At 43.0% G+C, this 65,306-nt stretch overlaps 2 protein-coding genes across 2 annotated transcripts; one reads left to right on the top strand and one right to left on the bottom strand.

Moving 5' to 3' along the window:
- The first annotated feature begins 37,596 nt into the window (after positions 1-37,596).
- Positions 37,597-38,577, top strand: LOC141089223 (taste receptor type 2 member 40-like). Its single transcript, XM_073575545.1, has one exon. It carries the CDS (start codon positions 37,597-37,599, stop codon positions 38,575-38,577), a length of 981 nt encoding a protein of 326 aa, XP_073431646.1.
- A 12,000-nt stretch (positions 38,578-50,577) lies between these two features.
- LOC141089188 (uncharacterized) lies at positions 50,578-59,338 on the bottom strand. The gene is made up of 2 exons (XM_073575523.1): positions 59,194-59,338; positions 50,578-53,955 (listed from the first exon to the last, which is right to left on the bottom strand). The coding sequence occupies exon 2, from the start codon at positions 53,947-53,949 to the stop codon at positions 52,198-52,200; it is 1,752 nt and encodes a 583-aa protein (XP_073431624.1). The 5' UTR covers positions 53,950-53,955; positions 59,194-59,338; the 3' UTR covers positions 50,578-52,197.
- Between the last annotated feature and the right edge of the window lie 5,968 nt (positions 59,339-65,306).

Consider the following 65,306-nt stretch of genomic DNA (forward strand, 5'->3'; position numbering starts at 1 on the left):
CAAGCTGTGTGAAGAACTGAATAAAGTTACCTGTTTAAAGTTGAACCTGGACTCTGCCTGTCTTTGTCAATTAATGGAAGAAAGAAACCCTCGCCAGCTCAGAGAGGACCCTGAGGGGCAGGCAAGTGAGTCAAAAGGTATGCTGTCAAAGGGATTTTTTTGTGTATGGAGCGGGCGGCCAGAGTGTACTGATGCAGCCTCCGCTGTGGGCCACGACTACAGCCCTGGCCCCCTCTACAAAGGAACAAAAAATATATCCACAGGTCACAACTAGAGTTGAGCAGGATGTGTAGATGATGTCCCACCATCCCGGGCTAATCAAAAGCAGTGCTGGGGACGCCAGAAGGTTAGAGAATTGCATACCTTCCATCCAGCTGCCAGGTAGCACTGACTTGCACGGTAGACAGAGACCCGTGAATCCATCCGTTCATCTCTATTCCCAACTATCCTGGATACAGAGGACAGACCAGGATTTGGGTCTATGCCCTGCAGTCTTGGGTATCTGCTGAATTTCTCTCACTACCACTGCCCCTTTGACATCTCCTCCTGCCAGGGTAGAATGGAATAGGAAATGGACATGGATTGGGGTGTGGTCAGAGGTGTGGTCAAAATTTGCCTCGTCTTTCTGCCCTTCAAAAGTTGGGAGGTATGAATATGTTATAGGTAAAACAAGTGTAGTCAGCTTACCCGTCCGCAAAGCAATCCCCAAGCCTGCCAACGCCCAGCACGGACTGTGGTGAGCATCCACATGAATTAGGAGCAAGAGGAAGAAAAAAAAAATTGATCCAGCTGGAGACGGAGGCGGCTGCAATTAACAAAGCTTTATTGGACAACTTAAAAATATGTTGGTTCTAAAAAATTTCTTATAGCAAACACCAAGCACACCAGTGAGGAGGATCAACGCGTTTCAACTAAAAAATAGTCTTAGTCATGATCTTAGTATGAATATGCTCTGCCATTAGGAGGTTGTTAATGGTTAATAAAGCAGCCCTGCTTTCCACATGGAAATAGGTCACATAGTTTGATCACATGGCTGGAGTTCTGGGCATGGGAGTGAAGGAAAGGTAACATTTTGTGAGAGTGATTCCTCCTGGAGAAACTGAGGGAGCAGGTAGGAGAGCGCCCATTGCTCCTATGTATGAGGGAGCAGGTAGGAGAATGTCCATAGCTCCAATATATATGAGGATATGAGGAACCAAAGCCTCAGCTGCAGACAGTTGAGGATTGCCCTCACAAGAAGAGGGTGAAGCTCAGGAATCTCTGCATCTATATATCTTCATTATTATACTGGATAGTAACTGTGATTGCTGCATATTAATGGAATCTTTGTTCAAACCTCATTAATCTGGATGTACCTGTGTAATGTTTAAACAAGCAAATGTTATCAACTGCCCCTGTGCCTCCCTATTTTCTGGATTATTTGGAGTACACCACATTACACCACACTGCTAGGAAGCAGAGGTTAACCAAAAGCACCCTTATCAACAAAATTCTGGCACTCTTTCAGATGCAAAGAATAAGTGTTTATTCAAATGAAGCAATCCCACAAAGTTTGTGTAAAGGTACCGTTACACCTAGCGATGCACCAGCGATCCCGACTAGCGATATGACGCGGTCAGGATCGCTGGTGCATCGCTAGGTGGTCGCTAGTGAGCTGCCACACAGGCAGATCTCACCAGCGACATCGCAGGGGTCGGGGATCGCTACTTACCTGTCAGACGCGGCGATCCTGACGTCCTCCCGCCCGGCTCCACGTGTCGCTCGTCGTCACAGCAGGAAGCCCAGCAGGAAGTGGCCGACGAGGAATGGTCCAGGACGTTCTCGCGCGATCAGCGATAACCAGCGGGGGGGAGCGGTCAGAGGTAAGTATCACATGCAGCGATATCGCTAGCAATATCGCTGCTATGTCACAAAATCGGTGACTTTACAGCGATATTGCTAGCGATATCGCAGTGTGTAACGGGGGCTTTACATTTCAGTCACATAACTTGGACCTTCATCAGACTTGGGATGTGAAATGAAAACAGACTTTATTTCAAAATTAACAAAATAAACACATAACAAAAAGAAAATGTATACATCAGTTACGTAACTAAGCAGGGGTGAGAGAGGAATACAGTGGAATTACGCGATGCGAGTCGCTTGTAAAGCAAATCTGGAGGATGCCTTACAGCTTACCCTGGACAGGATCTCCCATGATCATCAGTGTGTATGTTTGGAAAGGTCTATGTAAGACCAAAACATCACATATTGTACACACAGTTTGGACCATATAATAAATGTTTCATCTGACTTCAACATATCCCCCATTCAAATGCCAGATTCTTTCTATTTATGGATTTGGGCTGGGACTCTATACGAGCACCGACTTATCTAGGAGTGCTGTAATCCTACTGACTTATTCAGCATCGGACTGGAGCACCTTGGGCCCACCAGAGAAAATCATTCATGGGGCCCACTATGTAGCTACATAGAAATAAATACAAGACCACCAATTGTGCGATATAACATGATAATTTAAGGTACCACATGTCTTAATGATACAGCTGGGGTTGGGGTAGCCCCCCCTCATAGAATATAGTGTAGCCCACATCATAGAATATAATGTAGGCCCCTTATCTTATATATAAAAGTGAATGTATGTATGTATGTGTGTGTGTAACACCAACCAATCACGAAGCATCTTTCATTTTACCAAAGCTGTTCAAAAGAAGATGAGCTGTGATTGGTTGCTATGAGCAACAGTTTTCCTTGCAACCAATCACTAAGCATCTCTCATTTCACTAGAGCTGGTTAAAAGAAGCTGAGCTGTGATTGGTTGCTATGAACAAGTTTTCCCACTTGACAACACCTCAGCAGACACTGACATGGTGGGAGAAATCTAGCATCCCCGGGAACATAAGCTCCCAGCCATTGTCTGCCCCCCAAAAAGGAGCACAGAGCACATGACGAAAATGAATCCCCCCTCCCGTGGATCATTGGTATGCAATTTAGGGCAAATCCACTCAGCGTTTTGGTACTGACCCCAGGCCTTTCTTAAAGGGATCTCCGGTATGGAAGGCAGGGCAAATTCATCCAGTGCTTTGGTTCTGACCCCAGGCCTCTCTTAAAGGGATCCCTGGTATGGAAGTTAGGACCGTTCCAATCAGCGCTATGGTTCTGACCCCAGGGTCCCTTAAAGGAATCCCCAGTATGGAAGTGAGGGCAATTCCACTAAGCACTCTGGTTCTGATCCCAGGCCCCTCTTAAAGGGATCCCCGGTATGGAAGTTAGGGTTAATCCCTCGGCGCTCTGATTCTGACCCCAGTCTCTCTTAAAGGGATCATTGGTATGGAAGTTAAGGCAATTCCACTCAGTGCTCTGGTTCTGATGCCAGGCTTCTCTTAAAGGGATCCCCGGTATGGAAGTTAGCACCATTCCACTCTGGCTCTGACCCCAGGCTGACGGGATGATGTGGGATATTAGGGGTAGTAGTCTAGTGGCTCTGACGGGATGATGTAGGATATTAGTGGTAGTTGTATGGTGGCTCTGGCTGACAGGATGATGTGGGATATTAGGGGTAGTAGTCTGGTGGCTCTGGCTGACAGGATGATGTGGGATATTAGGGGTAGTAGTCCGGTGGCTCTGGCTGACGGGTTGATGTGGTATATTAGGGGTAGTAGTCCGGTAGCTCTGGCTGACGGGATGATGTGGTATATTAGGGGTAGTAGTCCGGTAGCTCTGGCTGACGAGATGATGTGGGATATTAGTAGCCTGGTGGCTCTGGCTGACGGGACAATGTGTGATATTAGGGGTAGTAGTCCCGTGGCTTTGATGGGATGATGTGGGATATTAGGGGTAGTAGTCCAGTAGCTCTGGCTGACGGGATGATGTGGGATATTATAGTGAATGTGGCTATGCGGAGTGGGTGGGGCTATACACTCAGCTTTATATATATACGGTAGATATAATCATTATAATTTATTATAACTAATTGTAGTTAGTTACTATGCCAGGGCAGCGCCGGGCTCTTCAGCTAGTATATAATAATACTGTGGAGGGGGCTGGATTATACTTTATGAGATTCTAAACTATAATCTATGGGGGTGCATCATTCCCTATGAGGGAGCTACATTATATTCTATGGGGGGCTACATTATGTCCTATGACAGGGGCTGCATTATACTCTGAGGAGGCTACATTATAGTCTATGGGGGGATGCATTATACTCTATGAGGGGGCTACATTATTTTCTATGGGGGTTGCATTATACCCTATGAGGGGGCTCACGTCTCCTCCTCGCTCCACCGTTGCTCCTGACTTTGCTCCGGTCTCAGCAGCTGCATTGCCGTCTGCACAGCACACACAGCATGGTGCGTGATGAAGTGACGTCATCGTGCACAGGCTGTGTCAGAGGCAGAGGGGAATGATGGGGGAGAGTGCGTCATCTGACGCCCTCTCCTCTACTATTGCTAGCTTTCAACTGTATCGGCATCTATGGCATCCATCTCTTTAGTAAAGAAAATGAATATTTGCTCCTCTCTCCATGGCTATGTGCATGGGGAGCAGTGAATATTAATTTCTGTTTAGCAGCGGGCACAGGCTTAGTCGCAGTAGCCGGCTCATGCCTTCTGTGACCCACTGCTCCACCAGCGCCGTGCGGGAGCCCCTGGCTCACAGGTCCCATAGCAGCTGCATAGTATCCCACTGTCAGCGACACGCCACTGGCTGAGGGCCCCTGGGACAACAGGGCCCTAGGCAGCGGCCGGCCCTGAATGTCAGTAGATGTCGGTCCTGTTCTTCGGTGGGCCAGTCCGACACTGGACTTATTACTTCCTCTGCTTACTGTCGCTGACTGGAAAAATTGATTCCTTAGCAGTACACATTGCAGGAGAGATTTGTGCACCTTACTCTGATGAGCAAGCAAATCTCAAATAAAACACAATAAGATTGACATAACTGGTGCTCCGTTTTAGAAAAAGTCTGTATCTCTTAGAGCCATGGGCTCCGCCCAACGTCCATGGGTCCAATAATCATTAGTTCGTGGCCAACTCCTCTACAGTATATACATTATACATAAATATCCCATTCTGAGACCTTGAATGCATACATACACCGCATCATTAAAATATAGTATGCCACTGTGCAACCCACTATTCAAAATCTAGATTGATAAACCGGCACTGTGCACCATCATTAGCTATAATTATCCACCCCCTCAAATAAAATATAAATAATTAGCTACTGTACTCATTCCCTAGCTCAGATTTTAATGAAGGCAATCTGGCCAAAGACCTACCTGGAGCCTCAGGTTACAGGTGGCAGCCCAGATTGCCCTAATTATAATCCACCCCACATTAAGTGTAAGGAATCAATATCTTGGTCAAACATAAATCTGATTTTATATGTAACCACTATTGATATTAAGGAAAAATGCACCAAACACAGACAAAACTGATTCTACAGCTTTTGTTACATGTCATATTTTTGTTTCATTAACAGAAACCAGAACTACCTAGAGATATACTGGGATTATAACAAAGGGAACATAAAATCCAACTGGGAATCCAATAGTATAACAGGGGGTACTGCCTAGAACAATCCAAAGCTATAATTTGTAAATGCTATGGGAGGAGGAGGAAACTGGAATGTGTAATTGTTCCCAAGCAAACGCACAGGGGTCTGTCTGCATCCATATAAATAGCAATCAAAGTAATTGTGCTTGTGTAGAGGACTTCTAAATGGAGAACAGATACAGAGCTTCACAGAAACTTCAGGCAGAGGTGAGGGACACTGATATGTTATCACTGACGTATGCCTTTGAAACACCTAGGCTAGTAATATTTCTTGGGTGAATCTTCTAAATGACTACATGCTCCAAAGTCACCTTTGCACATGAGATTTCCACTTTTTGCTAATTTCTTCTATCTTGATGTGATATTCTTTGTAATTCACATCATTATGTGGGTGTAGTTAAAGTCTACAGTGGTAGCAATCCCTCCTAAGCTCTGGTGCCTAAGGGGATGGTGGAGCTATCTAAAGGCTCGTTTGCCAATTCTGAAGACAAGGCCAGGTCGATAAGGAGCCCATCTATGGATCTTGCACTGAATGCCTTTGGTCTTTATAATCACAACACTCAGCTTCTTTAAAAGTTAGTTGCAAAATAGGTGATCTGTATATAAAAATTTGATATCATTTTTTTATCTATACCTGTACAAGTAAAATAGGATGACATGGCCATTGCTGCTCCCTGGGATTATACTGTGTATTGTATGTGTAGCAGTACATCACATAGCTTTGTGGAAAACTTGATAAACGCAAAAAACTGAGGTTAATTTTCTATTTTTTAGTTCCTTAAGAAACACAAAATTAAACATTTTATTATGTGGGGGAAAACAGTTCTATATTATCAAAAAGAGATCATAACAAGTCAGCACTTACACTTTTGCTTATATCTTTTAGTGATGCACTATGAGTAAATGTGTCTTTGTAAAGTATAGGTGGTAGAATGTAAACTATACGGTATCTATTCCCCTTAAGTTATAAAGGGATATTAGCCATTAGACTAGTACAATCAGCAAGTTATAGCATATTCTAGCAATATACCATCATTTACAGGAGTGGTGAACACTATTTCAACAGTCTATCAGTGCTATACTATATTACTTTATTTGCATATATACATAACAGGGCCTATGAACATGCACATGGCTCAAGTGAGCAATACATTGGAGTTCTGCAGTGCAGGCCATCGGTCTGGGATTTTGCAGGACCGATAAAAGCAATTCCAAGCTGTATATCCTTGTATGCTTATTTATTTTCATCATATCAAGTAATGAATATTTGTGTAATGAGGGAAGGTATGGACTGTGGATCTCAACATCCTTATGCATAATTATTAGGCCGCTTGTCTTCTTCAGGCAAAATTAGCTAAAAAAATGGATTTAACTGACTCTCAAAGGTAAAAAATTGTTAAAAGTCTTAGAGAGGAATGCAGCATGTTTGGAATTGCTAAGATATTGAGGCATAATCACAAAACCATCAAAAGTTTTGTTGCAAATAGTCAACAGGTTCGCAAAAAATGTGTTGAAAAAAAAACAGACACATATTAACTGGCAGATATTTGAGAAAAATCTTATGTGAAATGACCAAGAACCCATTATCTACAAGTGCTGTCGTATTCCAGAGCCGCAATCTCCCTTGAGTGCCCAGAAGTGTTTAGTGCTTAGAGACTTGACCAAGGTAAGAGGGCTGAAACCCAACCATCACTGAAGATACAGATACAGTAATTGAAACATCAAGACAGGGCCAAGAAACATCTGAAGACAGATGTTTAAAAGGTTTCATGAACTGATGAGATTAAAGTGACTCTTGACTAAGCAGATGCATGGGCCTGTGGCTGAATCAGTAAAAGGGGCAAACTTTAATTGATTTTATTAAAGATGAGCTAGTTGGACTTTGCAATTAACGATGTAACTGCGACCGCAAAAAACAAAGTCCGATTTTCCATTTAATTTCTCTCTCCTCTGATGTAATCACACATCGGTGGAAAGAGAAATAGGGTCCTTGATCACCCCCCCCGGTACCTCTGGTGTCCCTGCATGCCCCCCGTGAAGTCCCCCGGACTGCCGGCGGCTTCTTCCGGGCAAAAATAGAGGGCGCATGCACAGTGCACCCACCAAGATCTGCCTGCTGGCACTTGGCAACAAAAGGAAATTTTTCCTATTGGTTCATTTTGCTTATAAAAAAAAACTGTAAATCAAACCCCACTTTATCACCCCCTTAGTTAGGTAAAAATAATAAAATAAAAAAATGTATTTATTTCAATTTTCCCACTAGGGTTAGAGTTGGGCAAAAGTGAGTTCAACTAAAGTGAGGGTTAGGGTTGGGGCTAAAATTAGGGTTGGGACTAAAGTTAGGGTTAGAGTTGGGGCTAAAGTTAGGGTTGGGGCTAGGGTTAGGGTTGGGGGTAAAGTTAGGGTTGGGACTAGAGTTGGGATTATGGTTAGGGTTGGGATTAGGGGTGCGTCAGGGTTAGGTTTGTGGTTAGGGTTATGGTTAGGGTTGGGATAAGGGTTAGGACTGTGTTGGGGATGGGTTGTGGTTAGGGATATGGTTAGGGTTGGGATTAGGGTAATGGGTGTGTTGGGGTTAGGGTTGGAATTAGAATTGGGGGTTTCCACTGTTTAGGTACATCAGGGGGTCTCCAAACGTGACATGGCGCCACCATTGATTCCAGACAATTTTGCTTTCAAAAAGTCAAACGGTGCTCCCTCCCTTCTGAGTCCTACCATGCACCCAAACAGTGGCTTTTCCCCTCATATGGGGTATCGCTGTACTCAAGAGAAATTGCACAACAAATTTAGTGGTCCATTTTCTCCTGATACCCTTGTGAAAATGAAAAAGAATTGTTCCAAAGTGATTTGTTTGTGAAAAAAGTAAAATGTTCATTTTTTCCTTCCACATTGCTTTAGTTCTTGTGAAGCACCTGAAGGGTTAATAAACTTCTTGAATAAGAAGAAAGTTCGTTCAGCACACCGGCATAAATGAGAAACAGCTTAATGGTTGTTACCTGACCATCCAGTAATTCCTATTTTCCATGGGTTACCCAAAATCCACAAAAATCAATTCCCTCCTCCACTCCGTCCTATCATTTCTAGTATTGGTTCACTAAATGAAAATTTAAGTGTTTGGGTAGATACATTTTTGCAACCTTTAACCCTTCGCATTCCAGGGTATTTGAAAAATTCTGCATCTGTGATTCACGCTTTTGATAATTTTATCTGGCAGAAAAATTTCAGCTTTTTCACTTGTGATGTAACCAACTTGTACTCTTCGATTCCTCATTCTCTTGCTCTACAGGCTTTATCGCACCATATGGATAATTATAGCAATTATTCGGGTGAACTAAAATCTTTTATTATCAGATCGTCCGCATATCTACTGAGTCACAATTATTTTATGTTTAATAAATCATTTTTTCTTCAAATTTTGGGTGCCCCTATGGGGTTAAATTTCTCACCTTCTTTAGCCATATTATATATGGCTTGGTGGGAAGAGCAATTTCTTTTTTATGATCTCAACCCATTCTTCAATGACATTTTTTGGTTTGGTAGATATGTGGACGATCTGATGTTTGTTTGGAAGGGTAATTCCACAGACTTGTCCCTTTTTTATTCTTATCTCAATTCTAACAATCTAAATTTAATATTCACTATTAGTGGCACAGGGAACCAAGTTTCCTTTTTGGATTTATTGCTCACAGGTGATTTTATCAATGGCAAAGTTCACACTACCATTTATAGAAAGGAAACTGCAGGTAATTCACTTTTACTTTCTTCTTCATGTCATCCCCAACATACCATCCAGTCCATCCCTTATGGGGAATTCAATAGGGCTAAACGTTTATGTTCAGACAATGCCTTGTTTTTACAAGAAAGTAAAGTCATAAAAAAACGTCTTTTTGATTGAGGTTACAATAATCAAATTGTCAGCAATGCATTCCACAAAGTGATGAACAAACCAAGATTTACCAGTTTAAAGGAAAAATCCTCAGCTTGTGCTGATCATATGGTGACTCTTTCAACGCCATTCAGCCCCCAATTCAATCAAATTAAAGAAATTGTGAAAAAATATCTGCCTGTCACAAACCAAGACACTAAATTAAGACTAATCATACAATCTGGCTGCCGTTATGTTGCCCGAAGGGGAACCAGTTTGGCGAATTATCTTTCTCCCAGTCTTTTAAAATCACCAGAAAAAATTCGGACTTGGATTACTTCCACTGGATTTTACAAATGTGCTGGTTCCAGGTGCAATGTTTGCACATATGCAATAGACAAATCTAAATTTATTTTTTCATACAACAAATTACATCTTTTATCAATTGTGACAGTCAGTTTGTCGTTTATTGCATTTGTTGCACAGAATGTAAGATTCAGTATATCGGCTGTACTATATGCAAACTAAAAAAAAGAATAGCTGAACATATTAGAAATATAGAACAAAGAAACGCCTCCTATTCAGGAGCGGTAAAACACTTCGTTCATGCTCATCATAGCAATATGGATTCGTTTGCGTTCTATGGTCTAGAAAAGGTTAAAACTCCTGCACGAGGTGGTGATAGACACAAGCTATTAAATATACGTGAAGCTTTTTGGATATTAAAATTAGACACTAAATCTCCAAATGGGATGAATTTCAGGAACGATTTGTTCTATATTTATTAATGAAATGTATGTACTTATTAGTTTTTTCTGTCAAAAATAATTTTACAGTGATCCGTATTTAGTTTATTTTGCGTATTTATTTTGTTATACTAGGAAAGCATAGAATTTATCTAATAGCTCCTATTTTATTCATATGTTTATCTAGCATTCTGCAATAGTTCCACCATTGACTGTTATGTGTCTATAACTTATTTTTCATTTTTTATGTGCTAAAAATTCCATTTGATTGTCACCAAGTTTATATATTGTTTGTAGGCACTCATTCACACATCTTGCATGGAACTTTTTATTCCTGCGTATCTATAATTTATTTTTCAAGTCCAAAAAAACTTTTTTTTTTTTTGTTGACTAATTCTTTATATTGTTCGCAAGCACTCATTCATACTCTTTGCATGAAATATTTTATTACACGTGCAAAAAACTCCATTTGATTCTTATTAATTCCATATATTGTTTGTAGGTACCTATTCACACCTTTTACATGGAACCACTCATTCCTGCGCATCTATAAATTATTTTTGAGGTGTAAAAAATTCCTTCTGATTCTGACTAACTCTATATATTGTCCGTAGGCACTCATTCACACCTTTCGCATGGAATCATTTATTTCTGCGCAGAAAATCCATTTTCCATTGGAAGATCATTTTGGAGTTATTTAATTACTTTTAGATATATCCATTTATAATATTGTACCTTTTTTTTTTTGGGGGGGGGAACTTCAATCCTGGAGTGATTTGTATCATTGCAAGGAACCGCTCACTCTTCCTTTCATGTGTTGCCACTTTTTGTAATTAATTGCAAGCTTTGTGATTGGTTTGTAACCTGTATATATTTTTCTATGCATATTGTTTTTATTTACCTATGACTAAGGGTGCCTTTGTGCACCAGAAACGCGTCAGGTGTTTTTTGCATTTTAATATGGCATATTAGCCTAATAAAGTTTTTCTCATTTTTGCCGGTGTGCTGAACGAACTTTCTTCTTCTTGTGGACATCTGCTGTGCTCACCAGTGTATTCATGCACCCACCTGTGGGTTAATGAACTCAGCCCAAAGTGGTTCTCATTTGGATGCGATGCAAGCTCCCAGTCCTCCCTCTCCTAAACTTCTTGAATGTGGCTTTGTGCACCTTGAGGGGTGCAGTTTTTAGAATGATATCACTTTTGTGTATTTTCTGTTATATTGACCCCCCAAACTCACTTTAATTGAGAGGTGGTCCCTAAAAAAAATGGTTTTGTAAATTTTGTTGGAAAATTTAAAAATCGCTGGTCAACTTTTAGCCCTTATACCATCCTAACAAAAAAAATTATGTTTCCAAAATTGTGCTGATGTAAAGTTGACATGTGAGAAATGTTATTTATTAACTATTTTGTAACATAGTAACATAGTAACATACAGTGGGGAAAAAAAGTATTTAGTCAGTCAGCAATAGTGCAAGTTCCACCACTTAAAAAGATGAGAGGCGTCTGTAATTTACATCATAGGTAGACCTCAACTATGGGAGACAAACTGAGAAAAAAAAATCCAGAAAATCACATTGTCTGTTTTTTTTTCATTTTATTTGCATATTATGGTGGAAAATAAGTATTTGGTCAGAAACAAAATTTCATCTCAATACTTTGTGATATATCCTTTGTTGGCAATGACAGAGATCAAACGTTTTCTGTAAGTCTTCACAAGGTTGCCACACACTCTTGTTGGTATGTTGGCCCATTACTCCATGCAGATTTCCTCTAGAACAGTGATGTTTTTGGCTTTTCGCTTGGCAACATGGACTTTCAACTCCCTCCAAAGGTTTTCTATAGGGTTGAGATCTGGAGACTGGCTAGGCCACTCCAGGACCTTGAAATGCTTCTTACGAAGCCACTCCTTCGTTGCCCTGGCGGTGTGCTTTGGATCATTGTCATGTTGAAAGACCCAGCCACGTTTCATCTTCAATGCCCTTGCTGATGGAAGGAGGTTTGCACTCAAAATCTCACGATACATGGCCCCATTCATTCTTTCATGTACCCGGATCAGTCGTCCTGGCCCCTTTGCAGAGAAACAGCCCCAAAGCATGATGTTTCCACCACCATGCTTTACAGTAGGTATGGTGTTTGATGGATGCAACTCAGTATTCTTTTTCCTCCAAACACGACAAGTTGTGTTTCTACCAAACAGTTCCAGTTTGGTTTCATCAGACCATAGGACATTCTCCCAAAACTCCTCTGGATCATCCAAATGCTCTCTAGCAAACTTCAGACGGGCCCGGACATGTACAGGCTTAAGCAGTGGGACACGTCTGGCACTGCAGGATCTGAGTCCATGGTGGCGTAGTGTGTTACTTATGGTAGGCCTTGTTACATTGGTCCCAGCTCTCTGCAGTTCATTCACTAGGTCCCCCCGCGTGGTTCTGGGATTTTTGCTCACCGTTCTTGTGATCATTCTGACCCCACGGGGTGGGATTTTGCGTGGAGCACCAGATCGAGGGAGATTATCAGTGGTCTTGTATGTCTTCCATTTTCTAATTATTGCTCCCACAGTTGATTTCTTCACTCCAAGCTGGTTGGCTATTGCAGATTCAGTCTTCCCAGCCTGGTCTAAGGCTACAATTTTGTTTCTGGTGTCCTTTGACAGCTCTTTGGTCTTCACCATAGTGGAGTTTGGAGTCAGACTGTTTGAGGGTGTGCACAGGTGTCTTTTTATACTGATAACAAGTTTAAACAGGTGCCATTACTACAGGTAATGAGTGGAGGAAAGAGGAGACTCTTAAAGAAGAAGTTACAGGTCTGTGAGAGCCAGAAATCTTGATTGCTTGTTTCTGACCAAATACTTATTTTCCACCATAATATGCAAATAAAATGAAAAAAAAACAGACAATGTGATTTTCTGGATTTTTTTTTCTCAGCTTGTCTCCCATAGTTGAGGTCTACCTATGATGTAAATTACAGACGCCTCTCATCTTTTTAAGTGGTGGAACTTGCACTATTGCTGACTGACTAAATACTTTTTTTCCCAACTGTAGTTTTGAAGGCTGAAGGAAGACCTTATGTCCATCTAGTTCAGCCTATTTTTAGTGCAGCTGTTCTGCATTGTTGATCCTGGGGAAGGCAAAAAACCCACAGAGTAGAAGCCAATTTTCTCTATAGGGAAAAAAAATCCTTCCCCTAAGCTGGGTCAACTATCTAAATATAATATTCTGTTATTCGTAACCTTCTATACTGTTACTCACAAGAAAAGCATCCATTCCTTTCTTAAATTCATTCAGTGAGTTGGCCATCACCACTTCCTCAGGAAGAGAATTCCAGAGCCTCACTGCTCTTACCATGAAGAACCCTCTTCTATGCTGGTGCAGAAATTGTCTTTCCTCCAAACGAAGAGAATGCCCCCTTGTTCTTGTCACAGTCCTTGGTACAAACAGTTCATTGGAGAGCTCTCTGTATTGCCCTCTGATATACTTGTACATATATATTAAGTCTCCCCTAAGTCTTCTCTTTTCTAGAGTAAATAGACCTAATTTTGATAACCTTTCTGGATATTGTAGTGAACCAACTCCATTTATCATTTTAGTAGCCCGCCTTTGAACCCTTTCAAGTTCCGTAATGTCTTTCTTGAGCACCGGCGTCCAAAATTGTACACAATACTCCAAGTGTGGTCTGACGAGTGATTTGTACAGAGGGAGAATTATGTTTTCATCTCGTGTCCCCAGACCTCTTCTAATGCATCCCATGACCCTATTTGCTTTGGTGGCAGCTGCCTGACACTGGGCACTCCAATTTAGCTTCTTATTGACTAAGATGCCTAAGTCTCTTTTCATGTCTGATTTCCCCAGCAGTTTCCCATTTAGTAAGTAATTATAGCATCTGTTTCTCCTTCCCATGTGCATAACCTTACACTTATCTGTGTTAAACCTCATTTGCCATTTTTCAGCCCAATTCTCCAATTTACTCAAATCTGTCTGTAGTTGCAAACTGTCCTCCTTTGTGTTAACTACCTTACATAGTTTTGTATAATCTGCAAATACTGATATTTTACTGTGTAAGCCATCCACTAGATCATTAATAAATATATTAAATAGTAGGGGGCCCAATACAGAACCCTGTGGTACCCCACTAGTAACCCTGGCCCAATCTGAGTATGCACCATTAATAACCACTCTTTGTTTTCTATCACTAAGCCAGCTACCTACCCATCTACACACATTTTCCCCTAGCCCAAGCTTTCTCATCTTACTTACCAATCTTTTATGTGGGACAGTGCCAAATGCTTTAGAGAAGTGGAGATAAATTACATAATGACATCCAATGATTCTCCTTGGTCCATTTGAGAGCTTACATCCTCATAGAAGCTGATCAGGTTAGTTTGACAGGAGCGATCCTTCGTAAATCCATGTTGATATGGAGTTAAACATTTATTAACATTGAGATATTCCATAATGGTATCCCTTAGAAACCCTTCAAAAATTTTACCCACAACAGATGTTAAGATTACCGGCCTATAGTTTCCAGGTTCCCTTTTACACCCCTTTTTGAATATTGGTACCACATTTGCTTGCTGCCAATCAAAAGGAACAAACCCTGTTTCTATAGAGTCTTTAAATATAAGGAATAGAGGCCTGTCTATCACATTACTTAACTCCCTTAATACCCGAGGGTGAATGCCATCAGGGCCTGGTGATTTGTCAATTTTAATCTTACTAAGGCGGTTCTGCACTTCTTCCTGGGTTAGGCAGGTAATACTTAATGGGGAGTTTACATTATCTCTCTGCATTTCCCCTGGCAAATCCTTTTCCTGTGTGAACACTGTTGAGAAAAAAGTATTTAAAGCATTTGCTTTTCCCACATGGCTCGCTATGATTTCACCCTCATTGTTCTTTAAAGGGCCGACACCATCAATTTTAATTTTTTTATTGTTTATATAATTAAAGAATAGTTTGGGGTTTGTTTTACTTTCCTTAGCAATGAGTCTCTCTGTTTCCACTTTTGCTAAATGTATTTGTTTTTTATACATTTTATTTTTTTCTCTATAACTTTTTAATGCTTCTTCATTGCCTTCTTGTTTTAGCTTCCTAAATGCCTTGTTCTTGTTATTTATTGCCCTTTTTACATCCTTATTTAGCCACATTGGTGTTCTCCTGTTCCTAGCCCTTTTATTTCTGTAAATCACTCTCTGATTTAAGGGTACTAAAATTAAAAGTTTAAAAATTGCAAAATTTTCAAAATTTTTGCCAAATTTCCATTTTTGTCAGAAATAAACGTGTCATATTGAATACATTTTACCACTATAATGAAGTACAATATGTCATTAAAAAAAATCTCAGAATCAGTGGGATACGTTGAAGCATTGCAGAACTATAACCTCATAAACAGGCAGTGGTCAGAATTGTGAAAATTGGCTTGGTCATTAACCCCTTCACTACCAAGGGTGGTTTGCACGTTAACTCCCGGGCCAATTTTTACAATTCTGACCACTGTACCTTTATGAGGTCATAACTCTGGAACGCTTTCATGGATCCCGGTGATTCTGACATTGTTTTCTCGTGACATATTGTACTTCATGTTAGTGGTAAAATTGCATTCAAATAACTTGCGTTTATTTGTGAAAAAAACGGAAATTTGGCGAAAATTTTGAAAATTTCGCAATCTTCCAACTTTGAATTTTTATGCCCTTAAATCACAGCGATACGGCACACAAAAAACTTAATACATAAAATTTTCCACATGTTTACTTTACATCAGCACAATTTTGGAACCAAAATTTTTTTTTGTTAGGAAGTTATAAGGGTTAAAAATTGACCAGTGATTTCTCATTTTTGCAACACCATTTTATTTTTAGGGACCACTTCACATTTGAAGCCACTTTGAGGGGTCTATATGATAGAAAATACCCAAAAGTGACACCATTCTAAAAACTGCACCCCTTAAGGTGCTTAAAACCACATTCAAGAAGTTTATTAACCCTTTAGGTGCGTCACAGGAATTTTTTTAATATTAAAAAAAAATGAACATTTAACTTTTTTTCACAAAAAAAATACTTCAGGTTCAATTTTCTTTATTTTACCAAGGGTAACAGGAGAAATTGGACTGCAAAAGTTATTGTGCAATTTGTCCTGAGTACGCTGATACCTGATATGTGGGGGGGAACCACTGTTTCGGCGCATGGCAGACCTCAGTAGGGAAGGAGCGCCGTTTGACTTTTTCAATGCAAAATTGGCTGGAATTCAGATCGGACGCCATGTCGCGTTTGGAGAGCCCCTGATGTACCTAAACAGTGGAAACCCCCCAAGTGACCCCATTTTGGAAACTAGACCCCCCAAGGAACTTATCTAGATATGTGGTGAGAACTTTGAACCCACAAGGGCTTCACAGAAGTTTATAACGTACAGCGGTACAATTAAAAAATCATATTTTTTCCACAAAAATGATCTTTTCACCCCCAATTTTTATTTTTCCAAGGGTAACAGGACCCTAAAAGTTATTGTGCAATTTGTCCTGAGTACGCTGATACCCCATATGTGGGTGTAAATGACTATTTGGGCGCATAGCAGAGCTCGGAAGGGAAGCAGCGCCATTTGACGTTTTTGGCTAGAATTGAGATTGGACACCATGTCGCGATTGGAAAACCCCTGATGTACCAAAACAGTGGAAACCCCCCACAAATGACACCATTTTGGAATCTAGACCCCCCAAGGAACTTATCTAGATGTGTGGTCAGAACTTTGAACCCCCAAGGGCTTCACAGAAGTTTATAACGTACAGCAGTACAATTAAAAAATCATATTTTTTCCACAAAAATGATCTTTTCACCCTCAATTCTTATTTTTCCAAAAGTAACAGGACCCTAAAAGATATTGTGCAATTTATCCTGAGTACGCTGATACCCCACATGTGGGTGTAAACCACTATTTGGGCGCATGGCAGAGCTCGGAAGGGAAGCAGCGCCATTTGACGTTTTTGGCTGGAATTGAGATCGGACACCATGTCGCGTTAGGAAAGCCCCTGATGTACCAAAACAGTAGAAACCCCCCACAAATGACAACATTTTGGAAACTAGACCCCCCAAGGAACTTATCTAGATGTGTGGTGAGCACTTTGAACCCCCCAGTGCTTCACTGAAGTTTATAACGTCCGGGCGTGAAAATAAAAAAATCGTATTTTTTCCACAAACATGATCTTTTAGTCCCCATTTTTTTATTTTCACAAGGGTAACAGGAGAAATTGGACCCCAAAAGTTGTTGTCCAATTTGTCCTGAGTACGCTGATACCTCATATGTGGGAGAAAACTACTGTATGGGCACACATCGGGGCTCGGAAGGGAAGTAGTGACGTTTTGGAATGCAGACTTTGATGGATTGGTCTGCGGGTGTCATGTGCGTTTGGAGAGCCCCTGATGTACCTAAACAGTGGAAACCCCCCACAAGTGACCCCATTTTGGAAACTAGACCCCCTAATGAACTTATCTAGATGTGTGGTGAGCACTTTGAACCCCCAGTGCTTCACAGAAGTTTATAACGACCGGGCGTGAAAATAAAAATATCGTATTTTTTCAACAAACATCATCTTTTAGTCCCCATTTTTTTATTTTCCCAAGGGTAACAGGAGAAATTGGACCCCAAAAGTTGTTGTCCAATTTGTCCTGAGTACGCTGATACCTCATATGTGGGAGAAAACTACTGTATGGGCACACGTCGGGGCTCGGAAGGGAAGTAGTGACGTTTTGGAATGCAGACTTTGATGGATTGGTATGCGGGTGTCATGTGCGTTTGGAGAGCCCCTGATGTACCTAAACTATTGAAACTCCCCACAAGTGACCTCATTTTGGAAACTAGACCCCCCACGGAGCTTATCTAGATGTGTGGAGAGCACTTTGAACCCCCAAGTGCTTCACAGAAGTTTATAACGCCTGGGCGTGAAAATAAAAAAAAACATTTTTTTCCGCAAAATTATATTTTTGCCCCCAATTTTTTATTTTCCTAAGGGTAACAGGAGAAATTGGACCCCAAAAGTTGTTTTGTAATTTGTCCTGAGTAGGCTGATACCCTACATGTGGGGGTAAAACACTGTTTGGGCACATGGCAGAGCTTGGAAGGGATGGAGCACCATTTGACTTTTTCAACGCAGAATTGGCTGGAATTGAGATCAGACGCCATGTTGCCTTTGGAGAGCACCTGATGTGCCCAAACAGTGGAAACCCCCAATTATAACTCCAACCCTAACCTCAACACACCCCTAACCCTAATCTGAGCCCTAGCCCTAACCCTAGCCCTAACCCTAACCCTAGCCCTAACCCTAGCCCTAACCCTAGCCTTAACCCTAACCCTAGCCCTAACCCTAACCCTAGCCCTAACCCTAACCTAACCCTAGCGGGAAAATGGAAATAAATACATTTTCTTTTAGTTTTATTATTTTTCCCTAACTAAGGGGGTGATAACGGGGGGTTTGATTTACGATTTATGGCGGTTTTTATGTTTGGCGGCTGTCGCACGCTAAAAGACGCTTTTTATTGTAAAAATAGTTTTTGCATCACCACATATTGTGAGCTATAATTTTTCCGTATTTTGACCCACCGAGTCATGTGAGGTCTTATTTTTTGCGGGACGAGTTGACATTTTTATTGGTACCATTTTCGGGCACGTGACATTTTTTGATCGCTTTTTATTCCGATTTTTGGGACGCAGAATGAACAAAAACCAGCGTTTCATGAATTTCTTTTGGGGGGTGCGTTTACACCGTTCCGCGTGCGGTAAAATTTATAAGGCGTTTTTATTCTTCGGGTCAGTACGGTTACAGCAATACCTCATTTAGGTCTTTTTTTATGTTTTGTCGGTTTTTTGCAATGAAAACAATTTTAAATAAAAAATAATTATTTTTGTATCGCTTTATTCTGCGAGCTATAACTTTTTTATTTTTTTGCGGATGATGCTGTATGGCAGCTCCTTTTTTGCGGGACAAGATGACGTTTTCAGCGGTACCATGCATATTTATATGCGTCTTTTTGATCGCGCGTTATTGCACTTTATGTTCGGTGGTATGATAATAAATCATTATTTTTTTTCGTTTTTTATTTTTATTTTTTAAGGGGTTTGCTAAAGGGGTTAACTAATGGGGCAGTTTTATAGGGCAGGTCATTACAGACGCGGCGATACCAAATATGTGTACTTTTATTGTTTTTGGTTTTTTTTATTTTGAAAAAATGGATTTATTGGGGAATATTTTTTTTTTTTTCACTAATTTATTTAGCGATTTTTTTTAAAATTATTTTTAACACTTTTTTTTTTTTTTACTTTATTACCTTGTCCCAGGTGGGACATCACTGTCCTGTGACAGATCGCTGATCTGTCACATCACAGATCACTGTGACAGATCAGCGATCTGTCACAGGCACTGCTGCAGACTTCCTCATGCCTGCGCTTTGCAGGCAGTGAGGAAGTCAGCTCCCTGCAGGCCCCCGTCGCCATCTTGGATCCGGGGGCCTGTAGGGAAAGAGCCCCCCACAGCAGCGCTGCACATTGCGCTGCCGTGGGGGGCTCAGGGAAGCACGGAGGGAGCCCCCTCCCTGCCGATGCTTCCCTTTAACCCCCGGTACACCGCAATCGCATTTGATCGCGGTGTGCAAGGGGTTAACGTGTCGGGGGCGGTCCGTGACCGCCCCTGACACATTGTGCCGGGTGTCAGCTATGATAATTAGCTGACACTCGGCCGCGATCAGCGGCGCTCACCACGTGGGCGCCGCTGATCGCGATGACGTAATATTCCGTCCATGGTAATTAGGTCCATGGTCACATGGACGGAATATTACGTCAATTGTAGGTAAGGGGTTAAGTACAAAATTGGCTCTGTCACTAAAGGGTTAAACAATAGATTTACAGTGAAGGAAAACAGTACACCTTTCTGAACATTGTCTGGGAGGCTCTGGTTGGTGCTGCTCAAAAAATTAATCGTCAACAGATTAAGAAACAGACTCCATGATTTTAATTCTTATGACTGAAAAGAAGTAATAGTAATAGTAAAACCCGGTACTTAGTAGGATGCATGGCAATAGATGTGAAATTTATTTGCAATTTAGCCAGTTCAGAGAAACAGCAAATAACATTTCGGTCCAATACAGACCTTCATCAGAAAATTGCTATAGTGAGCTGGTTGAGATTCAACGGACTGTGTCAGCAGGCGAAGTATAGGAAATCAGAGCAGGAGTATTGTGTCTATGTCACTATCTGGATAGACGCCTATAGACCCATATGTCATTAGCTCTTTCTCCGGACTGGTTAAATTGTAAACAATCCAATGATACGCAACCTACTGAGTGCCAAGTTATACTGTTAGGCTACGTTCACACGTTCACTATGTGGTGAGAATTTCACCTTAGTATTTGTAAGCCAAAATCAGGAATGGAGCAATCAAATGGAAAGCATAATAAAAATGTGTGAACGCGGCCTTACTATTATTCACAGATTGGAACTCTACTTGGGCACCTCCCCATTCTTTGCTTAGTGCCAAATATGATTTACCTATCTGTTATTGAAAAGAAGGGAGGCTATATTAGTCAGAAATTTTTGTACATTTTGTACATATTATTCTCACTTCAACAGATGAAAATAAACAATTGATGTCAAAATGTAAACTTTCATTTAGTTACATAATATTTCTGCACACTAATAGTTATTATGCACCCATAGATATTCGCCTAAACCCACTTTCACTTTCTTAAATATTCAGGTTTATTAACCTTTTGGATAGACCATCAGCACTGTAATCGTAACCCTCCCATGCATTTTTTTTAATTAAATATGGGCATACTGTATGTGTAGGGTGAGTAGTGTGAGAGAATTAAGGCCCCGTCACACATAGCGATCTCACAATTTTTGTGACACAACAGCGATCTCACCAGCGAGATCGCTGTGTGTGACAGCGATCAGCGACCGGCCCCCCTGCCGGTATCGCTGATCGCTGCAGGAAAGGCCAGGACTTTTCTTTGGTCGCTGGTCTCCTGCTGGCCACCACGCATCGCTGCGTGTGACAGGCGGGAGACCAGCGATCTGCTGGTAACTAATGTACACATCGGGTATCCAAGGGACATGTGTCACTTAGATACCCGATGTGTACGTTAGTTACCAGTGCACTGATGCAGGGAGCTGGTAACTAACATACACATCGGGTATCTAAAGGACCCACATCCCTTAGATACCCGATGTGTACATTAGTTACCAGTTTCCTGCATCAGCGCGCTGGTTACTAACGTGCACAGCGATGCCGGGCGCTCGGCGTCGCTGTGCTGATCGTTGGTGAAGCTGTCTGTTTGACAGCTCACCAGCGATCACATAGCGATTCACCAGCGATCCTGACACATTGATATCGTAGTCAGGATCACTGGTGAGTCGCTATGTATGACTCCAGCTTTAATATACTCACCTACCGTGGTTTTCTCCAAGATTCAGTGCCTTTCTGCTTCGTCAGTTACGTCACCGCTCTGCACCTCTCCAAGTCACATTGAGCTCTTCGTGACTGTTAGTGGCTTTTACAATTTAAGTCTATGGAGCGACAGAACAAGAACATATAAGTTTACATTGTAAAAGAAACTTCCGGGTAAAACATAGAGTATAGAGTGAGCTGACTAATCTGAATTGGGGTGATGATATCACTGAGAAGAGGAGCAGGATTGCGCTGGATCTTGGAGAAGGTGATAGGTGAGTATATTAATACATACACACACTGCAAGCACATATTCACACATTTAATGAAAAAATATTCATGGAAGTTCTTCTATAATCATCAGAAATACAAATTGCATAATAATTGTGCACACAGTGTATGCATGATAAAAAGGTTCTCACAGCATGAGAATGACAGTAGATAGTAAAAGCCGATGTGTTGCGAACTTGCTTATTTTCATGCTGCTAACTATGCCAATTTCATAACATGTGAATATCCCTTAAGGAGAGTAGTTATATTTTAGCTTAGCATTATATTTTCAATTGAATTAAAGTCTGGATTTCACCACCAGAGGTTGTTGTTTTTAAACCATTTCTAGGTTTATTTGGTTATATATTAGGGGTCAATTTCATGGAAATAATATGCTCTGATGTGAGGAGCTGGCCTTGTTCTAAAGACTATTGGACCAATGCACGTAGAGCAGAATCCACAGCTCTAAGAGATGCAAACTTTTTCCAGCATGGAGTACTGGTTACCTTGATGTTATTGTTGTGTTTTGTTAGATCTTGCTTGCTGTGTTTTTTTAGAGACTTTCTTTTTGTGTTTTATTACAAATTTGCTTGCTCATTAGTTTAAATGCACAAGCCATTGTTCTCCCAGTCACTAGTCCCATTGTGTGGATGGAGAAAGTAGACCCAGTGGAGCCATCACCACAGGGGGACGCCCATGCAGTCCCAGGTAATGGGGCTCAGCCTGAGTAAAATACCTCCACCAATGTACAGTTAGCTTTGGGGGGTGTTTCCCAAAGGATGGGCTCAATTGCGGGGAGGTGGCTTGGAGTATTTAGGACACTGATGAGAAAATTGAGGGTTTTTTGCTGGCTGGAGTTGGACACACGTGCTACAGTCATGATATACATCGTCTGGAAGAACATAGGCTTTGACTGCAGACTATACCGGCAGGCGATACCAAAAGCTGTGTGCCAACCAAAAGATGGGAAACAGTGGGTATCATCTGGTATGTGAGCAGTGGAACTACTGATCTCGGGTTGGGATCTTGTGGACTAAGGGCATTGTATTTTGGCCATCTACCTGGAGTTGCTGTATGATTGTGGACGTCAGGAATTAAACTAATTGCAACATTGCCCTGTCTAAAGCTGGAGTCACACATAGCGACTCACCAACGATCCCCACAATGATATCAACGTGTCAGGATCACTGGTAAGTCGCTATGTGATCGCTGGTGAGCTGTCAAACAGACAGCTTCACCAGCGATCAGCACAGCGACGCCGAGCGAGTGGCGTCCCTGTGTACATTAGTTACCAGCACGCTGATGCAGGGAGCTGGTAACTAAGGTACACATCGGGTATCTAAGGGACGTGTGTCCCTTAGATACCCGATGTGTACTTTAGTTACCAGCTCCCTGTATCAGCGCGCTGGTAACTAACGTACACATCGGGTATCTAAGGGACGCACGTCCCTTAGATACCCAATGTGTACGTTAGTTACCAGTTGATCGCTGGTCTCCCGCCTGTCTCACGCAGCGATGCGTGCTGGCCAGCGGGAGACCAGCGACCAAAAAAAGTCCAGGGCTTTCCTACAGCGATCAGCGATACCGGCAGTGGGGCCGGTCGCTGATCGCTGTCACACACAGCGATCTCGCTGGTGAGATCGCTGTTGTGTCACAAAATTTGTGACTCAGCAGCGATCTCGCTAGCGAGATCGCTATGTGTGACAGGGCCTTAAGTGATTAATACCAGCCACAACCTCAAATCTTCCCATCTTAAAATGTTCAATTTTTTACTACTTATAAAAAAAAATTTCATTTTATTTAAATCTAATGTATAAAGCTCAATGTGTGTGTGTGTGTGTATGTTTATACGTATGTGTGTATGTCCGGGATTGGCATCTGTGTAGGGTCTAGCAGATTCTCAGTATGCAGTGACGAGACACGAGACAGGGTATGACATGTGTAATTAACTTTTATAAACTGGCGCCACTAGGGCTATGCTGAACAGGCAGAAGAAGGGGTAACACAAATCTATCCTCGCAGGGACTCAATAAAATAAACAATACTTTTCTAAGTAGCGGGAAGTACCCAGCTAGTCCGGGTGTCAAAGACCGAAATAAGGCCAAACTATGGTACTTATTGCTATAGTCCACTACTCGGGATCACAGATGCGGCCGCTTTGAGATCGTTGATGCGGCTGTCTTGACACCTCGAAATTCCGAGAAGACTTGGGGTGCAACAGGCCCTGAAGAAGCAGTGCCGATGGGGCGCAACAGGCCCTGAAGAAACTATGCCGGTGTGGCGCAACAGGCCCTGAAGAAACGATGCCGGTGGGGCACAACAGGCCCTGAAGAAACGATGCCGGTGGGGCGCAACAGGCCCTGAAGAAACGATGCCGGTGGGGCGCAACAGGCCCTGAAGAAACGATGCCGGTGGGGCGCAACAGGCCCTGAAGAAACGATGCCGGTGGGGCGCAACAGGCCCTGAAGAAACGATGCCGGTGGGGCGCAACAGGCCCTGAAGAAACGATGCCGGTGGGGCGCAACAGGCCCTGAAGAAACGATGCCGGTGGGGCGCGACAGGCCCTGAAGAATCGATGCCGGTGGGGCGCGACAGGCCCTGAAGAAACGATGCTGGTGGGGCTTGGTAATGACGCAGTTCCCCTAAATGTCCAGTGGCTGTCCTCCGCTAAGGGTCCCTCCGTAGCCGGGACAAGGGCCTCTAATGTCGCCTATGACGAGGTGGCGTCCCCTGAGGCCGGTGATGACAGGTTCGCCGCGGTGGGAGAAGGCCGGGGGGCAGTGTCCAAGCCTCTGTGGCTGTTTTATGCGTAGCTGCAGCCGCGACCTGAGGTAAGGGATCTGTCTCACAAGAGCGGGGGACAGCGGACATGGCTCTCTGTGAATGTGGGCGGGAAGCGGCCTCCGGTAAAAGTCTCTCATGTCTCACTTGTCGGTGAGTGCACAGTATCCTCCTCACAGGCCCCTGTCCGTGTCTCCTCAAGTCACCCGGCTTCCTGCCTCCTGTCACACTCTCTTCCAACTGCCACTTGAGCGTGCCCCCTGCTCCTTTTATCCTCGCCTCGCCCCTTGTTGCCCTGACAACTCCAGTCATGTCTCTCCCATTACTGTTCTCCCAGTATTGTTCCCTCAGGAACCCTGATGGTGGTCCCCTGGGTACCGGCCCAGTCACTGTCTGGGAGTCCTCCTCCCCACATTCCCCCACCCTGTAAGCTCGCCAGTCCTCGGGCGAGGGCCTTATTCTATTGAGATCGGTCTGTAGGGGTTTCAATATGTGTTGCCATATAAATTGCTCCTGTTCATATCGTTCAGAGGGTTTGCCGGCCGTTGACCGCTCAGAGCGTCTAAGTTCAACTGGAGTAGAGTCGTCTGGGGTGGTGGACATCGGTGGGCTGATTGGTGCGGGCGGGCTAATTGTGTCAGATGATTCATTACTGAGTGGAGGGCCTCTATGTCCTGGAAGACAGTCTTCGTCATGGTCCGGTTCCCAACATACGGAAGGCGGTTCGGACGTCGACGGGGTAGGCTCCAGTTGCTTCGGGTCGGAGGAAGTACACGGGCATAGCATATTACGATGTACAATACGAGTGGGCAGTGTTTTATCCTCCTCGGGCCGTATTTCATACACCGGTACGTCTGGATGGATACGGCGTAAGACCCGATAAGGACTTTCTTCCCAACGCGGCTCTAGTTTGTGGTGGGGTTGTTGATCTAGTACAAGCACCCGGTTCCCACTTTGGAGGTGAGGAGATGGGGTTGCATCCTTCCCTGGGTGCTCCCAGTCTCGGAGCTTGTTGTGTACAATTCGGTGAAGAGTTTGCAACCGGTGGCGATGATTTCGGACCCAAGACGACACTCCAGTCCAGGGCTGAGGCTCTTCTGGGTCCAACTCCACCTCCGTGATCCCTTTACCTTCTCGTCCGAACAACAGGGAGTAGGGGGTATAGCCAGTCACTCAATGTACCCTATTGTTATAGACCCAAACTAGTTCAGAAACATATTCGGGCCAACGGACCTTCTTCTCACTCTCCAGAGTACGCAACATCTGAATCAAAGTCCGATTAAATCGTTCACAAGCCCCATTCCCTTGCGGGTGATACGGTGTGGTCCGGGATTTGTCAATTCCATAGAGGTGATGTAGTTCTTACATGACTTTTCCCAAAAAACATGCTCCCTGATCAGAATGTATTTGTTGAGGACAGCCGTATACTTGTATAAAGTTTCTACAAATTGCGGAGGCAGCTGACTCTGCGGTCTGATCCCGAGTGGGGGTGACCACAGCGAACTTGGCGAAATGATCTACGATAACAAGACAGAGTTCGTACCCCTGAAATGCAGGCCCAATGGTCAGATAATCCACCGTCAGGAGCTCAAGGGGCGCTGAGGTCACAATAGTCTGTGTTGCGGCTCACAGAGCGGATGGTTTGGCTAATTCGCATAAGCGGCAGGTCCGGCAAATTTCGTCCACAACAGCCGGCAAGCGCGGGTGGTAAGCTTTCTGTTGCAGCCATTGCAGAGTTTTTTTTGCTCCGAAGTGGGCCCCTTTTCCGTGAGCCTCCCGAGCTAATACATGAAGTTGGGCTCCTGGCGTAACCACCTGCCAAACCGTCATCGAGGTTGTTTGTGATATTATTTTACCATACAATAGTCCCTTTCGGATAACCAACCTCTCCCATTGTCGCAGCATAAGCAACAGGTCTTGAGTCAAATTTTGTCTTTGAGAATTAGTAGGTAATTGCCCGGCGGCGACCCACGTTCTGAGGAGGCCAACGTCTTCGTCTTCTTGTTGCTGTTGTATCCCGGGATAGTTCCAGTATGCCCTTTGGGGTCTCAGAAGAAGATTTTTTTTATTGTCAGTTGTGAGCACGGCAGCAGTGAGAGTGAACGGTATTTCCTCTCCTTCTAATTCTTCGTCTCAATTCTGTCCTGGAGTTGTATGTCTGCATGGACATTCTCGGCCCCTCTTTTGTAGATAATCTTATAATTGTACTTCACCATCCGGGCCACCCATCGCTGTTCCAGAGCCCCCAACTTGGCGTTTTCCAAATGAGCCAGTGGGTTGTTGTCAGTTCGCACCACCACCTCGGAGCCCTCTAGGTACTCTGCGAATCTCTCCGTCATGGCCCACACCACTGCGAGGAGCTCGAGTTTGAAGGAGCTGTAATTGTTAGGGTTACGTTCGGAGTCATGGAGTGAGCGGCTTCCATATGCGATCACCCTCTCCAGGCCATCCTGAACCTGTGACAACACAGCCCCCAGCCTGTGAAGACTCCCGTCAGTGTGCAAGATGAACGGTTGTGAGAAATCCGCATAAGCCAACACTGGGGAATCCGAGAGTGCAGCCTTGAGGTCTCGGAAGGCCTCTTCCTGAGGGTGTTGCCACTGGATTTTTCGCCCATTGGCCCCTGCGGGAGCCCCCTTCAGCAGGTCATGCAGGGCTCGAGCTCGACATGCAAAATTCTTCACGAAACGACGGTATTATCCGACTAACCCCAGAAATGCCCGCACATCTTTCACTGTCTTGGGGGTAGGCCATTCCTGGATAGCAGCAACCTTCTCCCGGGATGGCCTCACACCCTCTGCCGAAATGACATGACCCAGATATTCAATCTGAGAGCGAAACCGGTGGCATTTCTGAGGCTTCACCTTCAACCCGTACTTTTGCAACCGGCCGAGTACCTGTCCCAACCGCTTCAGGTGGTCCTGAAAGGTGGCGGCATAGACGATGATGTCGTCCAGATAGATCAACGTAGCCTCAAAATTGAGATCTCCCAGACACCACTCCATCAATCGCTGAAAGGTCCCAGGGGCGTTGGCCAGCCCAAACAGCATCCGATTAAACTCAAACAGTCCCATGGGCAATATGAACGTCATCTTGGCTCTATCTTCTTCTGACATGGGCACCTGCCAGTACCCACTGGCCAAGTCCAGGGTTGAAAAATATGTTGTTTTTCCCAAGGCGGACAGGGATTCTTCTATGCGAGGCAGTGGATATGAGTGTTTAATAGTGCAAGCATTCAGTTTACGATAATCCACACAGAATCGTAGTGTACCATCTTTCTTCCGAACCAACACGATTAGGGCCGCCCAGGGGCTTTGACTTTCCCGTATCACCCCTTTTCACAGCATGTGGGCCAGCAAAGCTTTCACCTCCTGATAGAGTTGTGGCGGAATCTGTCGATATCGTTCCCGGATAGGGGCCGCTCCTGCTGTGGGGATTTCATGAGTGATGGCGGTGGTACACCCAAAATCGTCCTCATGACTAGCAAATACTTTATGGTACTGTCCAAGCAATGTTTTTATCTGTGAGAGTTGGGCTGCAGTTAATCCAGAAAGCTCGGCCCGCATTTGCTCCAAAATATTTCGGCCCTTCTCTTGTGCCGAGACTTCGTGGGCCTGTAAGGTTCGTATTGTTACTTCCCAAGGATCCTCGGGGTGTCCTCGTAATTGAACCGCAGAAGCTGGCAGCACTTCTTCTAAAGGCCTTACTAGTTTGGCCAGTACAGTCCGTGCTTTCAGAACGGTGTCCCGGTCTTCAAGGTTAACGCAGCATACCAGGATGGTTCCTTTTTGCACCGTAGCCAGGGAACGGGCCACCAGTATGCCAGGAGGTAAGCGCTCCGAGTGACACGGCTCCACCTGCACCTCCTCGCCCTCCAAAGGTAGCGGGGCTCGAATTGGCAGGGCCACCACTGTCTGTCCAGGAGGTAGCACAAGCAGGGGAGCTGCTGATGCGATGACTTTGCCCAGAGCCTCGCCCTCCTGGCAGTCCTGATGCACCCGTGCACCTCGCACCAGCTGCTGGAATACCTGTCCCTGAGCTGTGCGAGAACCCCACTGCTTCAGAATCTTCTGTGTGGGATCATTTAGTAGCAAGTTGCCGAACTCGTGTAAAATAGTCATGCCTAGGGTGACGGGGTGCCGTTGATCAGCTTCTCCTTGAGTAAGCACCACCCCTCTGCAACCAAGGGATTTACCGCACAACGTCACCTGCACCCACACTACTCCGGCAACCGGAACCGGCAATTGGCTGGCGGCTATTAGTCTAATCATGGGCCCCCACTGGGGTCTTGCTGCCTCCGGGAAGTTTTGTTGAAAGTATGTTGCAGGCATGGTGGTTACCTGTGACCCCGTGTCTACCAGACACCGAACGGCCCGGCCCTCCATTTCTGCCCAAACCACCGGACACTTTGCTACCAAATCTTCGGGACTTCCACCACCCCTAGTTGTGGTTTTCGGCTCTGAGCTGCGTCCCCCCAGCCCTGAGCCCTTTAGTTTAATGGCCGCCGGGGGTGGGTATCTCCCACGCCGCGGACACTCTCGGGCAAAGTGGCCTGGTTCTCGACACTCAAAACACCGGGCCTGTGTAGGCTGACCACCCCGAGGGGAGCGTGATCCCCAAGAGCCGGGATTAAAGCTAGGTCGTCCGGTCTCGGTTCTTCTCTTTACTTCGGCCAACTCGCCCTTAATATTTTTCAGCTCTTGCTTCATCTCCTCCACCTACTGAGGCTCCTCGACTGCATTCGCGGAGGCCTCCACACCTCGGACTTTCCCCACGAGGACCGCCATCCCCTGCTCCTGCTCTCGGGCACCTGCCTGACTTCCCACTTCTGAAAAGTCTATTCGGGGATTCATTCTGATCTGTTCCCGCAGTGCCTGTTTGACTAATGGATCTCGCAAACCAGTCACCAGTAGGTCACGTAGGGTAATGTCAACAGGTCCTACCCCTACCCCGTCCTTTCTTTCAATAGCCGTATGCAATTCTTGGAGGACATTCATATACTCTGTGATCATCTCCCCCTTTACTTGCATCCGACTAAACAAACGGGTTCTTAACTCTCCCACATTAGTAGGGTCCCCATGGGTCTGTTCTACTATCTGTAACACTTTTTCAAAAGTGTTGCGGTGCCCCGGTGGTTTCAATATCACTGACCTCCGCACCTCCCCGTCCAGTGCCATGAGTGCCACCTCGGCTTCCAGATCAGGGGTCATGGGGTGCATCCGAAAGAGCCCCGCATCCTCTCTGTCCAGCTCCATAACATAGTATTGGAGCCGGAGAATCTAGGCAGGTTGTTCAGCATGGCCCCCAATGAAATGCTGGAGCGGGGTCCCTCATTATTTGTAGAGTTGACAGCTCCGCCCTGATCGGAAGCACCACTGTCCACGCTCGGAGACAGCATCCTGCCGACTATGCCAAGTGTAGGGTCTAGCAGATTCTCAGTATGCAGTGACGAGACACGAGACAGGGTATGACTTGTGTAATTAACTTTTATAAACTGGCACCACTAGGGCTATGCTGAACAGGCAGAAGAAGGGGTAACACAAATCTGTCCTCGCAGGGACTCAATAAAATAAACAATACTCTTCTAAGTAGCGGGAATTACCCGGCTAGTCCGGGTGTCAAAGACCGAAATAGGGCCAAACTATGGTACTTATTGCTATAGTCCACTTATCCTTCCTTGCGTCACTCGGGATCGCAGATGCGGCCGCTTTGAGATCGTTGATGCGGCTGTCTTGACGCCTCGATATTCCGGGAAGACTTGGGGCGCAACAGGCCCTGAAGAAGCTGTGCCGATGGGGCGCAACAGGCCCTGAAGAAACGGTGTCACTGGGGAGCAACAGGCCCTGAAGAAACAATGCCGGTGGGGTGCAACAGGCCCTGAAGAAACGATGCCGGTGGGGCGCAACAGGCCCTGAATAAACGATGCTGGTGGGGCGCAACAGGCCCTGAAGAAACTATGCTGGTGGGGCGCAACAGGCCCTGAAGAAACGATGCCGGTGGGGTGCAACAGGCCCTGAAGAAACGATGCCGGTGGGGTGCAACAGGCCCTGAAGAAACTATGCTGGTGGGGCGCAACAGGCCCTGAAGAAACGATGCTGGTGGGGCGCAACAGGCCCTGAATAAACGATGCCGGTGGGGTGCAACAGGCCCTGAAGTAACTATGCCAGTGGGGCGCAACAGGCCCTGAAGAAACGATGCCGGTGGGGCGCAATAGGCCCTGAAGAAACGATGCCGGTGGGGCGCAACAGGCCCTGAAGAAACGATGCCGTGGGGCGTGACAGGCCCTGAAGAAACGATGCCGTGGGGCACGACAGGCACTGAAGAAACGATGCCGGTGGGGCACAACAGGCCCTGAAGAAACGATGCTGGTGAGGCACGGTAATGACGCAGTTCCCCTAAATGTCCAGTGGCTGTCCTCCGCTAAGGGTCCCTCCGTAGCCGGGACAAGGGCCTCTAATGTCACCTATGGCGAGGTGGCGTCCCCTGAGGCCAGTGATGACAGGTTCGCCGCGGTGGGAGAAGGCCGGGGGCAGTGTCCAAGCCTCTGTGGCCATTTTATGCATAGCTGCAGCCGTGACCTGAGGTAAGGGATCTGTCTCACATGAGCAGGGGACGGCGGGCGTGTCCCTCTGTGAACGTGGGCAGGAAGCGGCTTCCGGTAAAAGTCTCTCATGTCTCACTTGTCGGTGAGTGCGCAGTATCCTTCTCACAGGCCCCTGTCTGTGTCTCCTCAAGTCACCCGGCTTCCTGCCTCCTGTCACACTCTCTCCCAACTGCAACTTGAGCGCGTCCCCTGCTCCTTTTATCCTCACCCCGCCCCTTGTTGCCCTGACAACTCCAGTCATGTCTCTCCCTTTACTGTTCTCCCAGTATTGTTCCCTCAGGAACCCTGATGGCGGTCCCCTGGGTACCGGCCCAGTCACTGTCTGGGAGTCCTCCTCCCCACATCGGCACCATCGCAGCTACAGCCACAAAATTTTGCACAGTCACACGTCTGGACCCCGAGAGTGTCATAGGCTATGTTGTGAGGTGAAATTTTAACCCCACGTGTTCCAATTCACCCAAACAATTTTGCCCCTATCTACATAATGGGGAAAAAGTGAAAGGAAAAGTGTTGGAGGCAAATTGACAGCTGCCAGATGTGAACAAGGGGGACTGAAAGAATGAGAGCGATGGCGCCAGAGTATATACCGTACAGTTGCTAAGGTGGGGCCCTGACATGGGATACTCACCACACACGGGGATATGAACACACACAAATAATGCGCCACACACTACGAAGTGCTTCAACACATATACCACCCTCAGCACACATTTCACCACACATACACCAACCTCGCCACATAAAAGTCGAAACACAAAAGTCGCCACTCAAAACTCGCCACTGTTATGAACGGGTAGCCGAGGAGGAAATAAAAAACAAACAAGCTAAGTCTCAGAAAACTAAAGAGGTTGGTAACTATGCAGACTGCAGACCCCTGATCCTAACACGCAACTAGCAGCAGTCGTGGAGCCTTCCTACGGTGGTCCTAGACGCCTCGTCACAACCGGAGAACTAAATAAGCCTTAAAGCAGGAAAAGAGGAAAACTAACTGCCCCAGAGCAGACCCCAAAGGAGAGACAGCCCCCCACATGTATTGACGGTTAAACAAGATGAAAACACAAACAAAGGCAGGAAAATAGGCTGAGCAAATGATGGGGCCAAACTAACTAGAGAGGACAGGAAAGGAAAGATACTGTCTGCAATCTGCCAAAAAAAACCCTACAAAAATGTCCAACACAACTGATAGCAAAATAAACCCTGAAGTCACTAGACTTCTCCCACTATATCAGCACTCTGAAATATTCTGAGACAGCGCAAAACGAGGTCAATCCAATAAGGGACAAAAAAAGACATTTGGCAAATAAGTGTGGAAATTCAGCACAGCCCAGCCGGGCTGGCTTGCCACACAAAAAACTGAAATGACCAACAAGAGCAAGTGTTAACATTAGCAAAAAAACAAACTTTTCTTGGGAAGATTGGAACTGGAGTCCTAGACCTGAGAAGCAGACTGAATCAAAAGCACTAGGATAGGGATTTGGCTGTCTTATATCCATTCTGATCCTCCAGAGATCCAATCGTCATCTTCCTCACCAGGTGGCAGATCACTACCACTTAAGCCAACCTCTCTACCTCCTGTCACCACCAGAGGGAGAACGGAAGGGGAACTCTCAAGTGGTGGAGCAGAAAATGAGCTCATAACATGCCACGCTGTCCCAGAGCTGTTTAAAAGATGAAAAATGAGCTGTGATTGGTTGCTATCAGCAACAGTTTTCTTGAGGCCTATTATTCTTATCATTTCTATGGTGTTATCGTCCTTCTGTAAAGCTGGAAGTAACACAATTTATTACCTTGCCAACACAGACCACCCTCTGACATAGACTGCAGGGGGAGCCCAGTATCACACAGGATAGGATTAGATACACGGCTCAGCAGTCAGTATCACACAGAATAGGATTAGATACACAGCTCAGCACTCAGTATCACACAGGATAGCATTAGATAGACGGCTCAGCAGTCAGTATCACACAGGATAGGATTAGATATACAGTTCAGCAGTCAGTATCACACAGGATAGGATTAGATACACAGCTCAGCAGTCAGTATCACACAGGATAGGATTAGATACACAGCACAGCAGTCAGTATCACACAGGATAGGAATAGATACACGGCTCAGCAGTCAGTATCACACAGGATAGGATTAGATACACAGCTCAGCAGACAGTATCACACAGAATAGGATTAGATACATGGCTCAGCAGTCAGTATCAAACAGGATAGGATTATATACAGGGCTCAGCAGTCAGTATCACACAGGATAGGATTAGATACACAGCTCAGCAGTCAGTATCACACAGGATAGCATTAGATACATGGCTCAGCAGACAGTATCACACAGGATAGCATTAGATACATGGCTCAGCAGTCAGTATCAAACAGGATAGGATTATATACAGGGCTCAGCAGTCAGTATCACACAGGATATGATTAGATACACAGCTCAGCAGTCAGTATCACACAGGAGAGGATTAGACACATGGCTCAGCAGTCAGTATCAAACAGGATAGGATTATATACACGGCTCAGCAGTCAGTATCACACAGGATAGGATTAGATACATGGCTCAGCAGTCAGTATCAAACAGGATAGGATTATATACAGGGCTCAGCAGTCAGTATCACTCAGGATAGGATTAGATACACAGCTCAGCAGTCAGTATCACACAGGATAGGATTAGATACACAGCTCAGCAGTCAGTATCACACAGGATAGGAATAGATACATGGCTCAGCAGACAGTATCACACAGGATAGGATTAGATACACAGCTCAGCAGTCAGTATTACACAGGATAGGAATAGATACATGGCTCAGCACACACTATCACACAGAATAGTATTAGATACACGGCTCAGCAGACAGTATCACACAGAACAGGATTAGATACACGGCTCAGCAGTCAGTATCACTCAGGATAGGATTAGATACATGGCTGAGCAGTCAGTAACACACATGATAGGATTAGGTACACAGCTCAGCAGTCAGTATCACACAGGATAGGGTAAGATACACGGCTCAACAGATGGTATCACACAGGATAGGATTAGATACACTGCTCAGCAGTCAGTATCACACAGAATAGGATTAGATACACGACTGAGCAGTCAGTAACACACGATAGGATTAGATACATAGCTCTGCAGAAAGTATCACACAGGAGAGGATTAGGTACACAGCTCAGCAGACATTATCACACAGGATAGGGTTAGATATACAGCTCAGAAACAGGATTTGCCAAAGGAGAGGACATTTTCATTCCAAGAATTCCACTCATTCCATCTGATTTGTTTTTTTACTTTAAATGCCTCCAGTTTCCGGTTCAACTGCTATTTGCAATGTCCATTAACAATGCTCAGGGACAGTCCTTGAAAGTAGTAGGGATCGATTTGCAATCTCCATGCTTTTCTCATGGTCAACTTTACGTGATCTGTTCAAGAGTTGGAACTGCCAAAAATCTGTTCATCTTTGCACCGAAAGGAAAAACCAAAAATATTGTTTATCAAAAGGCTCTTGAATGAGTTGAAAATAAAATACTATCAATACTTGGGTAATCGTTTAGTTAATTTGTGTTGCAAATCTGTAGTGTTGAATATATGATGTGAAATGTTTTTTGTGCAATATAATCATTATAATTTGTTATAACTAACCACAGTTGGTTACAATGCCCAGGCAAAGCCGGGCTCTTCAGCTAGTTTTTCATAAGTTTCATAAATGTTCTTTGACTGACTGTTTTAGGATAGTTTCACACTAGCGTTCGTCAGAGCTGCAGAGGGCTGCATAGTTCCTCCGCCCACTGCCGAACCTCCTCCGTTCAGCTCCACCTACGTCTGCATGCGGCCTGAGTACCTATCTTTAACATTGGGTGCACAGGCCATGCGGATGTATGTGGATGAGTCCGCATGCATCGTTTTGATGCTGCGGCGACAGCAACAAAATGCAACATGTTGCGTTCGACGCAGGTCAACGCAGTGTCAAAACAACGCATGCAGAAGCATCCGCATACATCCGCATGGCCTGCGTACCCAATGTTAAAGATAGGTACGCAGTCCGCATGCAAATGTAGGCGGAGTTGAAAGGAGGAGGTGCAGCAGTGGGCGGAGATTCACAGAGGAACTACGCAGCCCTCCGCAGCTCTGCCGAACCCTAGTTATGGAAAACTATGACATATATCACGTTATTTTTATCAACAGTGACTATCTCTTTCCAATCCATAAAACTGTGGCTGGTAAATACACATGGGCACCTGATTTGTATACACATCCTTGCCCTTTTTAGGTACTTAAAGCTCGATAAGATTTAAGAGCTCTCATTACTACCATCCTTGTTGAGTTTTTGAGATTGGCATCTTCTGGCAGATATACAATTATGCCATATTTTATCCTTTGGTATTGTTATCTTAGGAATATTCAGCACCTTTTCTCATTTGGTAATTTTTTATAGTTTTCCTATGGCACTTTTCAGCTATCTTTTGGGTAGTAATGAACTATAATAAATTTTTGCTGCATGATCTGATTTGGACAGGAAATTGGTACACTGGCAGTTGAGGTGTCTTTGCTATTGGAGGCTTATTTTATATGTAGTTTAAACAAACCATAACTACAAAGCTTGTCCATGTCGGAAAGGTTTATAAAATACATGTATTATTTGTGTATCATATACAGTGGGGAAAAAAAGTATTTAGTCAGTCAGCAATAGTGCAAGTTCCACCACTTAAAAAGATGAGAGGCGTCTGTAATTTACATCATAGGTAGACCTCAACTATGGGAGACAAATTGAGAAAAAAAAATCCAGAAAATCACATTGTCTGTTTTTTTTTCATTTTATTTGCATATTATGGTGGAAAATAAGTATTTGGTCAGAAACAAGCAATCAAGATTTCTGGCTCTCACAGACCTGTAACTTCTTCTTTAAGAGTCTCCTCTTTCCTCCACTCATTACCTGTAGTAATGGCACCTGTTTAAACTTGTTATCAGTATAAAAAGACACCTGTGCACACCCTCAAACAGTCTGACTCCAAACTCCACTATGGTGAAGACCAAAGAGCTGTCAAAGGACACCAGAAACAAAATTGTAGCCCTGCACCAGGCTGGGAAGACTGAATCTGCAATAGCCAACCAGCTTGGAGTGAAGAAATCAACTGTGGGAGCAATAATTAGAAAATGGAAGACATACAAGACCACTGATAATCTCCCTCGATCTGGTGCTCCACGCAAAATCCCACCCCGTGGGGTCAGAATGATCACAGAACGGTGAGCAAAAATCCCAGAACCACGCGGGGGGACCTAGTGAATGAACTGCAGAGAGCTGGGACCAATGTAACAAGGCCTACCATAAGTAACACACTACCACCATGGACTCAGATCCTGCAGTGCCAGACGTGTCCCACTGCTTAAGCCTGTACATGTCCGGGCCCGTCTGAAGTTTGCTGGAGAGCATTTGGATGATCCAGAGGAGTTTTGGGAGAATGTCCTATGGTCTGATGAAACCAAACTGGAACTGTTTGGTAGAAACACAACTTGTCGTGTTTGGAGGAAAAAGAATACTGAGTTGCATCCATCAAACACCATACCTACTGTAAAGCATGGTGGTGGAAACATCATGCTTTGGGGCTGTTTCTCTGCAAAGGGGCCAGGACGACTGATCCGGGTACATGAAAGAATGAATGGGGCCATGTATCGTGAGATTTTGAGTGTAAACCTCCTTCCATCAGCAAGGGCATTGAAGATGAAACGTGGCTGGGTCTTTCAACATGACAATGATCCAAAGCACACCGCCAGGGCAATGAAGGAGTGGCTTCGTAAGAAGCATTTCAAGGTCCTGGAGTGGCCTAGCCAGTCTCCAGATCTCAACCCTATAGAAAACCTTTGGAGGGAGTTGGAAGTCCGTGTTGCCAAGTGAAAAGCCAAAAACATCACTTCTCTAGAGGAGATCTGCATGGAGGAATGGGCCAACATACCAACAACAGTGTGTGGCAACCTTGTGAAGACTTACAGAAAACGTTTGACCTCTGTCATTGCCAACAAAGGATATATAACAAAGTATTGAGATGAAATTTTGTTTCTGACCAAATACTTATTTTCCACCATAATATGCAAATAAAATGAAAAACAAAACAGACAATGTGATTTTCTGGATTTTTTTTTCTCAGTTTGTCTCCCATAGTTGAGGTCTACCTATGATGTAAATTACAAACGCCTCTCATCTTTTTAAGTGGTGGAACTTGCACTATTGCTGACTGACTAAATACTTTTTTTCCCCACTGTATATAAAAAGTATTTAACTAATGAGATAGACTGAACTTTCCAATGTTTCTTTGCAGCTTGAAGGAAAGCTAATGTTATAGCACAAATTATGACATCTGTTTTTGTCCTCACATCCATGGCTATCTTGGGAGTTACCACCACTTTGGGAATCTTCACGAACTGTGTCATTGTGTCAGTTAATCTTATGGAAAAGGTGAAAGGCAAGAGTCTCGGCTCTTCTGACTTAATTCTGGTGACACTCGGTCTGTCCAACATCACATTTCAAATTGTCATGACGGCAAATGACTTTCTAAGCCTTCTGTGGAGCGACCTGTACTATTCAGATGAAGTCTATGCCACTTTTAATGCCTTATTATTTCTTCCTGTCTATGCAAGTTTCTGGTTCACAGTCTGTCTCTGTGTTTATTACTGTCTACAAATAGTCATATTCACAAACCCTTTCTTGGTACGCCTCAAATTAGAAATCCCAAAATTGGTTCCGTGTTTCCTTGTGGCTACTGCTCTTACATCTGTGGCTATTAGTGTTCCAGCTGTATGGAGTACATACAGAGAATTTCCAAATGAGGGTGCACCTACTAACCAGAGTTTGGAAAGCAATGTACCGAAATTGAGCATTGCCTACTTGCTATCCAGCAATATTATAGGCTGCTCAATCCCTTTAATTCTTGTGGGAATTTCCAATTGCCTAATTCTTAAATCACTTAGGACTAATAGTAAGAACCTTGAAAACAGTAACAGTTCCGTAAGTCCACGACCACGAACAGAAGCTAGAGAAAGAGCAGCTAGGACGGTTGGCTGGCTTCTAGTACTCTATCTATCATTCTACATCTCAGAGATCATAATGTTTGTGGACCTTTTTCCTCCAAGCAGTGTTGGATTTTGTGTTTGCTTGATGGTCATCTACATCTACTCCCCAGCACAGTCTGTCATCCTAATTCTGGGAAGTCCAAAGCTAAAGAAAGCAATACAAGTTTTCTTCCAAGTTTTACAGCATTGTAACTATAAAACAGTTGATAATCCAAAGATTCTTTTCATTACTCTCCAAGTTCACACTGTTTTGGATGAATAAAGATTCTGTGTCTAACAATATAACATAATCTACATTATGTTTTATATTTTTATTCCATAAAATTTAGCATAATTCTTAATTCTGGAAGGCTTTTTTGAGAAACGTTTTCTAGACTGCAAGCTTAAATCAAAGAAAAGCTTCTACCGGTACTTATTTTGTGGTCCACAAACTTTCCATTAGCCTGGGCCCATATCAGTTCTTCTGTCACAAGACCTATAAAGGCATTTATGGGATTTACTATTCAAGTTTTACCTTTAAAAAATTTAAACACATATGCAGGTTTGTCCCATATGTACTAGGCCTAATAATCTCCATTCTGCATGCCAGCTTCATGAAGACTGATTCCAGAGCATACCTCACCCTAATGAATAGGAAGCCAATTCACATTTACCACTTCCTAATGCCAAGTCAAGGAAAATCTTATAAAATACAACCCAGAAGGTCCATAAACTATTGCTGGAGACATTTCTTAAAGAGTATCTTTCATGTCCCATACTGCTATTAAGCTTCAGATACAGTGTTAGTGTGCACGTTAGTAGCATTATGAAGGTGCCCGGCCACAGTACTGAAAGTGTGGCACCCAGGAGAAAATTAATTTTATTATTTCTCCCAGGAGTTGCCGACTTACAGTCATGCAGGCACTCAAGAAAAAACAATGGCTGAAAGGACGCCTTAGCAGTAACTGACAGCCGGCTATGCAGTGCATAATTGCAGAGAACAGAAAGGATAATACCAGCTCACTGTTGAAATTTGTAGGAGTCCAGAGTGCACGGAACCATGAGCAATTGCAGGAAAAAGAGGAAATGTTTCAGCGACGCGTTTCGTACACAGTTGTTCTTTATCAAGCGTGATAAAGAAGAACTGTGTTCGAAACGCATTGCTTGCTCCTGTCCATTATATTTTCAATTGTTTTTTGATGTAATAAAGATTACTCTGAAAATTTTACCAAAAGCTGGAACATTTCCTCTTTTTACTTAATTACAAAGCCAGCTGCCATTCAGTGTGGTGCATTCCTACAACTGCCGTTCTCATTGCTGTGAGCAGTGACTGCAATTGGCATGCATGACTGGAAACTGGCAACTTTCAGTACAGTGCATAGGCACATTCATAACGCTATTAACCTCTTAACGACCAGAGGTATTTTTTGGTTTTGCATTTTCATTTTTTGCTCCACTTTTTCCCAGAGCCATAATTTTTTGTATTTTTTGGTCAAAATGGCCATGTGAGCGCTTGTTTTTTGCAGTACAAGTTGTACTTTTGAATGACTCCATTGGTTTTACCATGTTGTGTACTCGAAAACAGAAATTTTTAAAAAAGTGCAATCCCACACTTGTGTTTTGTTTTGCTTTTTTACTAGGTTTACTATATGCTAAAACTGACCTGCCATTATGATTCTCCAGGTCATTACACGTTCATAGACACCAACCATGTCTAGGTTCTTTGTTTATCTAAGTGGTGAAAAAAACTTTATTAAAATAAAATAAATTGTGCCATTTTCTGATACCCGTAGCGTCTCCATTTTTTGTGATCTCGGGCTGAGTGAGGGCTTATTTTTTGTGCGCCGAGCTGACATTTCTAATGATACCATTTTGGTGCAGACAGGATCTTTTGATCACCCATTATTGCATTTTAACCCCTTAACCCCCAAGGGTGGTTTGCACATTAAAGACCGGGCCAATTTTTACAATTCTGACCACTGTCCCTTTATGAGGTCATAACTCTAGAACGCTTCCAAGGATCCTGGTGATTCTGACATTGTTTTCTCGTGACATATTTTACTTCATGTTAGTGGTAAAATTTCTTTGATATAACATGCGTTTATTTGTGAAAACACGTACAGTATATACTCATGTATAAGCCGACCCCCGTATAAGCCGACCCCCTTAATTTTGCCACAAAAAACTGGGAAAACTTATAGACTCGTGTATAAGCCGAGGGTGGTGCTGCACAAGGCTTAGTGGTGATCCAAAAAGATGCTCCATAGATAAATATCCCCATGAAATGCTGCAAAGGGGTTAATGGTGGCCCAACAAGATGCTCCAAGGATAATTACCCCCATATATTGCTGCACAAGGGTTAATGGTGTCCCACTTAGAAGCTCCATACATAGATACCCCCATATGCTGCACAAGGGTTAATGGTGGCCCAAGTAGATGCTCCATACATAAATACCCCCCATATGCTGCACAAGGGATAATGGTGACCCAAGTAGATGCTCCATACATCAATACCCCCATATGATGCACATGGGATAATGGTGGCCAAGTAGAAGCTCCATACATCAATACCCCCATATGATGCACAAGGGTTAATGGTGGCCCAAGTAGATGCTCCATACAAAAAATACACCCCATATGCTGCACAGGGGTTATTGGTGACCCAAGTAGAAGCTCCATATATAAATACACCAATATGCTGCACAGGGGTTAATGGTGCCCCAAGTAGAAGCTCCATACAAAAAATACCCCCCATATGCTGCTGCCGCTGCTGCTATAAACAAAAGAAAAAGAAAGACATACTCACCTCTCCGTCGTTGGGGGCCAGGTGCCGGTGTAGCCGCTGGCTCAGGCCCCCGGCACTGGCTATATTTAGCATTCCCGGTTCCATTGCTGTTTCCCGGGTCCTGTGCAGTGACATTAGCAGAGGGCGTGTACTGACTACGTCACCGCGCCCTCTGCTAAATGTCACAGCCAGAGGACCCGGAGACAGCGATGGAACGGGGAGCGGCAAGTATTGCTCTGCTCCCCGTCATACTCACCACCCCCCTCCTGGCGCCCGGTCTCTTCATCCCCTGCTTCCAGCATGATATCAGCGTCCCAGGCTGTTCCTGCATTCAGCGGTCACGTGGTACCACAGCCGCTCATTAAATATGTGCATATTCATGAGTTTAATGAGCGTTACCACATGACTGCTGAATGCAGGAACAGCTGGGACACTGAGATTATGGGGGAAGCAGGGGGGCTGCAGAGACCGTACCAGGAGAGGGGAGTATGGTCTCTGACACCCCCACATATGACTCGTGTATAAGTCGAGAGGGGGACTTTAAGCCCCAAAAAATGGGATGAAAATCTCGGCTTATACACGAGTATATACGGTACTTAATAAGTAACATTCCCCACATGTTTACTTTACATCAGCACAATTTTGGAACCAAATTTTTTTTCGTTAGGAAGTTATAAGGGTTAAAAGTTGACCAGCGATTTCTCATTTTTACAACACCATTTTTTTAGGGACCACATCACATTTGAAGTCATATTTCTGGGGTCTATATGATAGAAAATACCCAAAAGTGACAACATTCTAAAAACTGCACCCCTCAAGGTGCTCAAAACCAGATTCAATAAGTTTATTAACCCTTCAAGTGCTTCACAGGAATTTTTTGAATGCTTAAAAAAATGAACATTTAACTTTTTTTCACAAAAAAATTAATTCAGGTCCATTTTTTTTATTTTACCAATGGTAACAGGAGAAATTGGACCCCAAAAGTTATTGTGCAATTTGTCCTGAGTACGCTGATACCCTATATGTGGGGGAGACCCACTGTTTCGGCGCATGGCAGAGCACGGAAGGGAAGGAGCGCCATTTGACTTTTTAAACCAAAATTGGCTGGAATTGACATATGACGCGTTTGGAGAGCCCCTGATGTGTGACCCTATTTTGGAAACTAGACCCCCCAAGGAACTTATCTAGATGTGCGGTGAGAACTTTGAACCCCCAAGTGCTTCACAGAAGTTTATAATGTACAGCTGTAAAATTAAAAAAATCATATTTTTTTTCCACAAAAATGATCTTTTCACCCCCAATTGTTATATTCCCAAGGGAAACAGGACTCCAAAAGTTATTGTGCAATTTGTCATGAGTACGCTGATACCCCATATGTGGGGGTAAACCACTGTTTTGATGCATGGCAGAGCTTGGAAGGGAAGGAGCACTGTTTGACTTTTTCAACGCAGAATAATTTTATTATTTTTCCTTAACTAAGGGGGTGATAAAGGTGGGTTTGATTTATTATATATACCAGGTTTTTATGTTTGGCAGCTGTCACACGCTAAAAGATGCTTTTTGTTGCAAAATAATAGTTTTTGCATCACCACATTTTGAGAGCTATAATTTTTCCATATTTTGGCCCACAGAGTCATGTGAGGTCTTATTTTTGCGAGATGAGTTGACGTTATTATTGCTACCATTTTCAGGCACATGATATTTTTTGATCGCTTTTTATTCCGATTTTTGGGACGCAGAATGAACAAAAATCAGCAATTCATGAATTTCTTTTGGGGGGGGCGTTTACACCATTCCGCGTGTGGTAAAATTGATAAAGCGGTTTTATTCTTCGGGTCAATATGATTACAGCGATACCTCATTTATATCATTATTTTATGCTTTGGCGCTTTTATATAATAAAATCAATTTTATATAAAAAATAATTATTTTTGCATTGTTTTATTCTGCGAGCTATAACTTTTTTATTTTTTCATTGATGATGCTGTATGGTAGCTCGTTTTTTGTGGGACAAGATAACGTTTTCACATGTTAATTTTTTTTTTTTTTTACTTTACTACATTGTCCCAGGGTGGGACATTACTATATAAAGCCAGATCGCTGATCTGACACTTTGCACAGCACTGTCAGATCAGTGATCTGACAGGCAGTGTAGGAGGCTTCACAGCGCCTGTTCTCAGCAGGCACTGAGAAGCCACCTCCCTGCAGGACCCGGAAGGACCCCGTGGCCATCTTGGATCCAGCGGCCTGCAGGGAGGAGGCCCTCAGAACAGTGCGATCACATCCCCCCTCTCTGCGCAATGCTTCCCTATGCCCCCGGAACACTGCGATCATGTTTGATCGCAGTGTGCCGGGGGTTAATGTGCTAGACCGCTCCTGGCACATATAGTGCCGGGTGTCAGCTGTGATAATCAGCTGACACTCGGCTGTGATCAGCTGCTCTCTCCCCGTGAGCGCAACTGATCTCTATGACATACTATCCCGTCCATGGGCATTAAGGCCCAGGATACATGGATGGGATAACACGTCAAATGTCGGGAAGGGGTTAATGCAATATCACGGCGACCAAAAAAACTTAATTCTTTCGTTTTGACTTTTTTTCTCGCTACGCTGTTTAACGATCAGGTTAATGAATGCGGCATTACCAAATATGTGTATGTTTTATTTTTTTATTGTTTTATTTGGAATGGGGAGACTAGAAGCTGCCATAACCCAATTGGCTCTGCTACATACAGCCAATGATCAGATCACCTGTATGTAGCAGAATTGCTGATTTGCTATGATCGCCGACCACCAGGTGGCTCTCATAGCAATCCGGCACTGACAACCAAAAGACCTCTGGTTGTCAAGCCACCGGTGGGCAGATTTCCAGAAGCGCATGTTAAATAAATGCCACTGTCAGAGTTTTACAGAGGCATTTAACAGATTAATAGCCGCAGGTGGATGGTGTTTCTACCCGTGACTGTTTCAGGCACATGTCAGCTGTTCAAAACAGCTGACATGTGTCAGAAAAGATGTGGGCTCACCGCCGGAGCCCACATCAAAGGAAGGGGGGTCCAACATCGGCGTGCATTTACACCCGATGTCAGAAAGGGGTTAACCTGCATATTAAACCTATATCTGCAGATTAATAGCATTATCGGACATGACAGGAGCCGCTTAACCCCTTAACGAAAAGAGATATTTCAGTTTTTGCATTTTTGTTTTTTACTTTTTATTTTTTCATCAATATGGCCATGTGAGGGCTTGTTTTTTGAAGGAAAAGTTGTACTTTTGAATGACACCATTGGTTTTAACATATCATGTACTGGAAAATGGGAAACAAATTCCAAGTGTGGCGAGTTAAATGCTGCTGTCTGAAATTGACAGTGGCATTTAACTATTTAACAGCAGCGGGTGGATCTCGATTCCACATGCTGCTGTTGCGGGCTCATGTCAGCTGTATAGATAAGCTGACATGTGCACGGAAATGTGACTCAACACCGGAGGCTGCATCAAACAAGGGGAATCTGATGTGGGCGTACTATTATGCGCAACATCGGAAAGGGGTCAAAGTATGTTTATTGGTGCAATAACTAGAAGTCAGACACATATGTTGCATAGTCTCTGGCTACCATACTACTTTTTCAGTGGCAACCCTAAAATTGACAAGGTAAAATAATTGGTGTACTGTATGTGCTCTGGAGCCCACCTATTTTGGATATAAATTTATAACGTAATCATTTCATCAATAATCTGATAAATAACCACTGAGACACACTGTTAAGTCAGTCAATAAAGAAGTTGTTTGCAGGTTTTTTCTTGGAAACAAGACCATCAACCGCATATGGAAAAAACTGGCTCACGGATGCACAGTAACAGTCCTGACATGGAGAATCTTGAAAAAAGGTCAAAAGATATGGAAACCCTGACATTTTCATGCATTTTCCTCTTGGGTAGATGTAATTCCTATATTAAGTCTTGAACTCCTTCAGTGGGGTTTTTCCAACCTTTTAAAATAACATCATATGGCTCTGCTGCCTCCCTGTCATCCCTAGAAACTGTTCAACTTTCCCAGTTTTACTCCCATGAACTATTCTCTGTAATTTAATGTCATATTGCTTTGATGTTTTGCTAATCAAAATTGTCACACTTGACTCATTTCATTAGGATTTCTTAATGTTATCAACACTCCAATGTCTCCGATCTCATACACATGTGTACACTCATTCTGCTCATTTGCTGTTCAGTATATGCACTTGATTTTACTGTAATACTCTTTTGAAAAAATGCTATAAAAATATGGCTTTAAAAACAAAAATTCAGTTAAGGCTAGTTTCACACTAGCGTTTAAACGACGCGCGCACGGCGCCGCTAAGCCACGCCCCCTGCCGGCTCCCTGCCCGCCCCTTCCTGTTATCGCCTCCTCCGAGCGCAGAGGGCTGCATGCGTTATGCGCACCCTATCTTTAGCATAGGGTGCGCAGGCCGTGCGCAACTATGAATATAGCGTGCGCTGCGCATTTTTGGAGGTGCGCCGTGCGCGCCGAACGCAGCATGTTGCATTTTGGCGCGCACGGCGCACATTCAAAAATGCGCAGCGCACACTATATTCATAGTTGCGCACGGCCTGCGCACCCTATGCTAAAGATAGGGTGCGCATAACGCATGCAGCCCTCTGCGCTCGGAGGAGGCGATAACAGGAAGGGGCGGGCAGGGAGCCGGCAGGGGGCGTGGCTTAGCGGCGCCGTGCACGCGTCGTTTAAACGCTAGTGTGAAACTAGCCTAAGTTTTTCAACACAAACAAACTAATAACTGCAAATGATTAAAGGGAACCCATCAAGACAGAAGTCAAACATAAATTAGCGTGGACATGCACAGCACATCAGCTTTCTTCATTACTGTTATAAACGTGTTCACACTCACACCAGTGAAACACCCCGATTACAACTAACTGGCCCCTGTGCAGACTAGAAAGACCCTAGCCAAACAACTGAAAAAAAATCACCTCGGACCTGCCTCCCTAAAATGCCATCCAGAGGTTTCTCCTACCTCCTGAGGAACCAGAAGGGAGGCTGCAACAAACTACCAACAAAAGGAAAGCAAAGTGTGAGGAGAGATAAAAGAACCCAAGGTGAGAAACTAAGACACACTCAAATAAACTGAAGGAGTAAAGGTTAAGGAGTACCAAAATAAATTTAACAATTAAGCCTTTTCAAGAACTTAACACAGATAAAAAGAAAACGTGCTGGGAGGGAAAACAAACCAACTTACTGCAACAATACAACAGGAGTTTACTCAGCAAGGTAAACCCCTAAGATAAAGAGCCGGAACTCCTAAATGTACATCCACCAAGAAATATAACCAGGAAGGAAGTGTATAGAACGAATATTATATAAAGCACCACCCAGAACGTGATAGGGCAAACCATAATGGAAAACATCTGGAAAGGCGCAAACCAAGAAGGGAGAATAAGGACAAAGGAATAATCAGCATTTGGGCTAATAAGGCTAAGGGCTCCTTCCCTACAACTAAAGCTAGGGGTGCCCTAGCTATAACTGCTCCCAGGATTACTTCTGATGGTGAAGACGCCAGGGCCACATGTCTTACTGAGCTCCTGAATCTACCCTTTTATGTCCCCTTCCTCACTCAGGGAAGTGTGGAGTTGTAGTTTACATGAATACACAAGAAAGACTAAAACAGGAAGGCAAACAGGAATAAATGGAAATACCAATCATACAAATATGAACTCACAAACAACACCAGCAAGTAAAGGAAGGAAAAAACAAATAGGAGAGGATGAGGATATGCACACAGACAACTCACCAAGCAAGAGTGTCCTGAAAAACACTCCTCCTCATGCCTCCTCAAACAACCAATACCTCTAACTGCAGAACTAGGCAGTGTAAAATTCTTGCATGCCAGAGGCGACTATATAAAGCAGAGGGGAGTGGCCAACACTGAAAAGCTGAGAGTATCAAAGCAAAAACACTTCCCAGAGCTCTCAACTGAACAGATTAACTCCTGCACTGCTAGAAGAGACCTTCACTGTTTAATATGAAGGTGAAGTACTTCTAATCAGTGTAGTAGTATAAGAAATCAGACAGCGCAGTCTTGTGGCCCCTCTCTGTCATGGTAAATCCATGACACAGGGAGAGAAAGCAAACCAACTTATTGCAAGAATGCAACGGGAGTTTACTAAGCAAGGAAGTGAAGAGAAGGGATACCATATAAAGCCCCACCCAGAACATGATAGGGCAAGCCAAAGTGGGAAAATTGAAAACACCTGGAAAGAAGCAAACTAGGAAGAGAGAATACGAACGAAGGAACAGTCAGCATTTGGATAGGGAAGGAAAAGAGCTATAGTTCAATGAGCAGAAGAAACGACCATGAAGTAACAGGTCACCGGATCGAAACCCCAAACTGAGCCATCACAATTACTACCCGAATCATAGCAATGCACTGCTGCAGTGGGAGGAAAGATGGGAACAATAGAGGCAACGGTGTCTCTGGGCTGGAACCATTGGGACTGCCACTTGTGTTGCAGGGGGACAGAGAAACTGACTGGGACAGACCAGGGATTTTGGCGGGAAGACAGGAGCTGCGGCAGATGAAGGTTTGCTCCCTCCCTGTGGGAAAACCAACAGATGGCAGACTACGCTTGAGTGTGTACTACCCTGCATCTAGCAACAGTGCCAGTGACTGCTTATCGCTGCTGGATGCCGACCCTGCGCCACCACAGGCAGGAAACGCTGACCGTACTGCACAACACTTTACCGCTGACAGCTTAAGGGACACAACCCCTGTCAGAGACTTCAACTCTACAGCCGCAGCTGCGGCCTTGAAACCTGATCCCTCCTCCTCATATGTTGGAACAACAGCCACTGGTACCCGGACATACAGCAGCCCACCAAAAGTTCCCAGACTCTTCGCCGCCGCCAAGAGACAGTGCCTCCGGTTCATTCAGGACCGCTTCCTCAATGTGACACGCCATCTGCAGCGCCATCGAGGGATCTTCCAAGAACCTCCCTCCGGATGACAGAGTCTAATAAGTTGAACCCTACGTTTTTCTCCTTCCCCGCCATTTGCAGTGCTTTTTTTGTTTACCATTGTTGACAGCTGAAGTCAGGCTGTCACCACATTAAACTGTACTTTCACGTATCTGCCCGGGCAATACTACTGTGCGTTTTGTACATTTCAACTCCCTGCATGGAGAAAGCTTTGTCTTGTATAAAAACACCCGTTAACACTTGCTCTGCCTCCTGCTCGTCACTGCATCCTACGCACCTGCTAGTAACCTACACTGCCACAACTGCAAGTAATGACAGTGAATAGTGGAGAAATGGAGCATACTTGGAGCATATTGGGCTTCTGCAGACTGTCAGGTAGAGATGTCAGTAACATGACCCCATTCAGTATCATTACTTGCAATGTTGCATTGCAACTTTTTTCCCTAGGTCACCGTGTAGCTATAACTTTAGCTATATATAACCTATAACTGTAAGACCGGGTGAACAGGCTCACATATTATAAGTCTGAACCTGCTGGAAGTGTTTGGATGCTAAGGAGCAGAGTGCAGCATGTCTGTGTAGAGGTCAGCCAGGGCCGTAGTCGTGGCTAAGTTCATCAGGCCTTGTGTGTCCTGTCCTTCCAATACATAAAAATCAAGCTTCACTGTCAGCTTACCTGCCTATCCGTCCCCTGCGCCGTCAGGGCCTGTTCTCCATTCTTTATTGTCACCTCTGGCCTCTTCTGAATAAACGAATAAGCAGAGACACAGTCCAGGTGCAACTAAAAACGTAAAACTTTACTTTCATGACTTTGCAGCACACCCAGATTCATTACAATATTATTCATAGCTTGTACATTTACACATTACTTCGTCTTTCCCTGCACTCCTCTCCTTGTCACACTGCACATGCCCCTGAGTCGGACTGTTTCCAATTGCTCCTCAGCATCCTCCCTGGCCAGCTTCACTGCATACGGGTATTCCCTCAGCCATTTTGCCCCGGATCTGTGGGCATCAGCCCAAGCAATGACCTGCCACATGGAGAGTGACCTGCCCTGTAGTGCTACGGCGACTTTTCCTGTAGCCCAAGTTCCTGTAGCTGTTGCCGCTGCTGTATCTGTAGCTAAATTGCCCCACTGATTCTGGATGGCTGGCCTCCTCCTTAAATGTTGCGAGGTGCTGAGTAGATTGGGCATTTAGCCCACCCGAGCACTTCGGGCTACCTAGCCCTGACTTACTCTAATGAGGAACTTTTCCTGTCTTACACCTCAGCTAACCCCTCCTATGTTAACTATTAACTTTCTATTGAACTCTTATCCTACACTATATACACTATTATATCTCCATCTAGTGACCTAATAACAATACTATGTTTTTCTATACAACACCTTAGGAATAAATACATAGCAGCATTATGTACACATCGCTACAACATTATGAGTCAACAATATACAGTGGGGAAAAAAAGTATTTAGTCAGTCAGCAATAGTGCAAGTTCCACCACTTAAAATGATGAGAGGCGTCTGTAATTTACATCATAGGTAGACCTCAACTATGGGAGACAAACTGAGAAAAAAAATCCAGAAAATCACATTGTCTGTTTTTTTTTCATTTTATTTGCATATTATGGTGGAAAATAAGTATTTGGTCAGAAACAAAATTTCATCTCAATACTTTGTGATATATCCTTTGTTGGCAATGACAGAGATCAAACGTTTTCTGTAAGTCTTCACAAGGTTGCCACACACTGTTGTTGGTATGTTGGCCCATTCCTCCATGCAGATCTCCTCTAGAACAGTGATGTTTTTGGCTTTTCGCTTGGCAACACGGACTTTCAACTCCCTCCAAAGGTTTTCTATAGGGTTGAGATCTGGAGACTGGCTAGGCCACTCCAGGACCTTGAAATGCTTCTTACGAAGCCACTCCTTCGTTGCCCTGGCGGTGTGCTTTGGATCATTGTCATGTTGAAAGACCCAGCCACGTTTCATCTTCAATGCCCTTGCTGATGGAAGGAGGTTTGCACTCAAAATCTCACGATACATGGCCCCATTCATTCTTTCATGTACCCGGATCAGTCGTCCTGGCCCCTTTGCAGAGAAACAGCCCCAAAGCATGATGTTTCCACCACCATGCTTTACAGTAGGTATGGTGTTTGATGGATGCAACTCAGTATTCTTTTTCCTCCAAACACGACAAGTTGTGTTTCTACCAAACAGTTCCAGTTTGGTTTCATCAGACCATAGGACATTCTCCCAAAACTCCTCTGGATCATCCAAATGCTCTCTAGCAAATTTCAGACGGGCCCGGACATGTACAGGCTTAAGCAGTGGGACACGTCTGGCACTGCAGGATCTGAGTCCATGGTGGCGTAGTGTGTTACTTATGGTAGGCCTTGATACATTGGTCCCAGCTCTCTGCAGTTCATTCACTAGGTCCCCTGTAGAAAAAAAAATATATATATATATATATCTTCTTGCACGGTTGAGAATCAAAAGTAAAAGCAATGTTGAATTGAGGATAAAATAAATCTTGTTTTTAATTGTTCATTTCAAAAAGTGATTACAAAAATGAAGAAAAGTAAGTTCATGACATGCAATAATTATTTGAAGAGAAAACGAGCATTGTTCTTACATATAGTCTTGAGCAGCTGTGTTGTCCGGGTGTTCGAGAGTCTCAAGGGATATGAGATCTACTGAACAAGAGTTAGGCTGGCTCTATATACTATTCTGACCTATAAACTACAACCACATATGGTGGCTTGCCACTATGTTCATAACTTCTTCCATATTAAGTGAACCCTAGTTATTTTAACAATATGCATACAGTTATTTATGCATTACCTTAGTCTGAGATATTTAAGCCTAAAGTCTGAGATCTTTAGAACCATTCATTATCTCTAAATAGTCACATTTTGACAGCTTTGACAAGTGACCTATAGACATTTGACAAGAGAGACAACTGTGTGAGCCAAGGAACTCAGAATAACTCAGTCACTTCTCTAAAGTAAGCAGAGCCTCTGCTAGCTGGACTCTGTATATTTTTTATTATAGAAATACTGATATTTTACAGTCCCCCCTGATTATGATTTGAGACATATCATAATCAATCTTAACTCATTCTCTCACCATTCGTATCACATTAATTCTTTATTCTGAAAACCTTGTATCACCATCTGCCCTGAATGTCATCTGAATTTTCAAACCTATTGTAAAAACAAAAATTAGATCAGAGAGTTATATTTTTTCGTTTTAACATCTCTCTTAAAATATCATCTTCCTTTTTCATTTCTATCTTTATATTCTTATAAATTCTCCTAATTTTACACATAATAATTATTTGATATATTATACACAGCAAAACTATGATAAATAAAATAACAATCGGATTAGACAATACATTTCCTGCTGCCATTTTCGCTGAAGACTGTGACCAACTAGTTACAGATTTTCCTAAATTTCTCCACCAAGATGAGCCTGACATACTCGTCCATTCATGTTCAATATCATTTAGATTACCTTGTTCATGTCTAAATACAATTTCAGCTTCTTTTAATTGTTTTGTCAGCAGATTCAATAAACCCTTGTCTTTCTTTATCTCATTTGTCCACAAATCCCAAGGGAATTTATTAACTTGTGACAAATTGAACTGGATCGGAAGGATTTTCAGACGTCTTGAGCCTATTGACGTAATATTAATACTTCCTTCCTTCTTTGTGAGAGTTTTAACATTTCCCTCAATACAATATAAACCCATTGTCAGATTTTCGACATGTACACAAGATGAGAAGAATGCAGAAACTGCTTCTTTTCCTGACATGACTTGGAAACAAGTTTTGTTAGCACTTACTGGTGTCACCAAGTCATGTATCGTGTGGACATTCTCAACTCTGGCATGACAAGAAGTATGATTATGGAAACATGAATGATAAATGACTTTATCCTGTCCAGGTAGGCACATTACCTTGGAAACAAAATTTAAGCATGACGAAATGTCTAATTGTTCAGTGTTGATACCATCAAATGCAAAATCTGTGTACTGTAATTGATAATATAACAATTGTGTAGGGCTGACAGGAATTCTCAGAACACCTATAGGAACCAGGGTTTCTTCTCTTCCTGACACTGGAATCAATTATGTTCCTACACAAATGTTCTGTTCACATCCTAACCACTTATTTACCCACAAATCTGTATGGTTTAACGCAAAGTTATATTCTATGGGCAAATTTCTTATTAGCCCTAAAGGGGTAATTCCACTTTGTAAGGCTTGTGCAATCATTTTCAGATTGGTGGAATATTCAATCTGAATTTCTAGACATGTTTTGGCCACTTGAGATTCCTGTTCACTTTCCATTAAAGCTAAAGTAGCATCTTGAAGATGTGATACAGAAGATCCCAATACAGTAGCAGTGTTCAAAACCATCTTTTCAAGGACTTGATTCAAGCTTTTCTGAATCTTTACCCCTTTTCCTCCAATATACCCAATATTTTCCAGATCTGATTTAAGTGTATGAATGTCCATAGTGTTAATTAAACTTCCTACTGTTCCTAATCCCCCCAAAATACCTTCTAACACTCCCCTCTTACTTCTAACCTGTGTTGAAGTTCTTTTCCCAAACCATTGTTCTATTCCCATCTCCATGTTAGTGAGATGTGGTTGACACTGGGGATATCTAGAAGAGATTTTCCAGTTAGACATGTTAAAGGTCCATACCATGGTCAGAAACACTCCATCTCGTAACAGAGGTTTAGTTTGGAATTGATTGATCTGAAAAGGAGTAGATGGTTGAAATCTTGTCTGTGTGCATACATTATCTACTGCTGACCATATATTTACCTTTACATCTCTACATTGTTTGTAGTTATATTTCGTTAAAATGCAACATTGGTAAAGTCCAGAATCCTTAGGAGATGGATTATCTACAGAAAAAATAAAATCCTTATTTAACCATCTCACGTTACCGGATTGACCTCTGTGTATAACATTTGTTGGACCATTTGAAAAACTTCCCAAAAATGATTTATCTTTGGTCCATATTAACAAAGATTCTGAAGGTACCTCTAACCTCGTGCTGCATTTTAGTAATAAAGGAGACATATTTTCTTGACTATATACTGCTTGTGGTGTAACCCTTACTTCTGGAGCTATAGTATTTGAAACTGTAAAAACTACAGATACCTGTACTTGTACTGGTTCTCTGGTTATCTGAAAATTCCATGTTTTTACCCAATCCTCGTCTCCTTCTGTAATAGAAAGAAATGAAGGATCTAAAACTTTCCCAAAAAGTTGTGTCTTTAACAAAGCATCTGTTTTGGATGTTTCAACTTTCCCTTTTGCGATCATCTCATTTGTAATATCGCCTGACCACTCAGCTTTCTCTTCACCTCTTATCTCTATATTCCAGAATAACACATCTGTAGGACTACATTCCCATGTGCCTGTCTTATTATTGTGTATATAATCTCCTTGTAACTGTGTGAACTTCGTCTTAGGTCCTGTGGCTGCATGTAATATTATGTCAGTGTCATGTATGAAGTGTAGCTCAATACAGCATTTTGCACCAAAACCCATGCAAATGTTTCCAGTAATATCTACTGAATCGTCCGGTATGTCCTCATCTATTAAGCTTTGTAGATTCGTTCCTCTCGGTTTCCTTGGATGTAAAGTTCCTTTGAAAAGTTCCTTCACTTCACTAGTATTTGTTCCATGGTGTGAAATATCTTCAGCGTAGATCACAGTTGAAACAGTACAAAACAGCAGAAATGTGATTCCCATCAGATAGTAGCTTTTCCTGGGAAATTTCTTTTTCTCCTGAAGGATTGGTGTTGAATCCCTTCCATCAAGGACGTGGAGTTTCGTATTCCAGTTCTTATTGGAATCCATTTCTTCCTAAAAGAAATGCAGTATCATTTTTTTGCAATATACAGTTTGCATTGATCAACATGTACCCACAATTTTTGTTGTCTGCGGGTATTTTTAACCACCTTAGATGCTCGTTGCACAAGTATCATCACTTGTCCCATGGTTTCGATAATTTCAAAAGGACCTTCCCAATTACTTTCCCAAGGTCCATTCTTCCTGAAAGTTTTAATCATCACTAGAGCCCCTTTCTTGAATTTGGATATATATGGTGGCTCCATTCTCTGCATTCTTAATGCAGCATGTGGAAGAATCGTTTTCAAATTTTCCTGCAACAATTGCAACCATTTGGACCTTGCAACAGCATCTTTTTGTGGTGTAGACAAAAATGGTTCATGAGGAAAAATCAATGGCATTTTTCTTCCTGTCATCAGTTCAAAAGGAGTAAACTGAGTTGTGGCAGAGGTTGTTCCTCTTACACTCAACAGTACAAAAGGTACTGCATCAACCCAAGTATTGCCTTTGTCCAATAACATCTTGGCAATTCTGGATTTTATTGTTCTATTCATCCTTTCCACAATACCAGCAGACTGTGGATGGTAGGGTACATGAAACTGCTGTCGTACCCCTAGAATAGCACAAACGGCTTGCATGATTTTTCCTGTAAAGTGACTTCCTCGATCAGAGGTGATCATTCTTGGGATCCCCCAAGTACAAAAGACATGATTAACTAATGCTCTAGCTGTAGACAAAGCATCATCTTTCCTGACAGGTAAAATTTCAACCCACTTAGAAAAAGCATCTACCACAACCAATGCATACCTGAGACCATTTTTACCTGATGGTAACGGTCCAATGTAGTCGATTTGTAACGTAGACCATGGACCATCTGCAGGTGCGATTCGGAGTAGTGGCGGTTTCTGTCCTTTTGGTCTTGGATTAATTTGGGCACAAATGAGACATGATTGAACAACACTTTGCACTGTCTCTTCCATCTTTTCCCAGTAAAATTTCTCTCTGAGAATGCCTAACAATTTTTGTTGGCCCAAATGACCCAAACTTTCATGATTGTATTTTGTGAACTCAACCTGTAGATGTCTTGGGACAACAGGACGCAACTCCCCGTTTAAGTCATGACACAAAACCCCGTTTTCACAAACAAAGGGAGGTTTTGGATCAACCCGGGAAGCAACAAGAGATGAGTCTTTTTCTTGTTCTTCCGCAAAAGAAGGGATATGCGTATCTGTTCTTTGAACTGCTGAAACCTCGAGAGGTTCAGGTTCAAACACCTCTTCTCCTGTCAGGGCTGCCTCTTTGGCTAGCATATCTGCGGTTGCATTTCCAACAGATAATTCATCATCATATTTTTTATGGGCCGGAACCTTGACAATAGCAAAACCATTAGGGTTTTTTGATGCTATCCTGAAAATTGTCTTCAGTGTGTCACTGTGAACAAGAGTCTTATTAGATGAATCTACATAACCTCTTTTTTCCCAAACTGACAAGTAATCTGTCAGTGATCTTACAACATAAGAGCTATCACTGTAGATCACAATGGGACACTGATCATCTGCTTCATTCAGCTGTAGTACCATTTTTACTGCTTCTAGCTCTGCTCTTTGAGCTGAAAAATGACTCGGTAATTTGTGCTTCACAACCTGTCCTCTTTTGGGATAAAAAATGGCATATCCTGAATAATAGTGCCCATCTGAATAGAATCTGGAACCATCTACAAAAATTGGTTCGTCTGTTACCTCTGCTTTCCGTCTGAAAAGTGATGGACTTGGATCCTGAAAAGACTGTAAACAATCATGAGTTTGTCCTTCATATTGCATCAGCTGAGGAAGAACATATTTGGCCTTGTAATCTACCTCAATTTGTTTGGGAGACAATGACAATAACCAATGAGCAAATCTCTGATGTGACACACCTGGGATATTATTCTCAAAGAGAAGTTTTAGTGTAGAGTGAGGAGTTTGCAAAATGATTTTGTTGAACCCGACAATATGTTCGGTTGCTTTGACTGCAAAGTACACACCTACCAAGTGTCTTGCACAGGTCTCAAAACCTTTTTCAACAGGTGAGAGAAGTTTTGAAAAATAGCCCAAAATTCTCCACTCTTCTCCCTGTAATTGCAGTAACACAGCAGAAACAGAAATCTCCGATGTGTGCACTTGCAAAGCAAATGGAGCCGAAGGATCTACTGTGGACAAAGCAGGTGCATTTTGTAAATTCATTTTCAATTGTTCAAATGAGGTTTGCTGTTCATCACACCAAGGACCAAAGTAATCACTGTTTTCACCTTTCAAAAGATCATATAAAGGTCTGGCCTTATCTGCAAAATTCTCAATGAAATCCCTTGAATAATTCATAAGACCTAAAAAATGTCTCAATGCCTTGTGTGATGTCGGAATTGGTAGGGAAGCAATTGCCTCAATTCTTTCCTGCAGTGGCTGCCTTTTTCCTGAACTCAACAGCACCCCTAAAAATCTGACCTCAGTCTGCATTAATTTGACCTTTTTGGTGTTCAATTTCAACCCTGCATCATGCAGCAACTCAAACAATTCTGTCAGAAGAGAAACATGTGTCTCTTTATCCTCTGTAGACAATAAAATATCATCCACATATTGCAGAATGCAATCAGGCCTCGAAAATCTGGATAATACCTTTGCCAATGCTTGATGAAAAACACTAGGTGACAAATGTGCTCCTTGAGGTAACCTGCAAAACAGATATTGCTCGTCCAAGAAAGTAAATGCAAACTTATACTGACAACTCTTTTCAAGAGGTATACTGAAAAAACCATTGCTAATGTCCAGTACAGAGAAGTATTTGGCCTTTGCATTTAACCTTGCCATCATGTCATGAGTATCTGCCACAATTGGTGCGACATTGGGTGTATGCTTATTGAACATCCGTAAATCCAATATCATTCGATAAGAACCATCAGATTTCAAAACACACCACAAAGGATTGTTACTTACAGAATTAGCCTTTCGGATAACACCTTGATCTAACAATTCCTGTATGATCTTTGACATAGAGTCAATTGTTTCTGGAGGCAATTTATACTGACGCTGTGGCGGGGGATCACGCCCCTCCACATTCACAATAACGTCCTTCATTGTACCAACCTCATTCCTGAACTGAGCCCAAAGAGAAGGAAAAAGCTGTACAATTTCTGTCAATACCTCGTCATCATTAGTGTCAGGCCACAAATGGTCAGATGACACAACATCATTCAAGCAAATACTTCCAACATGGCTATAATCATTAGGATCAATGACTACCGGTTTACAACCATTGGAATCTTTCCAGATCACTTGATTTCCTAGGTCAACTACCCATCCGAATTTCTGCATAAAATCTGTGCCAAGTATATTTTCAGAATCACGACAATACCAGATGTCAATTTCTGTTTTGAAAGAACTAGGTATTTCCAAAATCACATTGGGAACTAAGGTTGCTTTAGTTCCACCTTTTCCACTGAAACCGACAATTGTACAAACTGGTGAATCTGGGTTTAGCTTCAAATCAAGGTTTGTAACACTTAACTGAGCTCCTGTGTCAATAAGAAATACAACATTCTGGCCTGCTAAACTTACTTTGATAAATGGTCTTCCACAGTCATCCAATGTAACTCGAGTCACAAATTCCAATGGATGTGGTACAGGAATAGTCTGTGATTGTCAGAAAGATGAAGGAGATGGGAGAAGACCAGTGTCCTTTTTAAAAGACCTTGGAATTCTATCCCTTGACTCTGTTTCCTTCACTGTCATTTCTCTGATCTGTCTGATTAATGGTGCATATGGTGACTGTGTTTGTCTGTTGGCAGTATGAGCAGGTGCAGATAATTGTAATGCAGGTGCGGAAGGTGTGGTGTATGATTTTGGCATGAGTCCGTTTTCCCTTCCAAGCTTACCTGTTCCTTGTGTACCCATCTCTGATTCTGCTCTCAAAAATTTCCTGCACTGCCACTTCAAGTGTCCAGGTATACCACAAAAATAACAATGGATATTGTTCCTTTGTGTAGTATTTTTACCTCAATGCTCAATGTAATCCCTGCTCTTGGAGAATACTGTGGCTCTAGGTTTCAGTTGACTGTCTTCCTTCTCATGAACTACCGCTATTTTAGCCTTGACCTGATTTTGTTTCATGGATCTCCTTATTCTGTCAATAAAAACTGTTGCTTCTTGCAATGATGGCTGAGTGTTAGCCAATTGCACTGAGGCAGGATCTAAGTACTTGAACTTCTTTACAAAAAATTTGATCATGGATGCTGGCTCTTCGTGAGGCCCGAGATCCATTACCATCCTATAGGCCTGTTCAAACTTTACCAAAAAAGAGAATGGGTCTTCAGAAATATTTGTTTGTAAACTCCCTAAAATATCAACTGTAGGCATGTCTTCTCCAGTTGTAAACAATACTAATTGTCTAAGTCTGTCTTCTTTTGTACTATGTGCCATTTCATTCTCATCATTTAATCTGGGTGTGGTCTGTAATCTTTTTCCCATATGTGAAGGTAACCAAACTTTGAATATTTTATTCTTTTGCTCATCATTCAGATTGTATTTGTCTGTGTTTGATTCAAAAGTGTCCGCATTATAAAAGGCATCCATCTTATCATTGTAATTTGGAATGTCTTTTACAATTTTCATTAGCTGATCGTGTATTTTCAGATTAATGCGTGCTGCTCTGTCATGTAATTTTTTCCGTTGTAATTCTACTGCCTCTAATTCCTCTACTGAAGCATCTGGATCCTGCATATTTGGTACAAATGATGACGCAGCAACACTGTCCTCCTGTTTACTTGTTAATCTTGTGTTAGCAGAAACCCTTTTTATGTCTTGTCGTAATTTAGACAATAACTCTGTCCTGGTATCTATTTGATCTTCCAATTGTTCAATATGCTCTGACAAAATCAAACAATTTGGACAATCAAAGTAATCCCCGTCAGACTCTTGTGTGTCACGTGGTGTGTCAGTGTGATTAATGTCTTGTGTGACAATGCATGTTTTATAGGTGTTAGGTTCAGTTTTCTCAAAGACTAGGCTATTATACACATGAACTAGCTGCATAACATTCTGAAGTTTCCTTTGTAATTTTCTTACTGAGAAAAACCTTTTGTCAATTTTAACATTTTCTGCCTCACATTGATTATACAAACTAGACCATAATTGGGCATCCGTATGATTATGAACAAACTTGAAATCTATGTTACTTTTCTTAGCATAATCATGTATAAAATCCATTATATTTTTTCCTCACCTATTGAGAGTCTTTCCCGTCAATGGATGGTCCTCTGTGTCCTTATGCAATCCTCAGATCTCCGTCTGGATGAGACGCATGCAGCTCTTTACGATCCTCACCCGTCGTCTCCAGGTTCAGTGTGATCCTTGTGCCGTGAAATAGTGGAATTCCTGAGGCTTGTACAACAGGTGGTTTTTAGCAGAGTTCGTGCTCCCCCCTTGCACAATCGAGGAAGGAATGCCAACCAAAATCAGCACAAAAGATCAAGCTGGCTCAGGCTCGCCAAAATGTAGAAAAATATATATATATATATCTTCTTGCACGGTTGAGAATCAAAAGTAAAAGCAATGTTGAATTGAGGATAAAATAAATCTTGTTTTTAATTGTTCATTTCAAAAAGTGATTACAAAAATGAAGAAAAGTAAGTTCATGACATGCAATAATTATTTAAAGAGAAAATGAGCATTGTTCTTACATATAGTCTTGAGCAGCTGTGTTGTCCGGGTGTTCGAGAGTCTCAAGGGATATGAGATCTACTGAACAAGAGTTAGGCCGGCTTTATATACTATTCTGACCTATAAACTACAACCACATATGGTGGCTTGCCACTATGTTCATAACTTCTTCCATATTAAGTGAACCCTAGTTATTTTAACAATATGCATACAGTTATTTATGCATTACCTTAGTCTGAGATATTTAAGCCTAAAGTCTGAGATCTTTAGAACCATTCATTATCTCTAAATAGTCACATTTTGACAGCTTTGACAAGTGACCTATAGACATTTGACAAGAGAGACAACTGTGTGAGCCAAGGAACTCAGAATAACTCAGTCACTTCTCTAAAGTAAGCAGAGCCTCTGCTAGCTGGACTCTGTATATTTTTTATTATAGAAATACTGATATTTTACATCCCCCCCGCGTGGTTCTGGGATTTTTGCTCACCGTTCTTGTGATCATTCTGACCCCACGGGGTGGGATTTTGCGTGGAGCACCAGATCGAGGGAGATTATCAGTGGTCTTGTATGTCTTCCATTTTCTAATTATTGCTCCCACAGTTGATTTCTTCACTCCAAGCTGGTTGGCTATTGCAGATTCAGTCTTCCCAGCCTGGTGCAGGGCTACAATTTTGTTTCTGGTGTCCTTTGATAGCTCTTTGGTCTTCACCATAGTGGAGTTTGGAGTCAGACTGTTTGAGGGTGTGCACAGGTGTCTTTTTATACTGATAACAAGTTTAAACAGGTGCCATTACTACAGGTAATGAGTGGAGGAAAGAGGAGACTCTTAAAGAAGACAGGTTACAGGTCTGTGAGAGCCAGAAATCTTGATTGCTTGTTTCTGACCAAATACTTATTTTCCACCATAATATGCAAATAAAATGAAAAAAAAACAGACAATGTGATTTTCTGGATTTTTTTTTCTCAGTTTGTCTCCCATAGTTGAGGTCTACCTATGATGTAAATTACAGACGCCTCTCATCTTTTTAAGTGGTGGAACTTGCACTATTGCTGACTGACTAAATACTTTTTTGCCCCACTGTATATACAATTATACACACTAAACCGGGAAATGTTTGGAGGTTTAGGACAGCTTCTGTGACCCCCTTACATCTGTGTGAGGTGCCAGAAACAATTTAGTGATTTTATTATGGCTTTGAGGTACCAGGACTGGTAGACCATATAAACTGTATTGAGGTCTCCTACCAAACATCATGCGTGGGAAGAAGGATAGACAGTTTGAATTGAAGATCCCAGTTCTTTTGTTCCTTTACTAAATAAGCCATTGCCAGTAATGATTGAAAACACATAAACATATGTGCGAGTGCAGTGTTCATGCGTATGGGACAAGATAGCTACTGACCAAATGAGCTTTCAGATGACAGCGGTCTTTGTTGTACATTCACCATTAGATCAGCAAGAAGCATTAAGAATTCCAGATCTGTGGCAGATGTAGTAATAATCACAGAGGTCGCAGCTGCGATTTGGCAGAGAGGGCAGGTGGGCACTGTACAGAAACTGCTTTTAACGCTATCTGTGACCTCATGATGTGGCTCTAGGAGTCCATTGGCTCTCTGCTCTGCTACTTACTCTGACAACATGCAGACTACTTTAGGTCAGTGACCTGCCAGATGATTAAACCACAAGAAACACGTCAGGTGGTGTGGTGCACCAAGCTGACTACAAGGAATAGGAGAAAAACTGCGCCCTTCTGCACTTTGACCACTTATGGCTGCTATTTTTCACTGTGATAATTGTGCTGCAATTACACTCCTTACCTCTGTAGGCTGCTGTTGTGTTCTGCAACTGCCCTTTACTAAGATGGCAGATTATCAACCTGTGAAATCCATCTTGTTTCCTGTTTAGGCCTACTTAAAGCCACATGGATCTATCACTCTTGCTTGAATATTGTGCCTAGCTGTTAGTTACTTGCTTTTGTTCCTCCAGCCACTGGATTCCAGCAGTGCTACACCAGTATCGTAACAGGATACTGAAGCTCTCATCATAGAAGCTGACGAGGGAGGAAAATTTGAGGTTTGTGTAACCAAGATGAACTGTTTGCTTACTAACATCTATGCAGTCAGGCAAACACTAAGAACAAAATACACAACATTTGAAAATCATACATCCCAAAGTTTTCGACAAGCTACACAGGATATACAGAATATTATACAAGATCTAAGCAATAAGACTGCACACAGTCCAAGCAGGTCCTTCAATTACAAAATCAACAAACAGCTCCGGACCCTCTGCCCACCCTTCCACTCCCACCTTTCAGGTTTGATAGAGACAGTGACAAATATTGTGGATTCATCAGCCAGTCAAGATTGTACTTTGGTAAACACCCTGCTGACTTCCATACTGACCGATCAAAAGTATTTTGTATCATTATGCTACTGACACATAAAGCCTGGGCAAGCCCCCTTATTGAAATTCACGATGATCGACTTAATGACCTGGGGGCCTTATTTGATGACCCTAATTGTTGTGCAAGAGCTTCAGCTACTTTGACGGCTCTACATCAGAGTAAGCGCTCTGTCGCGGAGTGCACCATAGAACTCAGATGGTGGGTGATTATTATTAGTATTATTATCATTATTACTATGGAAACTGTTGATGGATCGCCACTAAATTCAGGACCAGTGAATCAAGGGACTGAACCCTTAAAGATATTTATGGCACCTAATCACCATGAGGTTTGATCCTTCTTATTAATGTCATCTCCACATTTTCCATTAATCATGGAGTAGCCCTGGCTAGAGACTCAAAAATCCCACAATCAATTGGGAGACCAAAAAAGTGTCTTTTCCTTCTGCTGTCCATTCCCCACAGGCTTTGCCAGATGAAGAGGTTGTAGAGGATCCTGAACAATCTTCTAATCTACCACCTATATATAAGGATTTTGCTGATGTATATGACAAGAAAAGTGCTGAAAAACTCCCTCCTCATCGGCCGTATGATTGTCCAATTGATCTATTGCCTAGAGCAGCAATACTCTTTAGGCTGGAGTCACACACAACGTCTAAAAAATCGGTCCGTTTTTGATGAACCACAATCGCACTAATGTTTCCTGAACAGTGATCCGTCTGTCATCCAATTGGAATGCGAGGATGTGATTTTCTCTCATCTGAGTGTCCGTTTGACATCCGTCTGGCGAGATTTTGTCGGCGGCTTGCAAAATGGACATATAATGGAGCCCAATGACAGGTTAAAACACAAACGAAAGAATATGTATAGACACATAGACACATAGAATACATACATATATATATAAGACACAGATAAAACACACAGTATGACAAACGTGCATAAATACTCTGTTGTAAAATATATGCGACAGTAAGCAGCAAGTGCTAGTAAAAGATGTCAACAAAACCAGGGTATTTAGTTGATATGTTTTTTTTGCAAAACAATGTACGCTAAGCCACTCTACCACATCACGGTATACCCTTCTCGGAGCAGTCCTATCTAATATATTTAAAACCTGATCATGTGAACAATACCTTAATGAGCAGGGTTCAGAAAGGTGCTGCCCGGTTTGGGCTCGCTGGGCAAAATGGCTTTTTATGTGCATGTCCCAAAAGAGAGAGGCGGGGATCTCCCAAAGCTTGCATAAGCAAGAAATCAATAGATTCAGAACACATAACACATGCACAAAAAAATTAAATATATTTTACAACAGAGTATTTATGCACGTTTGTCATAGTGTGTTCTTTCTGTGTCTTCATTTTTGGGTGGTGTGAACAGGGTCTTCCTGACCTGTTCATTTTTTTTTTTTGTGCATGTGTCATGTGTTCTGATTATATATATATATATATATATATATATATATATATACAGGTCATTGAGACATATATATATTTCATAGAGTTCTACATATTAGAATAGCCGCTAAATCAATTGCCGACTTCTGTAAAATCCATAAAGCATTAGCACCTGTCCCGTTATAAACCACTTAACCCCTTCTGATGGATTGCAGCGGGGAACCTGACTGACCAGCGGAGAGGTAAGGATATTATTGCTTTTTTGTTTTATTTTTGTTACAGGTCCATGGTTTATTTATGGATTAGCAGAGGAATAAATACGGTCAAAAACTTGTTTTCTTTGTTTCATTAAAATAATTTTTAACTAAGGTCTGTGTGTGTTTAATAGTCTAGGGTTAATAATGGATAGGTGTCTTATTAACACCTCTCCGTTATTAATCCAGCTTAATTCCACCTTCGAATAGCAAGGTGACATTAACCCATTAATATTACCCCATATCCCACCGCTACACGGGAGTGAGATGAGAGAGGATAAGTGCCAGAAAAGGCGTTTCTGGGGAGTCTGGGGGCAGATTTTTGTAGCCGGGTCCCTCTCAAGGCTATTAAAATCTGCCCTTACTCACTGGCTTTACCTCTCTTGCTGAGAAATTGCTGCGGGAGCCAACACAATTTTTTTCAGTGAATTAACTCCTTAATTTAACACCTACATGTCCCAAATTTTGCACACATACCCTCATCCAATTATTAGTCAGACATATAAAAAATAAATGAAATGGTTAACTGTATGTAAACCATGTGTCATTTCACGTCGGGTTTTGCATTGATTTTACAGAAGCCGGCAATTGATTTAGCGGCTATTCTGCTATGTAGAACTCTATGAAATATATATATATAAAAATAGGCAGCACTCCAAATTAAATGTGAAAAAAGTGGATATTTTACTGACCCTCAGGTGAGGACGTTTCAACGCTATCATTGAGTGGCCAACCCTTAAAAATGTGAAAGAGATCCAAAGGTTTGCTGATTTTTACAGAAGTTTCATTAAGACTTTTTCAGGTATAATTTCACCTATCACCGAATTAACACAAAAAGGTGTCAGGGCTGGCGGAACGCACCAAATAATATAAAGATGGTAATAAGGTGCGTTCGCAGCCCTGGATCCACTGTGCAGAGATGTTAACAGCTGCTCGGTAATGGCGGACACTAGATGGCGGTATCGCACTGGACACACGTGGGTTAAGCACCACCCAGTATGTAGTAGCGAAGTACCATGGGTAGGGGGTTTCATAATGAGTCATTCACCAGAGACATTCATACATGCATGCAACACTCACTCCACATGGTCTATACTAGCGCACGGCCGTGCGACCGTGCGATCCTTTTATAACCGCAGCCTTCCAGGACCTTGTTGATGGCCAAATCCGAGCTGCTTGAGGACCTGAGCATGTGACCTCTGATCATCAATGAGCGGTCGTATCACAGGCATGCTTAGATGGAGAAAAGCAGGACTTAGTCCCAGGAGTGTCTGCTCACCGCTGACTAATGCTGGATGCTAAAGCTGAACCTGGTACAACAGCAGCAACCAGATGCATAGCATTAGCCTGAGCAAGAAGCTGGGATTGACATCTCTGCTGAGCAGGAACCTCTGTGGCTGAAGAATGGGAGACCGCAGTGGACATGGCTTGAAGTTCCCCCTGTGCAGTGGCGGGAGCTCGACGCCTAACAAAAGGCTTATCTTTTATTTAGTCTCCTCAAGCACAAGATGTTTTTCTTGCCTGAAAACGAAGTTCAATACAGCTCTAGTCCTATACTGATGCATCCCAATCCTGAACATGCCTTTATTGTAGAAGACAGTGCAGCTGGGGCCATT

This window comes from Dendrobates tinctorius, unplaced genomic scaffold (assembly GCF_039654945.1).
Source record: "Dendrobates tinctorius isolate UK_male_01 unplaced genomic scaffold, ASM3965494v1 ptg000044l, whole genome shotgun sequence".
In the NCBI taxonomy this organism is placed as follows: Eukaryota; Metazoa; Chordata; class Amphibia; order Anura; family Dendrobatidae; genus Dendrobates; species Dendrobates tinctorius.

Coding starts and splice junctions, on each gene's coding strand:
- LOC141089188 (XM_073575523.1), bottom strand. CDS start 53,949: ATGGATTCCAATAAGAACTGGAATACGAAACTCCACGTCCTTGATGGA.
- LOC141089223 (XM_073575545.1), top strand. CDS start 37,597: ATGACATCTGTTTTTGTCCTCACATCCATGGCTATCTTGGGAGTTACC.